The following is a 72,089-nucleotide window of genomic DNA, read 5'->3' as shown; positions in this document are numbered from 1 at the left end:
CATCACATGTGTGGAGGATTTCTTTCCTCATTGCTTTCCTGACTTTCACTGGAAAATATGTGTGGTGTAAATATAGAGTTAAATGCGAGCTGTTTACCTAGATCTTGCATTAAATTTGAGTTGCTTCTGTATATGAAATGTTGAGTCTCCAGTATTCAGTATTCAGTTCAGAGATGGATGTATTTTGAGAGCAAGTAGTGAACAGTCTTTAAAGAGGCCAAGGGGAGAAGGTTTGGATTTGTGAAATTGGTGTTTGAGGCCATGAACACCTGTCAAATCGACCTGTTGGAGAGAGGACAACAAGATCATCAGAGGGATGGAGCACCTCTCCTATGAGGAAAGGCTGAGAGAACTGGGATTGTTCAGCCTGGGAAAGAGAAGGCTCTGGGGTGGCCTAATCGTGGCCTTCCAGTACCTGAAGGGAGCCCACAGGAAAGATGGAGAGAGACTATTGACAAGGGCCTGGAGTGACAGGACAAGGGGGAATGGCTTCAAACTGACAGAGAGTAGGTTTAGATCAGATATTAGGAAAAATTCTTTCCTGTGAGGGTGATGAGGCACTGGCACAGGTTGCCCAGAGAAGCTGTGGCTGCCTCATCCCTGGAAGTTTTCAAGGCCGGGTTGGGTGGAGCTCTGAGCAACCTGGTCTGGTGAAAGGTGTCCCTGCCCATGGCAGGGGCATTGGAACAAGATGATCTTTAAGGTCCCTTCCAATGCAGGCCATTATGTGACTATGATTATAAGATTCAAATACAATCCAATCTGAGAGTCTAACAGTTAAAGTTTACCAGTTTTCGTTTGCATTACAAGCTACTGCTTCTTAAAATGTTAGCAAGAACTGGCCAGAAACTGGCCAGATATTAATTAACAGAATATTAACAGAAGGATATTAATTAATAGTCTCTGAAAACAGGTAGAATTGCTACAGTTTTGGGGGTTGTTTGTTTTGGGTTTCTTTGCAGTTGCTAGTGGTAAAGGGTAGAAACTTAATTCCTTTAACAGAGGAATATATTACAAATCAAATATTCACTGAAACTGAATTTCGAAACCTTTTGTGACTTTATTTGTATTGCAGTGCCTGGAGACCCCAGCAGTGAAAACACAGCTGCATCTGGGGCTGGGTTAGGTAATAATTAAATTCACAAGGAGGCATCTTGATGGGAATAAGATCCATGTGATAGAGCACACCACAGTTAGATCCATTTAAGATCTTAATCTATTATTTTCATGCAGAATCTTCGTTTTTAGGAGCAACTTGGTAACTGCACTAGAAAAATGTTGCTCTTCCTGTTTCCCAGTTTGGGAATTCATCTTGGGCAGGTGTATTCTACTAGCAGCATGGATAATGCCTGTGCTGGTTTCCATGCCAGGAGGCCATGTCCAGAAAGTGGGAACTTGGGGCTTATTGCTGTTTTTTAATTAATCAAACCCTCAGAACAAAATTGATTTTTTTGTTTGGTTGGTCAGGATTATTTTTTTTTATTACAAATATTTCTGCTATATAAGAGAGTAGGTTTAGATGAGATATTAGGAAAAAATTCTTTACTGTGAGTGTGGTGAGGCCTCGGTACAGGTTGCCCAGAGAAGCTGTGGCTGCCGCATCCCTGGAAATGTTCAAGGCCAGGCTGGATGGGGCTTTGAGCAACCTGGGATAGTGGAAGGTGTCCCTACCCATGGCAGGGGGTTTGAACAAGATGAGTTCTGAGGTCCCTTCCCAACCCAAAGCTTTCTAGGATTCTGTGATAACACTGTCTAGGTAATGCAACTGTTTCTGTCAAAATGGGAAGCGCTAATTCCATGTGGCAGACGTAGTAGATTGCAGGGGCATTTACATTTGTTTTGCAGCTACAAGGTCTAGATATACATATTTAAATATTGGAGTTAATTTTGAGGGAAAAGTAATAAAGCAATCTGCTACTTTCTTTTTTTCAGATTAGCAGATTTCTTATTTTATTTTTTCCCCAGGATTTTGAGTTCTAAGAAATAATAAAATGTTGTTTCTGGTTTTTACTGGATATAAAATTGATGACATAACTGCAACTACACTAAGGAAGCTGTATCTGTAGAAATAGCATTGAGGCTATTAAAGTTGGTTGGGTTTTATGTTAAGGGAACTTCCACACAATAGCTGTGGTTCCAAAACATCTTGAAATCATGATGCTTCTGGCTAAAGAAAGTCAGGGTTTAAATTCATAAAGTCTGCAAGGAAGTCTGTTTTATAAAAAGTCCTTTTTTATTGTGTTGTGTGAAACAGCCCTCTGTTCATTTTTTTTTTTTTTTTTTCAATATTAAATGTGTTAGCATTGCCTGGCTTCAAGTTCTAAAAAATTATTTCATAAGGATGGTATGTTAAGACAGTGTGTTGGAATAAAGGGAAGTAGGAATGCCAGTGGCCATAGCTCTCAAAGTAGATTAAATTCTGCAGTAGAGTGGAAAAAACAAAGATGCTACTAAACTACTATTGTTTGGTAGTGTAATAATATCACAGGTCAGTGGCGGATCCTGTGGTGAAATGAAAGATGGAACTTTACTGGGTTTTTCACCTTCATTTAATTTGTATCCCATAGGGTTCCCATTGCCATGAAGTCCTTAAACCTGCAGGAGTGTCTTGCAATCACTTCTTTATCTACCATCTGCTTAAATGTTTATTTAAAGGACTGTTTTTCTCAATTACTGAGAACAAATTAATTTGCTGGTTGTAGTTATGCAGTTAATTCTTTTCCATAGGCCTTTCCAAAGGTAGCCACATCAGACACCTCCCAGTCCTTGCCTGCAGGAGCATCCTGCTCTGTTTGCTGTCATCTGCAGTCCTGAGTCACCATGAAAAGCCTAACAAATGCCATTGCTCTTCCGTTGGCATGAACGACAACAGTGAGCTCATGGTTCACTTCTCAGTACTGGTAACACCTGAACATTTACTCTCTTCCCCTGCAACACCCTTGGTAACCCCCAAGTTCCTTCCTCACTCAGCTCCTCACCTTCCACGGTTCTGGGCACAGCTGCTTAACCCCAGCTCAGGTGTCAGAAAAGGCACTGCCACGTGAGACTGCGCTGTGACAAAGAGAGGCAAAATTGCAGGCTGAAGTCGGGTTATTGACAGAGCAATTTATTGGTGGCTCAAGGATTCAGGAGTAGAGCATAAATATGAAAAGGTAGAAAATCAGGAAGAAATTGGGTGTCAAGCCCAGAGCTGGCTGAAAAAGTGGCTACCTGCATACTAAGAAAATGTTCAAAATATGTTTTTTTGAGGAAGATGTTACTTAGCGCTGATGAAAAATATGCATGATTATTTATAATCACCTAATGGCTAACAAGGGAAGGCTTATGCTGTTCTGTCCTGTTCTCTCCATCTACCTCAGTAACTCAGGAATCAAACAGGGCCTTTTTCAGTTCTTTAAAGTGTAGTCTTGGCATTAGGCTAGCATTAAAAAAAACACATTGTAGCATTTAGTTTTACTCACAACAACAAAGAAATGAATGCAAGTACCTTATTTACTGAGGTGCTGGATTGACTCCACATCAAGATGCCTCTGAGCAAAACCCTCTGCAGTAACAAAAGGCCTACAGAGACTGATCCTGGAGCAGCTCATATGTGAACCTCTACTGCAACAACTTCAGGATCTTCATCATCATCTTCATCCTCATTTCAAAAGTGTGCAGTGCTGAGATGAAGCAGAAATAGACTATGGGATAGAGGTGGCCTTTGCAGTCTAAGTCACATGGGGCATCTGTGTGGCCATACTCACAAAATTGATGGGGTACATTCACATCTATCTATAATGAGAACTTGGGTAAGAATTTTTCCTGCCTCTTATTTGAAAATTTATTGTGTTTTTTTGTGTGTTCTGAATACTTTCGAGCCAGTGTGTTGGTTCTGTGGTCCAAGCACTTAGCAGCCTTCACTGACTTCTGTTAAAGAGAAAAAATATCTCTGTGTATAACATAAATACAAGAGTGTATGTTACAAAGCATGGATTACTGTACCACATGAGTGAAGAAACATGGCTGAAGATTATTAGCCAAGGGTGGCCTAACTTCTTTTCTTATTTATTAACACCAGTCTGGTCCAGGGTCCTGAGCAGAATACTTCCAGTAGTTCCTCTTTAAAGTATTTTTTCTTCCTGATAAAGCAGAAAAAATAAGTACTCTGTGAAGCCAAATACCAGCTTTAAATGATAGGACTTCTTTAATCCACCTAAAGCAAGATGAAATTATCAAAAAATAGTTTCAGAGTTTTCACCATTTCAATGATTTTTGCTAATCTGCTAAAAAAAAAAAAAAAATACTGTGGGTAGCCAGTTTAAGGGGATTGGGGCAGGAGAAGCAGTGGTTTTGTGGCTTCCAGTAAATAAAGTAATTAGAATTCAAAATCCAAGGCAGCCAGCCTTCAAAGTAAAAAAATCATAGATGGCAAATTATTCTGTCTAGAGCTGTGAATTGAAATAAACAATTATGGACTTCTCTCCCCAGATGGCTTTAATAGGAAATCCTGAATAGATGTTTATGAAAGGTGCACTTTTGAGAATCACTTGTGCTCCTTTCTGCCTAGAGGTTTGTTTGAAGTGCCATCACTTTAAGCTCTTTGTGTAGTTAATCTTTAACAAGGCCTTTTTACAGGTGGCTATAGTTGGTCCTTCAGTGTGGAGGTAAGTGAAGGGATAATACAGTGTCAATCTGTAAATAACTTTGGAACATGCAGTATTTCCCCTCCCTCACCAGAGTACAGGCTTCAAGCAACAGCACCCTCCAAAACTGCATCCAAAGCCCCGTGGGCAGCAGGGCAGGGAGGGGATTCTGCCCCTCTGCCCCGCTCTGCTGAGACCCCACCTGCAGTGCTGCATCCAGCTCTGGGGTCCCAGCACAGGAAGGACAGGGACCTGTTGCAGCCAGCCCAGAGGAGGCCACCAAGGTGATCAGGGCAGTTCTGCTCTGAAGGAAGGCTGTGAGAATTGGGATTGCTCTGCCTGGAATAGGGAAGGCTCTGGGGTGACCTAATTGTGGCCTTCCAGTACCTGAAGGGTAAGGAAAGGAAGGCAAGACAAGGCAAGGCAAGGCCTTTAAAAAGTGCTCAATGCAGTCATGGGACAAATGCACTCACCTGCACCACTAATGAGCAGGCAGGTCAAGCTCGTCTTCATTAGCCTGAAATCCTCTTGTAAATGTTTTTCCCAGCAGCAAATGAGCACTTGTTTTTTTATTACTGTATGTACTCAGAGCAGTTTCATCCAAACTGGCCAGTTCTAAAAAATTGTATTTTTTCTTCATAATCAACTCTTGAGAAGGGAAAGAGGTTAATTTTTGAAGGCAAGGTGCTGGTGCATTATACTGAGAGGCAAAGGAACAGGAAGGAGAAGGCATGGCCTTCTTTCTCTTTTTTTAGCTTTTTAAAAAAAGATAATGAGATTTCTCACAGCAGTAACTAACAGGATCCTACCCTTGGAGGAGGCAGTCAGCATCCACCCAAGGATTTCAGTGAGTCTCAGCATCAGCTACCTCTGCAGCTGACTCCACGGAGAATTCACCCTGAGATCTGGGGGACGAGGATGAGTGGGAGGAAACCGCTTCTTTCCAGCCCTCCCCAAATGAAGCTGTAATTCTGTGGTTTGAGATAGCCCCACGCTGACCCCAAGAGCTGGGTTTCTGCCAGCAGGCATAGGACTGTTTCCCTCCAGCCTCTGCTCCCACAGGAGCAGGGCTGAGCTGGCCTTGTCCTTGTGCTGTCTCCCAGCACCCACCACCCATTCTTGGGCTTGCAGGGAGGGGGCTGGGGGTGAAGCACAGCCTGTCCCGAGGCTGTGTTTTTCTGCTGGGTGACCGTGGCCCACAGCAGAGCTGCCAGAAGGCCTTGGCTCAGTCACAGAGACAAGCCCGGCCTGTTGCTCGTGAACAATTGCCATTGTTTTCTTTCAGTGTGACAAATGGCCAAGGTCGTTGGCTTGTGCTTGTTTTTGTACATGTTAAAATAACACAGCACTTAGACAAGCTTTCCAGTTTTGGTGTGTGGGTCAAAGAAAGACATTGATCCAACAGGAAAAGCAGACCAGTTTTTCTCCCAGTAATTGCAATGGTGTCTTTCAGTGCCAGAAAAATAAAACTAGTGGCCAGATGCTTTCATCCATTCCCGTATTTCTGTGCCATCCTATTCACAACAAATCTGCTAATTAACTGCATTGATCAAAATTAAGTGCCTAATGTTTAAATTCAACATTTTAGTGCTCGGTGCCACATCATGGTCAGTGTAATCTCTTTGCTAGCTCTGGTTTTGTGCTGCATGTTGTTTAGCAGCTGAGGTTTTCCACAGAGGAAAAATCAGATGACAAAAATATTCTTCTGAAAGCAGATGACTTACACACAGTAATAGTTAGCATTTATTTGTAAATACAACACTCCTGTGTCTGCAAATCTCAATCAGAAGTATATTCATTGTTCTATCTGGCCAAAGGGCTTTAAAACAGACCCAGCAGTGACAGTGAGACACCTGGTTCAGTGTAATGGAATCACAGAATGGTTTGGGTTGGAAGGGACATTAAAGCTCATCTTGTTCCACCACCCCTGCCAAGGGCAGTGACACCTTCACTAGACCGGGTTGCTCAGCACCCCATCCAACCTGGTCTTGAATGTTTCCAGGGATGGGGCACCTACTTTCTTCTTGGGCAATCTATTCCAGTGTCTCATCACCCTCATTGTAAAAGAGTTCTTTCTGATAGCTAATCTGACTAGGGCCTGGTTTAGTTTAAAACCATTACTCCTTGTCCTATCAAAACAAGCACAGCTAAAAGATTTGTCCCCATAGTTTGTCATCTTCAACAAGACCTGAGCAGGCCCTGCCAAAGGAAGTCATCATGGGGAAGTTACTTCATGGTGAAGGTCAGCTCAAGGCTTTGCCAATTTAGCTTTGATATTCTTCATGTTGTTATCAGAGAGGCAGATCCTAGACACTGTGTAGCTAACTGTGAAATGCAGCTTTTCACCCTGCTGAAAGCACACGGCTTAGTCATCATTTATATTATTTATATTAACCTTCTACTTCAATGCATCAATTCTTCAGCACAGTGCCATTTCCTATAGGGCTTTGTGAACATTTCAGTTTCATTTGCTGATCATAGGCTTTTTTAAAGGTGTGATTGAGGCAAGACTAATCTTTTCTGAAAACTTGTTTTTAGCTGCGTATTATCTCTTGAGAAAAAATTACACATTTTACACAGCTGATATAAGCAGGGAAAGAAAGCATTGCCCAGCAATGCAGATTTCAGACTCCACTGATCACAACACGATCCCTCAGTTGCTAGTTTGGCATTGCTGGTGTACACTCCTCAAGACGAGGTGTCTGCTTCCTTTCACACTGCTGGTAGCTGCAGCTCTAATGAGCTCCTGTGCCTATGTACATTGGCATAAGGTCTTGGAACTCTCCCTGGAAGGATGCCCTCTCCTGCCCCTGTGAGTCTGTGTCCAAAGCTGACTGAACTACAGACCTCTGAGACATCCCTTGTGCTGTGATAGTCACTTAAGAGATTGTGCTTCCAAGCCTGGCTGGCAGGGCTGTCCATGCCAGGCTAAGTCCTCAATCCAAGCCAGCTGTCCTGTGGGATGTAACTGGCCATGAACTCCACCTTCTGCTGGCTCAGTGCTGGGTCTGGTGAGGCAAAGGCACCTCTTGGTCATCAAGGGGGCAGATGAGGGAAGTCTGTTCCCATCCCTTTCATAGCTGTTCCACAACAGAAACATAATTCATGGTGTTAAATGAAGTCAGAACTAACCTGGCTCATGCTGAAAGAGAGCGAGTCAGAGACCAGCTCTTGCCCTACAAAGCCGAGGAGGGTGCAAGGGCCTGACGGTGCTGGAGATGGGCTGGGACCAACAGCTGCTTCTTGCTGCTCTGGTAAAGCCCCCAGCCCTGCTGTCAGGTCATTGTGCTTCCATCCCTGAAGCACTCTCAGGCCACCAGCTGACCCTGCTTGGTGCGAGTGGGAGCCCTTGGCACCAGCTCCCTGAGAACCCTGCCAATGGATCCAGCTTCCCTGAGAGGCTCATGCTGGCAAAACCCTTCCCCTGAGCAGCCAAGTGTGGTGAGCCCTGGAGTCAGGCTGAGGGGGAACCACAGATGGGGAATTACCCCCAAACAAGGCTGGAAGCTGCTCAGGATGAACAGAGCTTGTTGGGCACCCGTGTGTCCATGTTGTTTCTCAGTGCACGAGCAGACAGACTGGTCGAACACTGAGCAAGGTTAAAAGACAGTATCTCAGGCTGCTCATTCAGTGAGTTCCATCTATTGTGGGAATGAGGGGGAGGAGGAGGAAAGCATAGAGAAAAACCATATGTGATGGTCTGAGCAAAGACTTTCTCATCATGACTAACCACAAAGGGACAAACCACACTGTGCTGCTAACTTTAACTGCGGCGTGGCAAACCAGAACGCTTCATTTTGCAGACTTAGCTCCACATGCTGCTAAGAGCCTTTTCACTGGATTTAAGACACCTTTCACAATTTTGAACTAAAACTGGAAAAACTAAAGATATTTCCTTCTTGCGTCATATTCAGACACAAGATCAGATCTGTCCAGAAACACATATCATGTTAATACCTTTGCTTACACTTGAGGGAAAGGTGAATTCATGGTGCTCTGGCAGAGCTCTCATTCCCAAGGCAGGCTTGAGGTTTGCCCAGCAAGCAGGGACTAAATGACAATCTGGTGATAAGCAGCATGCACTGGCTGCAGGCCACTGAGCAGCTCTTGCACTCGCTGTTGCTCTCTTGCAGGCAGACACACACCGTCACTCACTATCAGGGATCAGCTGAGGCAGGAATGTGCCTTGGGAGATCACCTGGTCCAAACCCTGCCCAAAGCAGGACCAGCCAGAGCAGGTTGCTCAGGGCCGTGTCCAGACAGGTTTTCAATATCTCAAAGACTGGATAATCCACATCTTCTCTGAGTATCCTCCTCCAGAATTTAAACACCATTACAGGTGAAAATTACAGAAAAAAAGTACAGCTGCCTGCATTGCAGTGCCACTAGTGCCACTAGTCTCTGCTTCTTCTCTTTTTGGGAGGATTAATCCTTCCAAAAGTTCTCTGAAATTGACTGCAGGGTCCTTTGGACTTACTGAAAAAATGTAGGGCCCAAAATACAAACAGAAAGTGTTTTGTGCACTACAGTCCTTGCTCTGGTAAATTTGAAATTGCCTGAGATCCACTGGGAACTACTTCCTTTCCCATGGTTTAAAGCAGTCTTGCCTGGCAAGTCACTGGTAAGCAAGCATGGTGCCAGGTCACCTGTAATAGGGTGGCTTTCTCACTGCCTTACAGAGCCTGCTTGTGTTGCCCCTGTAGACAGTGATAACCACCGTCTCCCTCTGCAACTGCTGCATGAAAATAGTTGCAAATATTCCTTATTCCTTTATTTTCCCTTTGATATGAATCAGCTGTTCTATATCACAAGGCTGTATGCCACTTCCATTTAGAACTGTTGTGCTTTGGAGCCAGTTTTTACCTCGTGGTATTGTCCTGTGCTAAGAAATATACTGAAATTGGAAGCTTTGGCCCAAGCATTGGTAGAAGAGGAAGACAGGTAATATTTGCAGCCCCTTGTTTCAAAAATCCAGTATAAACTCTCAGCCTAGCACTGGAATTTATGAAAGCAGCACAGAGCAACTCATCTGTTTTGTCACTTTCTCTTTATAAACTTTGCAAAGGTACACTTGGAAAGGAAAAAGGAGGCATTTGCAGGGAAAAGTGTTGAGATCTGTCAAGACAGATCAGGCACAATGGGGGTGACAGTGCAATGGAAAAGACATCCTGAGACTGGAGTCCCTGTTGTTCTCATGGCTTTTCTTCAAATGGAAGATGCTTGACCCCACCCAGAGTACTGCATCCAGCTCTGGGGTCCTCAGCACAAGAAAGACATGGAACCTGTTGGAGTAAGTCCAAGAGAGATGGAACACCTCTCCTATGAGGAAAGGCTGAGAGAATTGGGATTGTTCAGCCTGGAGAAGAGAAGGCTTTGGGGTGTCCTAATTGTGGCCTTCCAGCACCTGAAAGGAGCCCACAGGAAAGTCAGAGAAGGACTTTTTACAGGGGCCTGGAGTGACAGGACAAGTGGTATGGATTCAAACTGACAGAAAGAAGGTTTAGATTATATATTAGGGTATTAGGAAAGAATGCTTCCCTGTGAGAGTGATGAGTCCCTGGCACAGGCTTCCTAGAGAAGCTGTGGATGCCCCATCCTTGGAAGTGTTCAGGGCCAGGCTGGATGGAGCTCTGATCAATCTGGTCTAATGGAAGGTGTCCCCATCCATGTCAGGGGGCTGGAATGAGATGATCTTTAAGGTCCTTCCGATCCGGGCCATTCTACTGTTGTTGCTCAAGTCTAGAAGCCTTCAGTCAGCAGTGATGGAACTCCACCAATACCTGCTCTCTGGGCAAACCAGGAGTCTCCAGGTGCAGCAGCTTTTGAAGGGGGCTGCCTTGTGCTGGTGCAGTGCTTTCCCTGCCAGCTGAGCCAAGCAAAGGCATCCCCACTGCCCCATCTCCCCTCCTTCAGTACCAGAGTGCTCTGTCTCTCCACTGCAACCACTGAGCCAGCCCTGGCGTTTTCCAGACCCTTCTGGAAGTTGGTCCTTAAAGAGGCACAAAACCAGCTGCAGCCTTTGCTGAGTCCCACTGGCTCACGAGGAGCACCCACAGCTGGGCAGGGAGGAAGGTCAGGCAGGACAGGGATGAGTGGGTGTGTTGGTGCAGCTGTTTGGCATGAGGTGGGCTGAGGAGGTTTGTGCTGCCAGCTCACACCCTTGCCCACTCTATGTGGAGAAGAGAAAGAGCCATAACCTCGTCCATACCGAGGCACAGTGTAACCAGAGGGTTGGAGTGTTCTCACTGGCTTTGTGCCTTCTTTTCTCCACATCCCTTTCCTTTTGCAGGTGGGCAGGCACAGAGTGTACATTGTGTTCTGGTGGCTTGTTTTCACCCAAAGCAGTTCCCTGAGCTGATTCACAGCGTGGTCTGAGAAATGGCTGAGTTGATGCTGCTTCACAGGCCATGGCAGGGCTGGTCCTGGGAACAGTGCTGGGCAGAGGGAGGGCCCTTGCTCTAGGCAGTGCCCTGCTCCAGTATCACACCTTACCCTTCATGTGGGGGAATAGGTTGTAGAGCAACAGCAAAAGAGCCAAACTGCATCCACAGACACAGCCAAGCACTCAGTTTAAAGTTTTAAAATCAGAATCACAGAATCATTTCAGATTGAAAAGACCTTTAAGATGATCAAGTCCAACCATTAACCCAGCACTGCCAAGTACACCATTAAACCACATCCCTCAGTGCCACATCTACACATCTTTTACATACCTCCAGGGATGGTGATTTCAGCAATTCCCTGGGCAGCCTATTCTGATGCCTTTAGGGGAAGAAATTTTCCCTAATGTAAAATCTAGACTTGCCCTGGTGCAGCCTAGGGACGTTTCGTTGTGTCCTGTCACTTGTTACCTGGGAGAAGAGCCCAATCCCACCTGGCTCCACCCTCCTGTCAGGCAGTTGTAGAGAATGAAAAGGTTCCCCCTGAGTCTCCTTTTCTCCAGATCAAACTCCCCCAGCTCCCTCAGCTGTTCACCAGATTTGTGCTCCAGACCCTTCCCCAGCTCTGTTCTCTTCTCTGGACACTCTCCAGCCCTTCAATGTCCTTCTTGTAGTGAGGGGCCCAGAACTGGACACAGGATTTGAGGTGTGACCTCAGCAGTGCCCAGCACAGGGGGACGGTCGCTGCCCTGGTCCTGCTGCCACACTATTGCTGATACAGGCCAGGTGCCATTGGCCCTCCTGGCCACCAGGGCACTGCTGGCTCATGTTCAGTCCTTTTCCCCAGGGCAGCTTTCCAGCCACTCTGCCCCACCCCGTAGCACTGTTGTGACCCAAGGCCAGGACCTGGCACTTGGCTTTGTTGAACCTCAGACCACTGCCCTCAGCCCATCAGTCCAGCCTGTCCAAAGATTAATTCTACTATTATTAACTCTGAAGGATGAAGGTGGCTAAGAGGAGAGTTTCACATATTACCAAAGGCACACAATGCCTTTCAGGGTCAAATCCTGTATTGTTTATGACAAGTTTTCACCTTTTCTTTAAAGTACAGTCTCAAACTGTAGCAACTCTAAAACCTCACTTGGAGATGATGAATTTTTAATATGATCAGCTCTGACTGCATACCTGGTCAGTCAAGTAGTGCAGCATTGTGTCTGTCCTCACTGATGTAGAGGCCTGGAATACCACAGGATTCTCAGCAAGCATCCAGTGCAACGATCACAAATAAAGAGCTCACAGTGGGGTGAAAATTAGGGTGGAATAAATTTAAGAACTCCATTTTTGTTAAAATAAATTTTTGAAAACTACATTGGAATACATCTACTGCCACAATGATTTTTTTGAGCACAGAAATAAACTAGAGCCTGCTTCTGTACTAGGATACTTGAGCATAGTCAGCCATTCCTAGCAGGAACCACTGAAGTTTGAAGTCTTGTCTATATGAATCCCAAACCGACATGAATAGCTTAGCTTTTTTAGGACTTCACAAAAGCTTAGGCTGTCAGTGTTGTTATTTATTTAGTGACACACACACACACTAAACAAAAGCCGTGAACATGGCATTAAAGACAGCCTATAATTAAGCTGGCTTGATATAACATGCCAGAATAATCCATGTGACCTGTGGTATGGTCTTTTTCTCCAGGGCTTCTTGATGTTCATGTCTACATACAATTAGATTGTGTGGAGTTTGGTCATGTGTCTGGCTCACTTGGAGGGTATGTGTTGCTTTGGTGGCTATTTAATATGCTCTTTGATCTCTTCCCGCAAAAAAAAAAAAAAAAAAAGAAAAAATTTGAGTGCACTGGGACATATTAATGAGGAGCATTTAAGACACTAAGAAATTACTAGGTCAGGCATTCCTAGGACTAGATGGTTTCTGGAAGAGAACAGAGCCGGCTGCAATTATTCTACCTGCAGTGAGAACTGCTTCTTTACAGGCCTGAACATGCCTGTTCCCCAGCAGTCCCTGAAGGTTTAGTGTGGGAAGGACTGGCGTGGTGTGGTTAAGGGAAAGAACCGAACGATAACAATTGTCTTCCTGTGAGAATGAAGGACATGGTTGCCTCAGGGAAGGTTTCCATCTGCTTTCACACAGGTCTCAGGAGGCTCGCACGATGATGGTATTGTTCACCTTCAAAACTGCAAACACACTTCTGCAATAAAATTGGAGAAGGGATATTGGAGGTGGGAGGGCAGGGAGGGGGATGCTTCCTCTCAAACCACAAGGCTGGTGGAGATGCTGGATCACAGTTATCGTCCATTTTGCCTGGTATCCCCTTTGGAACACTGAAAGCCCAGGAAAGAAGCTGGGAAACCTGGAAACATGTCCTGACACTTCCCAGAAACAGCTTCAGAGCTTTGACCTACCTCATTCTGTTCCTGAGCCAAGGCTGGTATTTTGCCACAAACAATACCAGATAAAATACATTCCAGACTCTACCACACAGACAAATGAAGAGTGAAACAAAAGTTTCATACAAGTGAAGTTGCATGCATTTCATGGAAGCTGTTTTTCTCCACTTAAGAAATCCAGAGTGATAAAAAAGTATTTCAAATCTCTATGAAGGCGTGATTGCACACATTTGACAAATATTTTGCAATTGTGTAACGTGTCAGTTGTGGAAACCAAAAGTTATGCCTGAGCTTGATTGGTCAAATGTTGGATTTGATGCTCTCGGAGATCTTTTCCAACCTACGTGATTCTCTGGTGCTATGAATCTATGATTCCATGGCAAAGGACAGATGTGCAGCACAGGCCCCCACTCAATTCCAAGGGAAGTCCCATCACTCCCAGAGTGCCCCACACTTTCTAGATTACACCAGCCAAAATCAGAGGAACCAGCACCAGGCCAGGGCCTTTGTAGGTAGGAGACATTCAGCTTACAGCAGCTTTTCCCTGGCTGACATCAGTTGAACCAGCTGTCCTGATCACTTCAAAGGATCAAGGGTGCAGTTAAAATTACTTGACTCGTGCACACACACAGAGCATTTCTATTTCCTATCAGTGCTGTGAATTTCGATTCTTACTCTCCACCTGATAATTCAACACTTACAAAAACTTCCATTGCGAGCTGAGAGCTGCAGTACAGCCGTGTGCAGTGTCCCTAATAAAGCCAGCAAGACGAAAGCTCTCTCTGGTGGTACATTTCAGTCGTTGCATTTTCCTTTCCCTCCCATTCCAAGCACGCCGAGCAGCCCGGTGCTGTCCCTCCCTTTCCTGATGAACCCACCCCGAGCTAGACCAGGATTAGTGACAGCACTGGAGCTGACAGTGAGCAGGACATCATTCTGTTCGAACAGAGCTGAACACACTTGGCATAAGACAAGACTATGGACGGTGAGCTGAAAACTGTATCTAAAGCTTTGAGGTCAGAAAATTCCCATGTCTTGGCATTTATGAGTGCTTCAAACATATCATGAAGCCCAAACACATCCACGAGCTCAGGAAACAGAATCTACCTCAGGTTTTACTGATTTACTTATTCTTACAGGTACAATTTCTTACCACAGCAAAATGTAACCTGTCCGCCTTTTCAGCCCCAGGAGACAGCTTGGAGCAGCAGATGTGCTTACGTTCAAGTCCACTTTCTGTGCGTAGCACTGACTGCTGAGCAGCTATCAGTCAAAATTCACTTGCTGCTTCCAGGGTGGAAACATAACAAGTAAGTTAATGCCCTGGGAATGAAAGGAGGCAGAATAGCCATAGCTTGTATAATTTGCTGCTGATTTCTCCGAGTACAGTTCACATCAGTGGAAGACTTATATTTAATATGGATAGGGTTAGTGCATCTAGCAATAAATTATAAGACAATGTGCCTTCCCATCCTTTCACATAATGCCATTATTCACCTTTTTTGGGGGAATGTGTTCCAAATAAAAAAAACTTCTACAAGATAAAAAATTCATGATACCAAGGAATCCTTCAGTCTCCAAGTCAAAAGCTAAGGCACAGAGTGTGTTGCTTCTTCACATGCATATAATATTCACTTGTCTGTCAACTACAGCCCAGTTACATTTGAACACTAGAATAAAATCAGATATCACACAGTCATATTATGGCTGTCTCCTTATTAGGCATTTATGTGTATTCAGCACAGGTTTGCCACTCACCATATCATGTGAACGATGGATTTCAGTGAATTGCCTTCTCTTTCCAATGACCTATTTGTACCTTTTGGCACACACTTCTAAGGAAGGCAGGAGAGTCTGGAGTCCAGATCCTCTGGGTAATGCTCAAAACCTCATCTGATTGCTATTAGGCTGTTGTATACAGCATTGTATTTTGTACAGATAGATTCGTATGTATGTGTACACATGTATATATACATATGTGTATGTAGATTGAATTTCTGCTTTCTGTATAATGGACTAACACATGATTGGGGACATCAAATGCAGAATTTCAGACCTGTGACTTCAGTAGAACTGTTCATAGGTACAAATGAAACTTTTGTTTAGGTACTTGGTTAGGGTTAAGGTCAGGGTTGGGTTTATACTGGTACCTAGGCATTTTGAAATGATGTGCAGGGGGAGGAAGATTTCCTAAGCAAATTTTTAATTTCCTAAGAAATAATTACACATGCTAAGATTAAAGTGCCTTTAGCGCTTTGTCTTGTTTTGGAAGAATTTTAAGACAAAGAAACATATTTGATAAAAATCTGATGTTGATTCTGTTTCCATCATGGACACATAGACAGGTTTCCAGTCTGCCACATGAAGAAAACTCATTAAGTTTTATTTGTTATCCCTCTAAAGTTTGGCATTCCTGTTAAGTAACAATGCATTCTAAGCACAAGTGGACTTAGAACACCCCTAAAGCAACCAAGAAACTTGTGTCCTGTATCATAGTCCTAACAATTCTTGTGAGCCTGCATTTCCATGTGTTTGAAGAAATATTTCTTGATTAAAAAGATAGGTTCTGATGTTTGCTTTATGGCAGAGGAGCAGCATGCTGTAGATGACTGAGAGCACGCAGAGCTGTATTACAAATATACATTAAAAATAGTGTGTATTTATACTGCTTCTTGCAGAAACATACCTGAACATCTTTGTCACAGCCCAGGTGGACAAAGAGGCTTTCAGTGGTGGTTTTGCACAGGCAGGGTAGAACATGTATCTGGCATGGCTGGCAAGGGCTGTCTTTTAAAGGAGGATTCCTCCAGCTGATGTAAGGCACTGTGCCGAACTTGACCTCATTCCATCCCAGCAGTTTAGAGGTGTAAGTCTCCCTGTCACTTTTCATAGTACTTAGTTCACTGCTGAAACTGGTGTCTCACCTAGGACAGTGGGCACCAGGGAAAAAACCTTTTCATCCATTTCAAAAGAAGATTCAAGAGTAATTGTGTATTTTCTTCTTCTGGCTTACTTCTAGCCTGCTGCAGAGCCCAGAGGAGAGAGCAAGCTGATGACACAGAGGAGGAAGCCTCTGACAGAACAACCAGTTTGGGACTGAATCAGAAGCAATGTGCTGACCTTTGTCTGGAGCAGGCACCATGCTTGCCAGCACTTGTTCAGGCTTGCTGTGAACACAAAAACAATGGTGCAAAATCACTGTTCACCAGTGACTCTTGAAATTTTAGCTTGCTCACACCTCTCCCCAGTGTGTCAAGGGGTGGGGGTGATGCCATCTTGGTTTTTGCCTTTTTTTCTTTTATATGTTCTCTGTATTCTTCGCACATATATTTGGAGTTCTGTAGCCTATTGTTGTATTTTAGCTAGTTTTCCCAGTACTTTTCCATGCCCTTTCCCTAGGCAGGAAGACAAAACAAATTTCAGAGCTCCAAGCCCCTGAGGGTACAAGGTTCCTATTTTATCTTGGTTCTCCCTGGCTACCAAAGTTGAGAACAACTCTTCGAGATACATTTCATGGACAATGTACAGCTAGTGCCAAGCAGTGGGGCTCCAGAGAAGGGGCTTGACCTGGGGGGGAATTGCATCACCACTTGTCCTCCTAATTGGTGCTTTTTATCAATTATGGTAATTTCCTAAAACCTATGAACATTGTATTCACCCCGTGTGGGTGGGCTTTTGTGGATATTCACCATAAACTGCCCCTAGAGGCCTCCAAATAAAGATCCACTTTTATATTACCTCCTACACTAAAAATTATCTCGAGTTTCATTTTTAGGTTGATAAAGGCCACAGGGGCAAATCTGGGACTATGAGCTGGAGCTATTACTGTCTAAACAGAGGAGAAAATAATGCTGCTGGTTCTGGACTTGCCTTAATGTAAAGCTGCCTGGATCTCAAGCTTTAACATGTTTTTTACCGCCATCACAGTAAGAGTTGGCTACTTCTGCTCTTCTTCCACAGGGATTTTATACTGCCCAGGAAATTTGAGCTTTCTATCAGACTACTTTCCATGCATACTGAAACAGATGCCATTTCACACACAGAATATGCACAATTTTCCTCTTTAATACAGGATGTCCAAGTGAGTTCTTGTCCTTCACTTCTTTTCCAATCCCTTTACAGCCACTCCAGAGACTGGTTCTGGATAGGTGGTGCTTCTTAAGCCAATAAGCCAACTTTGTGACATGGGAAATGCAGCCAAGAATGGTTTTATCTTTATTAATAAATGACCAGAACCCAGGTAAACAGAGAGGTGGCAAAACAATTTATTGTGTACAATACTGACCTCACAGCTACACCATGATGGAGTAAAACATTAACCTGAAGAAATGGGATATTGTGTTCATAAATAGATAGGTGGTGTTTATGATCACCTTGTTGCTTACACCAGTCCCATGAAACAGAAAAGCAGATTAATTTAGCAATGTATACTCTCAGTAAAATGGTATTAAAGCTTTTCTTCAAGAGCAGCCCTGGGAGAAGGACTTGGTGGTGCTGGTGGATGAGAAGCTGGACATGCCCCGGCCGTGTGCTCTGGGAGCCCAGAACCCCCCCGTGTGCTGGGCTGCATCCAAAGCCCCGTGGGCAGCAGGGCAGGGAGGGGATTCTGCCCCTCTGCCCCGCTCTGCTGAGACCCCACCTGCAGTGCTGCATCCAGCTCTGGGGTCCCAGCACAGCAAGGACAGGGACCTGCTGGAGCCAGCCCAGAGGAGGCACCAAGGTGATCAGAGGGCTGGAGCAGCTCTGCCATGAGGAAAGGCTGAGAGAACTGGGATTGTTCAGCCTGGAAAAGAGAAGGCTCTGGGGTGACCTAATTGTGGCCTTTCAGCACCTGAAGGGAGCCCACAGGAAAGATGGAGGGAGACAATTTACAAGGGCCTGGAGTGACAGGATAAGGGGAAATGGCTTCAAACTGAACGATGGTGGGTTTAGACGAGATTAGGAAAAATTCTTTCCTGTGAGGGTGATGAGGCCCTGGCACAGGTTGCCCAGAGAAGTTGCTGCTGCTCCATCCCTAGAGGTGTTCAAGGCCAGGTTGGATGGGGTTCTGAGCAACCTGGTCCAGTGGAAGGTGTCTCTATCCCTGGCTAGGGGTTGGAATGAGGTGATCTTTAAGGTCCCTTCCAACCCAGGCCATTCTATGATTCTATGACTCAAGCAGCACTAAAACATGACATCCTTAAACTAGAGAAGCAGTAGGACGAACCATGACCAGACAGAATTGTCTCCTCCCTGTCTCAAAAATCAAGCTCTAAGCTGAAATGGACATTCTAGACAGAACCTCCAAACCAGTGTTTAAACCTGCACCTGCTGTCAACCAAAATGCAGCTTGGGCTGCTTCCTACCAAGCCTCCTCCCTCTCCTGAAAGTCTGGCCATTAAGTTTTAGTCGCTTAGTCTTATGTCACATAATCAGTCTTCTAGGCACAAACGCTGTCAAAATACTGTTAATTAGTGTATGAGAATCCATTTGGTAATGTTCCTTTAAAAAAAAAGAAAGGAAAAAACAAGCAATGAATTGGCTCATGTTGGAGCTGTCTGCTGCATTGTACAAAGTGCCTGCTTCACTGGACAACTAATCCAAAGTAATCCTCTTTTGAGATCACCGATTCACCATCTGATTTGTACTCTGATTTGCACTGGGAATGCCTGCTGTGGCAAATTATTCCAAAGTGGCAGATTAGATTATTTTTCACTGCCTAACTTTGATCTCCAGAAACTAAGACAGCACAGTCTTTCCAACAGCTGATGAAATAAAATGGAAAAAAATACGATCCACACATTTTTATAAAGTCTCCTACTGGGAATAAACCTAAAATAAACATTATATTTTGGCAGTCATACCTCAACTATCTGTGAAGAGAAGGTTCATAGATTAAAAGCTTTGCTTTTAGCTTTTCCGTAATCCTATCCTGCAGCTTCCCATTTCCTCTTTTTACCTAATGACTCACAATTCTGTCAACTTTTCCAACTACTGCTTAGGTATACTTTCTCTTCTTTTGCTCCCACAGCTCTCATTGCTGGAAGAATTCTGACGTGGTGAATGCTGTGGACTTTGATACAGGAAACCTGGTTTGGGGTTATCTTTCTGTTGCAGGGCCCCTGTTCGATCTGTGGTATCTCACTGAACTAATTGCTGACTTGGTTCCCCCTCTGTGAAATAAAGACAACCATCTGCCCACTCCTTTACCTCTCAGCATTTGGTTGTATTTATTATTTAGATTACAGGATCTATGTTGTAGGACAGGTTTGCCTGCTGTTTGCCTGTAGTGTCTAACACAGCAAGGCCAGTCTGGGTCAGAACATTGGACTCAAGCCTACCACAAAAATAGCAATATGCTATTATTTGCTAGTGATAAGAGTGTGTTTAATATTTTAACCAAACTAACACCTGAAAGAACATTATTAGGTTTCTGTCTTACTACATTCCTATTTCCTACCTACACCATAAAAGATAACAACAATGCACATGTTAATATGTGTGTGTGGTGGGTTTTTGTATATAAAATACTATGGGAGGTTTTGGGTTTTATGGGATTGTTTACTTTTGTGTGATTGTTCCATATTCTTAATCAATTATTTCCCCCCCAAAATTGCCCTTTCATTAAATAATTCCCGCAGTTCAAGACTAAAGTGAAACAAAATCAAGTGTCATGAGATACAGTAAGAGTGCAGAATCTAGTACTTTCTTCATAGTTGTATGTGCCACTTCATTATCATGAATGTATAATATCAAGTCATTAATGCAGGAATTTTTGCCATGTGATTTTTTCTCTTCAGTTACATAGATTAACATTAACTAAAACCATAAGATAAATCAGGATTACAGGAATAGAAGAGTACAGAGGAGACGGAAGGACAGAAATACATTCAGATTTCAGAAAGTTTTGGATTCATGGCTATGACACTTTGCCATATCTCATGAATACACAGGGTGATGGTCCCTGGATGAGGTACAGCAATCATATCAACACTCATTTAAAAAACATTGACATTACTAATTAGCTTGAGGCTGACTTTATGAAGCCTGTCATATTTCTTAGGTAGCTGTATGATATATCCAGCAGAACTGATAATTGGCAAGAAGCAATTAACCACATTTCTCTCTTTGGTGCCTGCCAAAAATATTTTAACTTCCAAATAGCAACAGTTCCAATGAATATAAACAAATGCAAACTTCTCATGGCAGGTTGAGCTGCTTATGTAGTGAATTTGACAGAAATTGATGTTTTCATAATGCACCCAGGTTTGATTGACAGAAATTTCCACAGCACATCCTTTGCACCGCTTTTAATGAAGCTGCAGTTTTCATTCTCAGCTACATCTTGTTGCCTGAGCAACAATGGTTTGGACTTGGCTTTCTTTGTTTCACAATTCTAGTCAAATTAAACAGGGGGAAAAAAAAAACCAAGCAGCATGGAACTCAGCAAAAAAAGTTCTGTGCTTTTCTAGCCACATCTCCCACAGATTCACTGCCTACCCAAATTGTGCCCCAACAGAAACAAAAAAGAAACAAAAAGGTTCTTGCTGCACAAGTTTAAAGGCACAGAGCTTCAGCAGCATCTCTAAGTTATGGCATATGTTGGCTCTAACAGTGAAGTTGCTTGACAGGGAAAATTGAAAAAAAAAGAGAAAGGCAGGAAGGTAAAGAGGGGAAAGTGGCCAGCAGGAAAGCAGCAGCAGGGTCCAGGAGGCTTGGGAGGCTCCCTCTCATGCAGCAGTTGGCTGTGATGAGGATGATGAGGCCTTTTTGCCATGCTCTTCCAATAGCACAACACTCCAGTTCTTATCAGCCCAGCAGCCCTGGCCACCAATCACGTCTGCAGTGCATGGTGGGGTTACCTGGCTGGGGGGACTGAAATGAGTGGCATGAACAAGTTTCACACAGGGTTTCCAAGCAGTTCTCCAGTGGCCAGAGCCTTTCCTCTGCTCAGACAGAAGTCAAACTAACAAGCTAAAGACAACCCCAGCATGAGTTGTGGTTTTGCTTTATAAATCTTATTTTTCAGGGCTTGTATACCAGGACCATGTTGTCATGCCTCAGTTGTTCACAATGAAGACAAGAACCGGAATCTAAGCAAAAGAGCTGTTTCATTTTTGGGGTTTTTTTCCCCCCTTTTCTGGAGGGGAGAGTTCAAATGCAGATTTTCTGAAAGTGCTGTTTAACATAACATGCTGTTTGGAAATTAGGCACTTATACCCCAATGAAAGCCTTTCAGAGAAAGCTCTTTACTGAGAAATATGTTAAGCTTGATATTATCTTTCCCATCAGAATAAATTAATAGCACAGAGAGAAAATCAGCCACACTCAAATGCACAGCTTGTTATATCCTATGAATTTCCATTGTGCCTTAAAAACAAGTAACAAAAACAAAGTGCATTTCCTGCAGTGCTCATTGCTGGATAGAATTCATGCCAATTACAGGGTTATGTTAACACCTCTGGGAAAGTATGAATAATATAAAAGTTGGGAAACACTTTTTTTGCTAAATATTAGCTTACGTCCTTCACATTTTAGATAAAGGAAATAACAGTTTGACATCTAGTTGCTGTTACATTAAGTATACAGCCCTATTCTAGTATTACATAAATGTTAACATGGTATTAAAGCAAAATCATGTAGTAAAATTGGAAAAAAAACCACCTCAGAGAGTGCATAATTTTAAAATATTTACACATAAAATATGTAATATAAATATGCATGGCTATGGATATAACATCTAAAATCCAAGAATAAATAGTATAACAAAAGACATTTTAAAAATAGAATGAAGAACAGCAACTTTACCAGAAATGGTCAGACAAGCAATCCTAACTGCTTAAAATTTCACCTGTAAATTCCTTTTATTAAATACATTTTTCCCTGCTCAGCTGTTGTTTTATTGCTGATTCTTATAACAAGCCTCTCTCCAGTCATGCACTCTTGAAATCTCGCTGCTTCTGAACACGCACATTCCCCACACATGAATCATCTCACAGCAGGACAAACCTAATCCTTATTCTTCCGCATGGAAGCACAGTGCCAAGCCAGGCCATTCGGGGGACACGACAGAAGAGAACCCGACACCACTCTCAGTGCACGATACATCCTTCATCTTCTTCCATACATTTTCTTGCTCCAGGCAACTCGCTGACATGCCAAAACACGGCTTTTTAGTGTAATTCAATAGGACAACAATTTACTTGTGTACAATGCATTTTATGAATAGTAATAGCATTGTTTTAGGTCAAGTAACAGTCAGGCTTACTTTCCAACTAAAAGGATCAGTGGAGTTGATCCTGAGTGGATCCTGATCCCTAGGAGTCAGGGAAAGTGGTTCTGAATCCCATTTTCCCCTTGGTTCCCCAGAGCTCCATTGGCTGTGTCAGCCATTATTCTGCTACTAAATCAAAAAAAGCAAAACATGAGTTTTCCATCCTCCACAGCGGTAGTCAGGGAGTCTGGGAAAGGTGAAAACCCTCACTTTTGCAGAAAACTCCGACACCACAAGGCATTCAAACCCTCCGGGATCCCTTCCTGGTCCATGACACCACTGTCTCCTGGCTGTGGGTGGCAGGGGAGCCCAGTGCACTCACCTGGCATCTTCCCGTCACTTCTGGCACCCTCAAAAAGCTCATGATCAATAAGTCAGAAGGAAGATGAGATTGCCAGATCTCAAGATTATACACAAAATGCTGACAGGACAAAGGTCCAGTCCCGGGACGGCAGCTTGTCCACCTTGATTCCTTTTTACAGCAGAGTTGTCAGGTTTAGTGCTGTGATCGCAGCCCTGGGGAGCCTGTTCAATGCCAAACCACCCTTTGGGTGAAGAACCTCTTCCTGATATCCAACCTAAACCTCCCCTCACAGCTCCAGCTGTTCCCTTGGGTCCTGTCACTGTCTCCACAGAGCAGAGATCAGTGCCTGCCCCTCCTCTTCTCCTCATGAGGAAGTTGTAACTGCAGTCTCCTCCAGGCTGAACAGACTGAGTGACCTCAGCCACTCCTCACACGGCTTCCCCTCCAGACCCTTCACCATCCTTGTGTCCCTCCTTTGGACACTCTCCAACAGCTTAATGTCTTTTTTTATATTGTGGTGCCCAAAACTGCACACAGGACTCAAGGTAGTTTCTTTCTTACATGTCTCAACATTTTTTAAAGAAAGACTAAACTATTACCATTTTCTCTTATCAGCAGTGTAGAAAATTATATTTAACTCTTCATACTACAAATACAGACTTTTTTGTTAGCATTTCCATTTCCTATTACCATACAAACTAGGCCAAGAGCAGCTCCTGCAGAGGTCTGCACAACAGTCATTCGAATGCGTCTTGTGACATCGGACAGACCCGTTGCTTACCACACCTCTGTTCTACCCAGGTGCTTCTCGACAGCATCTCCTCCTTTTCTGTATCCAGATGGAGCAGCTAAAGGCATTACCTACCCACCTTTCTGCTGACAGATCACTCTGCTAGCACAGTAGAAACTGTACACACACACATCAAATTAACCCCAGCAAAAGCCTACCCAAGCTCATTTAATCCATCCCCATTAGCTTATTGCACTGTAGCCAAAGCAGAGGCCTTAGAATGATAAACAGCCATCAGACACTATCACTGGTCATTGAAATACAGCATTGAGAGATGATAAAGGATTCCTCTTTAAGAAAAAACAAAATTCAACACCAAAAAAATTTGAGCAAAATGTAGGACATCTCCTATGTCCTAGAAACGTAACCACCCCACCTCCCCAGCCTCCTGCAGCACATGGTCCAGGGTGAGAGACCAAGAGCTCAGAACTGTGTGGCAATTCAAACCTCACAAAAGGCCAAGATTTTGATCTGGGGAGAGGCAGAGAACAGAAGCTGCCCCTCAGCTCTGGTTCACCTCTGGGCTAGAACCAGCCAGGATGGCAGCCAGCACTACAGGGCATGGTGTCCATGGTTTGGGACTGCATGCTCAAAGCTAATCCAGGGCACAACTGCTACGGACTGTACTACACGCTTTGCATGTGGAAGGATTATGACAGGCAGTGCTCACTGTTAAAAACAGTTAATCTTCTAAAATTTTGCTCTAAGGTTTGAAACCAGCCTAGCTACTTCTAAACACACCCATCACAGAAATGCCTAGTTCCTGATTTAAATGATAAAAACATGTATAGAAATTGTGGAATTATGGATTTTAATGTGTGAAACTTTTTTGTCTGTCATAGGACAGGATTTGGTGTGCCAGTGCTCCCTTTCCCAGTTTCAGCAATTCACTCCTTTGAGGAGTCCTGCAAGGCTTCCATGCACCTCATCTCCATGTTAGTGCATGACATGAGATTAATTAGAATTACTACCTTCTTTTCTGTTAACCTCAGAAACAGGATAATTGGAGTTGATGGAAAAGTCTGATTTCTGTTAAGAGGAAAAAGGTCAGAAGAACATATGTGAAGGGAACACAATTTTTCTGTAAGGACAGCAAATTCTTATTGCATTAATGTCATGAGGACAGAGAAAAGACATTGTCAAGTTAGATACTCAGAAATGGTAAAATGCAGAAGTGACCCAGTGTTAATGAAAATGGCATTAATCCCATTATCATATTTTTGCCAGCCCAAACTTTCATGGCTTATGTTGTGATAATTGAAATTAATATAGTTTACTTTGTAAAGGTAAATTATTCATAAAGAACATGGTACATACAGCGCATTGTAAATATTTTTGCATTTTCAGTGTCAGCTCATGTCTAGCTGCCTCCTGAGCATTAATTCAACCTGCAATGTATTGCAAAATAAATTACTTGAGATTCTTAATGTATCCCATTTTCCTGTAAACAATGAAAGTCATGTGAGGAATAGAAATGAGCTGGAATGAACGACACTGAAGTTGCAGCTACGTTATATTAACAGTGTTGTTAAAATCCAGTCGGCTGGGTCTCCAGCATGCAGATTTCAGCAAGGAGTCTTTGAATGTGGCATTGAATTACAGTGAAAGATGCTGGGGTTCCCTTTTAAGTAACGATTTCCCTGTTTACCTTCCACATGCTACTGGAGTTGAGATTGAAATAAGTTATTTCCCTTTGTTTGTGTTTGACCCACCTATATTTTGTCAGTAACTCAGGAGACCTGGAGCCTGATGAGGGAACTGCAGTGCCAGTCACCCACCTGCACGGCTGCTGAAGCCAAAGGTGGTTTGCCCACGTGGATGTTCCACAAGATGCCTTAGGGAGAGACTTGGAATTACTTCAGAGTCACATGAAATAACTGCATACAGTTTTTGCAAGCTCATAGTTGATGACAACATCAGCATTATCACCTACCATCTCCTTTAAGTCTTAAAAGGAAAGTGGCAACTGCTGCCAGCATGCTCTCTCCCAGCACTGACTGGAGCAGGATGCCCTGGGAACATGCTGTGGATACCTATGAACACAAAGGAAGGCTCATACGTGTGGCAGGCAATGGGATGCACATGCAATACAATGCAAGCTGTGCATCCTACTCAGAATAAAAGGTTTCTGCACATGGTAGGAGGATAGAGGTGCCTGGAAACACCAGTGCCAAAAGCTGAGGATTCTGTAGCCTTCAAGCACCGCAGCTGAGGATCACCTCTTTTTGAATGCAGAGACAATTTGGCTATTTTTTACAGGATCACAGAGCACTGAAGCTGGAAAGCTCCTCTGGAATTTGCCTGGGCCAAGTCCCTGCGCAGATCATGGCAGTTGAGTGCCTTGGGCCCTTCTAGCCCTGCTGCTGAAAGTTGTTTGTTGTCTGCCTTTTTCTTGTACTTTGATCCTTCTTTTCACTTTCACACTGCCTCCTTCCCCTGTTGTCAGCACAAATACCAGTGCAGCTGCCTGCTGAACTGAATGATGAATGTACCCGAGTTCAAACTACACTTCACCATATGTAAGCAATTTTAAACCATATCATGTCTCTGATGTGGCTCACAGCAGCTGCACCAGTGCTTAGGCTGACAAGATAGGAGGGAGCCCAAGGCCAGGAAAGAAGAGTCAAAGCAGGCTGGGCCAAATCTTTCTGCAGCATGCCAAATGCTGCCATTCAAAACTCACACGCCGGAGTCACGGTTTGAGGTTTCTTAATTTTATGCAAACACTTACAACGATACCACTTCAGACATGGATACAGCTGTAGCAACGTGAAACTGCTTTGCACTGGCACAGCTTCTGAGCCTGCTGCACCCATACTGCCTGCAGGGCACTGTTTGAATCCAAATCCCCCCCTTGACCATGGGACAGTTCACCTGGTAAGCCGCCTGGCTTGCCCTGTACCGTACGGAGTGTGCAAGACCCCACCAAGGCAGTCTGAGCCCACAGAACCAACCTTGGCAACAACACAGTTTTCCCAAGGTTCCACATGACTGCAAGGCCTGGCCACCACAGAGAAGATCCTGGGAAGGGTGAGAACAGCTGAGCATGACGCTGCTCCTCAGACACCCAGCATTATAATGGCTTTTGGAGAAACAGAACTGAAGTGGTATGACCTAAATGGAGAGAAGGAGCAGCTCGATCTCACTGCTCCCATTTGGTACAACAATGTCGTATGCAGGGATGGAGGGAAGGCACTGCAAGTTAATCTGCTTTGCAGCAAAGATACAGCTGCTATAGATGACAATCGGGCTTTGTGACCCTCCAGGTCCAGGCCAGCTGACTTGTATGCAAAACACCACACAAGATTCTTTTGGGTATGGACAGGAGCACAGCTACCAAACAAACACATGCTTAAACTCTCCTGTAACAAGCAAGCCCTAGCAAGAAGTGAAGTATGTGAAATGCACTACTTCTCCTTATTTAATAGTGTTGGCACAAGTGTCAGGGAATTTTCCACCTGCTAACCTTGTGTGACCAAGCTGTTCTATGTAATAGAAAGGATAAATGGTTGAAAAAATAACCCATACTGAGTAAAAACTTCCCCTGATATCTCCAATCAGTCCTAAACAGCCATCTGGTCACAATAATCTACAACCCCCAGGCTTCTTCATCATATCTTTCAAGCCTGAAGAAGGTGGCAGAGAACAGACTGAGAGTGAGAATAAATCTTCAGACTTCCTGTATGGCATCCGACAAGCTTTCAAACCTGTGTCCTGCTTACACCACAGCAACATAAAGTTAACAGCCTTGGTGACCTCAGGCAGGGTTGACCTCTGGACTAACTACTCAACACACAGCACCTTCAGAAAAACCCAGTATCTGGACATCCGGTACGAACATGGGTATTAGCCAAGCAACTCCTTAGAGAGATGACAGGGAAGTTTTACAGTTACTAATTTCTTGGAAAAAAAAATAATGCAAATTTCTTTGCAAAATTGACACACGTTTACCTTCAATAACAGCAATTGTACTTTTTTTTTTACTTACAATATATACCTATTAATTTAGACAGGAATTTAAGTACAAAAGAAGTTTATTTCACTTATTCCTTTAAGAACGTACTTTGGTGCAGCAAGCTTTGCAAATTTTTCTGCAGAAAAGGAGTTCTATGAAATTCACTTTCTAAACAAAACTATAAGCTTGCACAGTTACTCCCACCTTTCTCCTACCTTCTTAAACACCAGCAATGAAGCACTTAGATGATGGTGATCACTGAGGGCAGAAAAAGACACTCATCTTATATGGAGCACACTGTAGTAAAAAAGGTAAATTCTGTCTACAAATCATTACACTACAGAACATACACTAAACAGAACAGGCAGTTGCTGCTTCTTGACAAGGCAACTTTCATACTGATCCCAGTGGAATTTTACCCTTATTAATTACTTGCCAGTTTCACTCAGAGACAAGTTTAGGCAGCATGGAGTCAAAGGAGAGAATGCAGAATGAAATATTTTGGCATAAAAACAAGTGCTTCTTAAAGGCAAAGTATCTTTTCTGTAATTACAACATTGAACTTAGATTTGGAACAATTTTTTTTTTAATTGGCTACTTGAACCTGTGATAGTTAGAAACCCTCCATGCTTCCATTTTTCTGAGGAAGTTATTCCTATTTCCTTAGATGGTTTTACTCAACTATTCGTGTGCAGTGACAAAACTTCTTAAATGGAACTTTTGCTTGATAGTATCTGAGTTTTTTTCTCGAATTAGCTGTGCTCCTCTCAAAAACAGAAGCAGAAATAATTTAATAACTTTTCAACATTATAACCACCAGTTTCACAATGGATTATGTGGTTGCCTTCAGACCACAGCATAACACATGCCCCTAGATTAAGGTTTAAATTAATATCTACGTATTTACAATAGTTAGAAACCAGCACCAGTATTTCTCAAGAGCACAGATGGATGTAGTTAAAGACAGGTTTGAGTCTGCATATGCTCACTGCTACTGCTTAAATTCCGTGTGTCCTTCAGTGTGCTCTGATTTACGTGGACTGTGACAGGTAACGACTTACCAAAAATGCCCAAGTATCAGCAGGGTACCAGGCTCCAAAAATTAATTTAGTAAATTCCAGTCCATTAGATCAGATTACAGTAGTCTCATTCTTACATGGTTAAGTAGATTAATATTTTCATTAGGAAATCAATATCCAAAGTCTCCACACTACAGGAGGCAATGGGGACCCCGTAACCAGCCTGGTTTAAAGATGACACTCTTCTTCCCTCTGGACTCCTGCATGGTAAATTGTGGAGCAGGAGGAATAAGGAAGTGCCCAGACATGGATTACCACACCACCTGCATTAACAGATTTTGCTGAAGCATGTGTTAACTGTAACATTCAAGTATATTTTATTTAGTGCTATAAAATATATACAATCTCAAAACACAATGCATTTTGCACACAGTTTGTAAACCCTCATGGGTATCAGTACAGCATTCAATAGATGACACACTTCCTATGAAATCAGCAGACCAGAAAGCTAGGAAAACCCAAAACTACTCTATTTCAGATTACAATCTCTTTAACACCCTGCTGCTTAAGGCTATATTTCTGCTACCTGAGTTGATTTTGTTAACTTCACAATTTTTTGCATCTCCAGGAAGTGGGTGTGGGAAGCAGAGAGGAGTGATGGTGCACGCTTTTCAAAACACAAAAGTAGTAAGAAAAACATCAGGAGTGGCTTTGTAAACTTTGCATTAAAAATATGAAAAAGAAAAAATTTGGTACTTACAAAACTGAATACAGCCTACTTAAAAATCTTGAATCTAAAGTGAGATCAAGTAAAAAAAAACAACCAGCACTTCATTTCATAATGTACTTCAGTTTCACCATACTGGAAAGTCATGCAAAAACTGATGCCTGTTTCTTCATGTTTATACCACTGTTATGTCACCAATCTTGTGTGCGATGTCATACTACAAAAAGAAAGAATATCATTAATCTATATGAAGAGGAGGCTAGATACTGTAATATACAGTAATTAAATGCACTATTCAGATCATCACCCAACTTGTGGTCATTCGGATTAGGGTTTATACCAGTGTCTGACAGCAAAGAGATGCAGTGGTACAGCAAATTGAAACTTCATTTATCAGTTGTCTATAAATAACTGTAAGTTTAACTTGACAGGAATCTTTCGGTATCTCATGAGTTTCCCAGTGCATACCTACTGCATTGCACTTTTAAAGTACCTGTCAAAATCCACTCTTTCCTAAGTTTCATACCAGTAACTTGGATTGTCAAAGAACCACACAGTTTTGCTGCTTACTGCTATGAACACTCAGTTTTCTCAAAGTGCCTCATCCCAACCTGCACACTTGCTCATTTCACCATTTCCTTAGAAGTCAGTTCCAGTTCCTTGACTATTGTTACTGACTTATCTGGGGATGTTTTGTAAAAAGATAATAAAAAATGATTATTTGTTCCAGTTACAGTTCCTATCAGCTCTGTATTCTTTGACTTCATATTCTAGACTGGTATTGTTAGAAAAATGATAACTCAGCATTTTTGCCACAACTCCATGTTACAAAACGCACTTTTGACATGCTGCCTGTACCTAAACACTGCTGACAGTGTTTATTAATTCTGCAAAAATACACCAGAAAACAACTCTTCCTAGCTAATAATCCACAAATGTATATGGATGTATTGTGTTTACTGGAAACATCTCATTTTATTTCCTAATTTCAGCTTGTTACAGGCCTTTGTATAATTACACCCATCCTCACAGATTTTTAAGACGTGCCTCAATGCCACAGTAGTTGCTCCGTAAGACCAGTAATTAAAACAACTGACTCAGGCTATTTCTGCAACATCTCACTTTCTCCTTGCACACTGTCACACTGCAATTAGAATTACACATCAAATGGAATCCTCCAGTTGCACGTAACAGCAAAAGGAACCGAGTGCCTTCCCTAAACTTTGCTTGGAAGTGTAACTCAAATCAGCATTAAGTTCTGCTTGGCATGAAATCATGACCTTTGGCTTCTTTCTATTTCAAGCTGTTACCTGGCATGAGAACTTGCAGTACAACTTCATTCTGGCTATTGTTCACATAATTATTCTTGTGGGCAATATTAAGAGGTGCATTAACTGGGACTGAGCACTGAGGCCAGAAGCGTCCTTTCTGTATTCCTGTCTTTTCACCATGGATTGAACAGCACTCCTATTTCCCACCTCTTGCATTAATAGTTCTCAAGTTAATAATTAGCAACCATACACCTTCTAAAGTTTAGGCTGCCCCCCACACAGTTCATCCTATCCCATTCTACTGGAAGAGCCTGAAGAAACAGTGCTCTTGCACTCCAAAACATTTATAAATCCAGCTTTTCTCAGGGATACGGCAGGAGTGCAAGCGGGGGTCCATGTAATGACATCTCTCCATCAAGCACACCCTCTTTGCTCCATTTCACGAGTGAGCCAAGACACAATTAGCATAGCCTGCTTATGGAGAAAATTCTGCTATGTGGCACACAGAGATGAGCTGGGATGGGGGGAGAGCTCTTGATACCCCAATTGTTTGGAAAAGCAAATGTTTTTTAAAATCTGATACTTAAATGAGCTAGAAAGGCAAAACAGAACAAATATAACACAATCTGTTCTCCCTTGCCTGCACTGCCCTGATACTTTCCATCTTGATTTTCTTTTTCTTTCCTTCTCATCCAAGTACATCTCTAGCAATAAAAAAAAAAGTATTAAAATAATGAAAAATGCAGTCTGGCAAGTGAACCTTAGCATGCAGCTAGAAGCTGTTCATGCAGCTATAATAAAGAAAAAATAAATAATAAAAAATAAAAAATAAAACATCCACCTCTCAGTGCTGTAACTTATAAACAAGATGTGGTAAGTCCTTTGGATCGTGCAAGGAAAACTATCAGTTAATAAGAAACTACTGTCTGCCCAGGTGCTTGCAATCATAACCCTATTAAGTTTAAGCTGGAAAACTAGGGGCCAGTCTGAAATACACTGTATGAAATGTAGTTTAAAGTGCCTAATGCCTAAAGCAGAGGTGAGTAAAACTGATTAGGAACAAAGAAAGATGATAGAAAGTGACAGTAAAAAGAATGACCCTCCACAAAAGCGTGATCAAAAGCAACATACCACAAGCAGAAAAAAGGAGAAACCTGCCTAAAACTCTGTCCTGCTCCAGTAATGAAATCCATACCCCTGTCAGGAATAAAAAGGCAGCATGTGATAGAAAGAGGAAGGTCAGGCACCAACGTAAGTGGGAAGCTGTAGGCAGAGGGAAAGTGTACAAAACACCAGACGCAGATAATCTGTTACTGACAGGGCCAGTGATGCCAAGAAGGAGCTTTCCACCTTTCTGGTTATAGCTCAGACTGTCACACACAGGGTTAGACACCTCCAAGGTCAGTAATGGTGAAGGAAACACTCAACACATCTGGAGTCTGTATTTCCATTATCTCACTCTGAGAATACCTTTAAAGACACCTGCAGTGAGCAGCAGGGAAAGGGTGGTGAGGGAGTATCAAGTGACCCAGTGGAGCGATGAGGACACTTCCCCTCGCATTGGCAATGGGCTTTGGGGGATCTTTCACCCTCAAGAAGCTCCCTAATGGGATCTGCTCTACTATTATTTTTCCTGCAACCTGAAATACTCAAGGATCACCAGAAGTACTGGAAGAGTGACTGCTGTCAGGACAGAATTAAAAAACAGGATGTAGCAGATGGTCTCATCAAGATAACTATCTTTAAATAAACGCATTTCAAAATTTCCTAAGATTATGAAAGAAATGGAAAAAAGTACTAGAGGGGCACTGGTGAAGACTGAAAAGATTTGCCAAGGATAGCTTTAAAAACAAATGACAGTGCAATTGGAAACTCTAGCTCCAAAAGTCATGAAGAGTCAACAGAACACTCCATTCTAACAGCTATAAGAGATGATGAATGAGAAGGAAATGTCAATGTCAATAGAAAATAAAAAATAAAAAAAACCCACCACGCAACTAAGTCATGACAGAGCCAGGACATCAACCCTAATTCTCCATGTCTTTAATCAGAGTCCTCTGCCTTGGGATTCTTTTGTTATTGTTTTTATTGCTGGTGAGTGAGCTTCTGCCAGCCTTATCATGCATTAAGGATGTCCTCACCCTCCTTGCACGTTCAGCAATTCTCCCCCCACGTACAAACCACAAAGCCAGCAGCTAATGAACCAGCTCATATGGTTGGCATAGACATGAGATGTTGTCAGAATTAAATTCACATGTATAACGTAACGACACAATTTTCACTGTCAGCTGAAATCCCAGCTTGCTCAGGTAACACCAGGGGCAGGGAAATTATGCTAATTTCTAATAGGCAACAAAAGGGACTGTTGAGCATAAAGGCTCTAACCCTCCTTCCAGTCCTTTCATCTAGGAATAATGGATTTTAGTGAGTTGGTTGAGATTCCTGCCTGCCCACCCACTTGAGATGTGCATAGATCATACTTAAAGTTATACATGTAAAATACTTCAAAGTAGCAACATAACCTTGATTTCAAAACCACAGAATTGGTGTTTAGAACTTTGATGCCTTTCAAGTATGCAAGTCTAGCAAGATCAGAGCTGTAGGTTATCTGCACAAGAATCACAATTTTCATTGTCTTGCTACTAAATGAAAACCAACAGACACACTGATGATCGAGCTGAGGATTTTTTTTCCCTAAATGAGCTGCACATGAAGAACCATCATTGGTGACCTTAACTTCAGTCTGAAGAATATTAACATTTTAATGAGTAGCTCTAAGCTCTGGTCCATACTAGGCAATTGGGCAATAGTGACACCTATTTTTTTGGTAAATAAAAGGGATGTAGAAGTACGACTTCAATCCTAGCACCAGTGTGTGCACAGATGATATAAATATAGTGTTTCTCATCACAACTGCTAAAACCTATCAAAAACTACATTCATAACTCAACTGTACATTTCTAGAGCTTTTTATTAGAACTTATTAAATAAAAAAAGGTTTAACTGATTATTAACTCAATTATTAACTCAATTATTTTCCTGAGTAAAGAATAAGGAAATAACCACCCGGCACCTTAGAAGGTTCCTCAGCTTTCTGCTGGAAAACACTCTTAGCAAGTCACTGCAGGGCACTGTACGGTCGGTCACATTTGGGCACGGAGAGATAGGGACAGAGGCTACGAAAGCATCAGCTGTGGGGGACACTCATAATTCCCAAACAACATTTATTACTCGGTTTCCATACAAAGCACTCATATTTAATCATCATTTTTTTCCAAGTGGGCTGGAGACAGCATGGGAATCCACAGCATTGTTTTGTTTTTTGAAGTTCCATATTTTAAACACAGTGAGTTTTCCCATCTTAAATAGGGATACAAGGTCATTAAATTAAATATACTACCTAAAGAGGTCATCCAAACCACAACTCAAGTCCAAAGCAAAAGATATTGCATTGCCTAAGCAACTTCATTTTGAGTTACAGACTACAAGGATGAAACCAGGGCAAGATCAAACAGTTCATTTCAAGCTGTGTCCTTTCAGTAACTCTGAATTTTTCTCATGTACCAACAAGAGGGAAGTATATGTGAAAATAAACTAATTGCAAGCTTTATTTTGTATTTTACAGCTGAGATGAACTGTTTCTGGTCTTGACAGTTACAGGATTGGAAGTGACATGGAAGGACATTTTATTTATCTGGAGAAGAAGTGCAGTGCTAGCAGCCACAACATAAGCTTTTTGACATGTTTCACAAACCACCAGCTGTGCCCCAGAATTGGCATCTTCTTTAGCAGTCAAAACAATTCAGTAGTCTTATGTATTCCCACCAGTTGCCTTTATTCCTGGTCTAAGGTATCGGCTTCCCTCCCACCTGAGCTATTGTACTGGGAAACAGAAATCTTAAATTAATTTTATCTTGATCTCCTACAGCTAAGTAAGGCATAGCACAAGTGTTTTGACTTCAGCAAATAGTTTCTTTGAAACACGACCCACTCAGCTGCCTGAGGAGTCATCTGTGAGTGGCTGGGGCTGCAATCAGAGCCCTTAAATATCTGGAACAAATGCTCCGCTGCACACTTTAACTTCCTTGAAATCTGACTAATCCCCACTGATGTTTCACAGGTAAAATATTACCAAGTGGCACGAAATAGTGAGATTCAGATCCCTGGATGGGATAATAGTTTCAATTACAAATCGCTGAGCAGGACAAGTAACAAGCTATAAAGAGGTGTTACTTCACTTGTACTGGCCACAAGAAACAAAAGCTCAAGCTGCTTTCCTACTCACACAGAACCTGGCATAATTGGAAACTATTTACTAATGGTACTAAATTACTTTTATAGCTCTTTACCATCTGATTCAGTATTTCTTCATAGCAAATTCTAACCCAAGTGACCGCCACACCCCTGGAGATGTTTGCGCCCAGACCACCAAAAAGCTGAGCTGTCACCATTTGCCCTGTCTGGGGTGTTCAGGAGAATCTACACTTTCTTCTGCTTCTTTATACAGTACTGTTAGTAATATAACCAAAGCCAGCACATGCAGAAATTATGGATGGTAGGCACAGTACAAGGCTCTGCAACTTAAGCAGCGAGGTATGCTGGCTACAAAAGCAACTCTAAATGCAAAAAAGTTCTGCAGACTCTGAAAACCCCTAAGCCAGATGTTGCTGGAGACCAGAGCTGGAAAAGGCTTCAAGAAGTTGCAAAGTTCATGCATGCTTCCAGAGTCCACATTCCTGAAACAAAACTCCCCAGAAACAGATCAGACTCACTGCTTTCCTCTCCCTGCTTTGCAATTAGGAAAAATTCTCTAGGAAAGAGAGTACAATACCCTTCAGGTACAGCACTCAACTTCTGCCCTGCCTGCAGCTCCCAGAGCCACAGCAGCCAGCCCTGGAAGTGGGACAACTGTCAAGGCATCACACAGCTCCCTGCACTTCCCAGTGGACACACTGCCTCCAGAGGTTTTTCCCTCAAGAAAAAATTAGATTACCAAAGATAAAATGATGTGCGTTCAGATGTTAATGTCTCTTCTAATATTGCCACTTTTTAAAACTGTTATATAATCAAGTTGTGTAAGCAACAAGCTCGACTTCCTTACAAAGATGCTCCCCTCCCTCCATCCATCAACCCTGGCATCATGCAGGGTTCCTGTATGAATTGCACTGCTTTGTTCCCCAAATAATATGATACAATTGTCCTTCATCTATTTCTCTAGACAGCATGGACCAAAAGAAATTTCACTAAAAATGAGGACCCAAATAGCGGCTGCTGCCACTAAATGCTACTGACTTTGCATATCCAAAGCAACCTGACCAGTGCTTCAACAGCTGAAAGCTGAAGTCTTCAAAATACCAGCTTACAAGAGTGACACTAACTTTGATTTCCAACTATAGGAAAATCAAAGGATACTTAAAGGCTCCCTATTTCCAGAAACTTGACTTTGAATGGAAGTCAGAAGCAGGGACAACACAATCCTCCAGGCCAGTTTTCTGCCAGAGTGGTTATTTTATAAAATTAAAGGTTCATTCTCTTCTCCTGGTAGCTGTGCCTGCACCATTCTGCAAAAAGCCTAAAGCAAATTAAGAAAAGCAACAGAATCATCATAACTCAAGTATACACATTATTTTTATATTTAGATGCAAGTCTTCATGTATTGAGCAATCACCTACAGTCATACACAAGCGAAAGGTACTTTTAGAATAAGCTGAGATTTGGAAAGGTAGGCAACATTCATAGCTTTGTTTCGTCCTACTCTTACTTCTGCTACTTAATCAGCTATTTTCTTTACAAACTATTCTGCTTTATGAATTTAACAGAAGCAAGGAAACAAGGCTAAGTTGCTGTCCTTACCTGCTTTTTAAAAGAGCCTAGCAATTAATTGCCTATCAGTATTACCACAGAGCTTTGAAAGAACTCAAGCTGCTCCATCAGGGAAACAAATTTTAAGCTCAAAGACACAGCCAAGATGTTCAGAGAAACAAACAAACAGCCAGCCAGACCTTTTATGAAATTTTATCCAAGGCATTGCCTAATACACATATAAAGGACCACAGAGGTTCTGTAGACCTACCAGGTGCTGAGTGCCCTCTGTTCTGTCAGGACACTCAGGAAAGTTCTAGATGCTTTGCTGGAATTCCACAGACAAGCTGGAGGTACTCAACTTCTGGTTCACTGTCACCTATCCTCCAACTAAAAGACCTGAGGAGCAGCTGAAGCATGCAAGAGCCATCTGTGACAAAACTGCCACCCTAAATTCAATACTTCCACCCTTTCCCAAGTCTCGACATGAATGTTAAAAAGAGTGTAAGAAAGGTTTCTTAGAACTCTATAAATAGAGACAAATATGAACTTCCACTTTTATTAGGTTTCCTTTTGTATTTAAGCATGAACCTTAATTTGAAATAAAAAAAAATCCTAGAGGTTTATTCACCAGTACTCCATTTAACTTCACATGCTTGTGCACACATGTATTGTGTGGTCTGGCCCAGAACACACTATTATATGAACATAGGCATGCATTGTAACATATGAACATGCGTACATTATGAGCAAATGTAAGCTAATTATGCCTCCAACAATATGAAGTTAATACATGCCATTAATGCAAATGGAGCCCATGCCAGGCTTTGGATATACACCCGAGATGACACTGGAGAAATCACATTAATCTCAGGTAAAACAAGGACCATAATCAGTTTGTTTGCAAGGTCAAGTGGTGCAGAGTATTCTGAGTCAACTTCACTGAAATTTAAAAAGATGCGTATTAACACATTAAACACAAAAAACCTGAGCATTTTATCAACATGCTTTGAGTGCTGTCACCCTGCTTGTTTGAACTTTAAAGACAAAGATTACTCAGTTACAGGAATTTTTGGTTCTACCTAAAATAAAGAGGGATGAAATTCAATCTAAAGTTCCTTTCCATCCATATGTTTCAGAATAACTATTGATATCCACAACCAAAAATCCCATCTAAAAGTGCATATTTTAAAATATCTAAAGTTTTACTTGCCTTGGAAGGGGGGAAAAGAGCAACAAATAAAATTATTCATGCCACCATGGTATACACAGCCATATTTATTAGTTCACTTCCAATTACATAGAGAGAAAGCTGATGCCATACACAAGTGCTGCTTTAAAATAAAGACAGACTACTGTTTTCTCCAACAGTTTTATTTCAAAAAGTACACAAGTCTGTCCTGGAACTACAGCAGTTCAAAATTTTAGATTTTGTTTTTTTACAAATTCACTCACAATACCTGTATTTTAAAATACCATTCCCCCAAAAGTGTGAATATAAAACCTCATACTGAAATTCATATCAGTGTTCAAAGTCCATGCTTTGTGCATGAGAAGTGTAATGTAACATTGTAACATTTTGGATCCCAGAAAGTTATTGCTCTGCTTTCAGCTGAGCTATGCCTCAATGCTAGGGGACTATTAAACAAAGGACCCCAAAAAGCACCTATCAAGTGTATAAAACAAGGTTTAAGTGACACAAATAGCATAATATCTTTAGACTGGAACAAAGACCTAGAGTGACCCAGAATATATACATTGCTCAGAACAAAACTAAAAGCTTGTCATGGAAACCAGTAATATACAATATTCAGCATTACAGAAAAACTTGCAATTCAGAAGTCTTACTTGCACTATTAAACAGGAAGCATACATCTAATATGAATGAGACTATCAAGAGCTGAGAAAGATGTATGCGTTGTACATTTCTTTCAAAAGTCATGTTTTACCCCTCCAACAAGGCATTTTTGTGCACCGCACAGTTTTGGAAGAAGTATTCGTTTTTAGGGAAGGAAGTTTCACACAAGTATCTTTAAATATCCACTGCAGAAAGTTGATGAAAACTTCTTGTAATGTATGGACAAGTGTTACATAACCTCTACAGTATTACAAATCTAACACTTTATTCACACCATGCTAAAATTATGGGGTTTCTTTCTATATATAGTAGTCGTCAACAGGCAAGTTTACAGTCATGACATTAACTAGAGGTTTCTTGAGCTCACTTATAGTATTTACACAATGGTACTCCCTCCCCTTCCCTCCCCCTTTTTTTAATAAAATGAGACATTAAAAATGCCACCTCCTAAATGGTATATCAGCTGCCATTACTTCCTAAAAGTGTTCTGTCAGCAGAGCTCTCTGCCACATCGGACACCTCACATGTTTAACCAGTTCATCTCCCATACACCTAGAAATTATTGTTAAATACAGTAGTTGCTTTTGAGAATCATAATCCAGTGTAAGTGAACAATCTAGTGACAAAAGAAACAATTTATAATTCATAGTAGCAGTATTATGTTTTCATAGTAGTGTTGCATCCACCCAAAAAGGCATGATGATAGCAACTTGAGGCAGAGTTTACCCCAAGTCAGAGGTTCTATATTTCAGATAAGGACTGTGTCAGATTCCATTTCTTTCATTTTTCCATGCAATTACATAAATAGACAGACACTGTCAAGGCTGCTAAGCCTAACAGCCAGGCTCTGAGGGCACATCAGGCTGTCCTTCTGTCCATTTATTATTTTGCACAAGCTGACAGAGCATCAAGCATGTGTAAACTCCGCTCTGCGTGCTTTACTGAGACAGGTCTCTGGGTTTGTGTCCTAGGGCTTACCTGACTGTAAGTTACAGGGTTTCAGGCCAAACCAAAAACAAACCAAAACAAACAAACAAAAAATTAATTTAAAAAAACCCCAAACCACCAAAATACACATAGGTCCACAGATGGCTTAGAACTAAATTTAGTAGGTTTGCTGCCTTGTTCCTTAGGTTTATAGATCTCTCTCAGTCTGTGATTCAGTTTAGTCTTGCACTCAACTTGTATTTATAGTAACTATACCCTTTTCATCAAGGAAGGCCTTAGTTTAAAGGTAAACAATCAGTGTATGATTAACATCTTGGAAGTCTCTTCTATCACAATAATTGGATGCAAAAAGATGTCTCCTCATCTATAGTTCTTCAGAAGCTATGTTTGGCACATTTAATAAACCTATTCTTTACCACATAAATAAAAGTCAATCATCCCTCTCATTGGTACAACAACTGAAGAGTTTTCAGGAACACAAACACTCAAATCATAATTAGCAATTGAAGGAGTAAGTGACGTTTTGAAATACAGAACAATACAGAGAGAGAGACACTGAAGTTCACATCCAAAAATAGGCATGAAGAGGTATAAATAGTACATAAGAATCAAGAAATCAGATCACAGTGTCATGTTTTAAGAACTGTACCATCATCTAAGCACCTGTTCATACAGTATGTTTAGGCACCAGAAATTTCATAAAAACTGAAGTTACAATCAGGCAAAGTTTATTGACAAGGCACACATGAAAGATAAAAAAATCTGATCTCTAACAGTATCAGTTTACAATCTAAAAAAGTCCCAGATGTGTAAAACTAACTCTATATTACTTAATAGCCATTCAAGTTTCTAAATTCAGTATGAAGGGTATGTTAAAACCGTGAAATTGTTTGGGTTGTAAGGAGCTTAAAGATGACCTTGTGCCAACCACTGCCATGGGCAGGAGAATTTCTTTATATTAATAGTGCCAGCCAAAAATTGTGCACCTATTTACAGATAGGACAAACATTTAGTAGTAAGCAAAAGAATTCATCACATATCTATAAGCAGCTACAAAAAAGCAGATACTAAACCTAGAAGTCTGGGGGAATGTTGTTTTCTCACACTGTTGCTACACACAAATAATCCTAACATCTTTCAACAGGCTATTCAGATATTTCCTTCATCAACATCAGTGCACACACTATAATGTGCTTTTACAGTTTTCCAAAATACCTTGCAGTTCAACATCTCTAGCTAGAGCAAGCTGAAAAAACTCTCCCTCACCTGCTCCCCAGCACAAGACAAAGAAGGTAGAAAACAGGAGGAAAGAAAAAATTCACAGATGCAAACTGTACTGAGTTTTAAATGGAGCTTTTGCAGGTATATAACAACAGTCATCAGAAGCTATAAGAAGTCTTTAAATACATGTGAAAGTAAGACAAGGAATTGTTGTGTTTCTCCTGTATTGCTTTAAGTATGCAAAATTGGGAAGAAGTGTTTTTAATCTTGCAACATGAAATTTGTATCAACAATTCTGGATAATTATTGCCTCTCAGCTACATGGAACTCTTGCCTCTACAGTCTGAAGATTGGTTCAGAATATTCAGGGCTGTTGAAGAGGCAAGGAAAAGTGAGCTTTGAACTCCTTGCAAATTCATACAGCCAGACATTAGCATCTTGAACAAGGGCTGACTACTGCTTAGGTACATATGGAAAAAGTTGTTTCCACAGTGGTTAGAGCAAGAGGACAGACATCAAATACCAGTTACTTAACAGGTTTCATTAAATCCCTATGGAGCTTCTAGGAAATTGCTTTGGAAAAAAACCTAAGAGCACTGTCTTAGTATCTAACTAGGCATTGGAAAAGGCAAGGTACAATTAACTTAAAGACCTGTATAAAGATACATTAATTAATTCTTACTGTGATATTAACAGTTGATCTGTAGATTTTAGAGCTTAGATAGCACTACCAACAACCTGATAGGACCTCTTGCATCAGATAACATAAGTATTGTTACATGACAGGACCAGAGCTAGTTATTGTAGAAAAATTTGTGTTTCAAAGAACTTGCCAGGTCTCCTGTCACACTTCCACTCACTGCCATTTTAAATTCAGAACAGATTAATTAAATTAATTGAACCAATCAAGTAACTGTCTGCCCCTGAAATAAGAGCTCAAGTACGCCAAACAAACATTACCAGGTTAAAGAACCACATAAATATTCAATTTGAACAGAATCCAAAGTCATCCTTGGTATTTCAGCCCCTGCAACTATACCAGACAGTGGCCAAGTTAAAATATTTCTGTTATTCCACAACTGAGAATAAAGTCTCAGGACCTCCGAGAAACTTCATGGTCTACACATGAAATGCTTTTGTTACTTCCCACTTGTGTCTCTCTGTTACACATTCAGAACTGCACATTAGCTGACAGTGTCAGAGCCTCCTCAGCAACCTACCAGAGGTCCAAATACCTTCAGTGTCCGATATTTTTTTACGAACTTCAACGCTTTTAGCAAATAGTTCAACTGTCATATACTAATAAGTTTAAAATTAAATATGAGAATTGGTGGCTTTTCAAACTAACTTGTATATTCTCTTCAAGGAAACTTTCATGCCAGTGTTTAAATGAGGGATGGAACACAGTAGTTTTCTCTAATACTTACAATGAACACTTTAAAAAACAGCTTTTAAATTAATAATATTTTATACTATCGACCCATCTTTGCTTTGTGCTGGAATCATCACAGGAACAGCTCCCATTCTACTTAAATTAGGTGCAGCTACCTTTGAAGGTGCAAAGGCTGGGGTCTGAGGAGGAGCACGTTCAAAGTCTTCACTTGGGACTTGGCTATATGGAGTTTTGGTATATCCTTCCATGTTGGAGGGAGACATTGAGCCCAGGGAAGAACGATTGCTGCCAATGTAGCTGCGAGCTGTTGAACTGCGACTTTTTGGAGGTGGAACATCTTCTCTAAAATAAACAAAACAAAAAAAAAAACAGTTGCAGAACAAGAGTTCAGTCACCACTACTTTAAAACAAATACTCAGTTTGGTTTTTTTTATTCTCATGCAGTAGGCAAAAAAATCCTTACATCTTCCTTTAAAGTAACAAAAATCCCCCAAACCCTCAATATTCATTGCCTTTAAAATGTTTACTGAAATTAGACAAACCACAAAAAGTTCTCTGACAAGCCATCAGTGTGTTATAATAAGATTTCCAGATTAAGACAGAAATCTCAACTGTTAAGTAACTTATTTGCAGAAATACACATTTAAAAGTTAATCTTCCAATAATACTGCTCAGAAACTAGAGACATGTTACCTGATATCATGATGTACTTCTTTCTCATATTTCTTCTCTCTGTGCTTCTTACAGCAACAGAAGATGAGAGAACACAGTACAGCGAGACCCAGCAGGGTTCCTATAATAGCTCCAGTAATTATACCAGCTGTATTTACGGCTAGAATAGGCAAATAACAATACTGTTTGTTAAATGTCAAAGTTATAAGACCAACTTTCTTTTAACATTAAGCCCAGTATGCTTCATATGAGGCAGGTCAATAATACATCACTGAATCAGAGGGGAAGTGCTCAGTCACATGCATTTAAAACAGTAAGACTTGAAGTGGCACCCACAAGTTACATAACAGGGTTGGGGTTTTAAACCTTTTAGGAGTTTAGAGAAAAAGACTGTTCAGGTTTAACACACAGAACACTGTGTGACTATTACACAGCAAACACTTACGAGGGGTGACATTCAGCTCAACAGAACATTCATCCGTGCCAACTCTGTTTGAGGCCACACAGTTGTATGTACCAGAATACTCTCGAGAGGCATTTTTCAGAAGAAGTTCCCCTGTATTTTTATCTACAAACAACAGAAGGTAGAGGTTTATCATTTGCCTAAATATAATTCCATAGTCAACTTCATAGAATTATTAATCCAGCACATACATGAAATCTTAACTTTAAAATGTCATATTAAAGATATCCAGATTAAAACAAAGCTCTATCATGCTGTAAAATGCTATTGCTTGTAAAAGTCTTACCCTGTTAGAAATGTATTCCACAGCATTTGACTTGCTCTACTTGCTGAACAAGTTAGGTAGTGTCTAGATTCTTGACAACACTCTCAGTGTCCCCAAACCTACATTTACAAGCCCAAAACTAACATGGTTTTAGTAAGTTACAAGTCACTCTTGCACAATTTCCCACTCATTCTTGTCCAGCACCGATATTGTCAACTGCTCTTTTTGTTACCATGAGTCAAATTTGGGATGTGAAGAAAGAAGGGGCATAACAACAGTAGCCTAAAGTCTTCAGTGGTACAGAGAAGGACTTTAATGATCAACCATTCACTGTCAAAACAAGAACTAAGAGACATCAACTAGCACTACCAGGAGTTAAGTTCAAAACAAAGGACAGTATTAGGTTCTTCCTTCGTAGCTAATTTTTAGGTTTTAAGATATTACATACTCTAATAAAGTGCAGAAGCTTACAAAAAAAATGGATATGTTTGCTTCTTTTAAATCAAACTGAAGCCACTTTTGAATTCCCTACTGTCCACTTGAGCACAAAAGCAAAAACATCAGCAAGCAGGAGTAACTCCTAACACTTGGGTACGGGTGAGCATGATACTGCAGCCTAATGGTAAGAATCTCAACTTGAAGCTTGAAACATTTCCCATCATGAATTAAAAACCAAAATCAACTCCAGCTCATTTCAAAGTCAGTTTTTTCAGAGGGCAGAAGTGACATTTGATCTTGACTACTCTATAGTAACACTAACTCTGGGATGCTCACAAGTCAATATAAGCTAAAAATACTATTGCAATCTTTTTAAGTATTTCAGAGTAATAAATGAAGTTTGACAGTACTCAGCACAGAAGTGGCAGGAAGTTCGTGTGTGCCAGATACTCTCCTCCAGTCATAAGACAGAAGTGGGGATCCTTCTTGTGACACACATTTCAAGGTAACGTCTTTTCCGATCTCCTGTGATCCTTCAATGGAACATTTGGTCCTTGCTGGCTTTACTAATAAACAAAACATCACTGAATTAATAACAGCCACAATCAAAATGCTTACTAGTTGTGTTCTAGCAGTCAGTCTATTCTGCAAAAGATAAAGTTTGTGCCACAAACCATCTCCATGCACTGAAAGATTTTCTATGAAATACAAGCCAGGCACAGAACTTCTAAAAATACTCTTTATTTGAAATATTATTCTCTTCACCTCCTAGAACAGGATTATACCCATCCCTCCCAAGGCCTCGATAATGACCATAATCGGCACAGATTCAGTACAACAGTACCCAACTGGAAATTTTCATTTCAGACATTGAAAATAGGATGGAATAAGCACATAAAAAACATCACTGAAAATTTAAGAAAATAAATTATCTTACCAAGTACAGTCAACTGTATTTTTTTGCTTTGAACTCCAGGAGCCTTCTTCACTTTGCACTGGTATGTGCCAGTGTCTGCTGCCTTTAAATTCAGGATATCCAATGAACCATCACCAGATTTGGGATCAAGATTTGTAAACTGCATTCGCCCAGTCATAGAAGCATAATAATGATTATAAACCCTGTCTACAGCATACATAATTATCTATAAAAAAAAAAGAAATATGATTCAGAAATCCACTTAGTGGGCAAACATTTTAAATAATTTGGTCTATTTGAATACTCAAGTTTCTTTCTATAGTTTTAACCCCAGACATAGGACATAGCCAAATATCTCCATCTTCAAAACATCACCACACACAGCATTATAATGAATACTCTAACCAAACACCTGACCAAGTACCAATATGTCACAATTGACTTCTGACTGAAAGAAAACTGTTTAGAATTGCTCTAACTTAATTCTGCAAAACCTGCCTACTAATACTGATTACACTTCCAAAGGCAGGAAAGCATTAATAACTAAAAGAGTCAATATAGTTAAAATTAAGTCCTCCTGAATTTGTTTTCAATAAGGAATATAACTCAGGTACAAAATCAAAGTTTCCTTTTTGGAACTGAAATGTATTTAATTTGGGAGTTCTTCATTAGAAGGCAAGTTTATAGTGAAAAATATCTTGACATTTCATCCTTAATCTGGTATTTCAAAACTTCCACTAGATTTCATATGACTGGTGCTTCAAAGCAATTTAAGATCACAAGTATCCCAGCCTGAAAAGGTGGAAGTTTAAAAAGGCAGTAACGAAACTCATACATTGACCTACTCAAACAACTGAATTAACACTGCCCAAAAAGAAGTCTCTACTTACTATTTGCTCCCTCTTTTGATTATCTGCTGGTATCAATACCCACTCGATATCTAGTGGGCCTTCATCTTCTTCCGAGAGTTCAAAAGTACACGGCAACGTAACTTTCTCTCCTTGTGCTTTTTCAAACATTGACTGGTCAACTGAAGTTATAGTTAGGCTTCTTGTTAGACCTATAAAAACATATTTTTATGTTTTGAAAACAAGTCACACACAGTTTTTCACTGTAAGTGTTCTATGACATACTTTTCCTGTCTAGAAATCATGCCATCAGTCAGACTGGTCACCGCTGAAGAGCCTGTGCAGATCCTGTTACCCAACACAGCACGAAGTCCCGTGCTGCTCATTCGGAATTACATCCAACAGGCAGCTACATCTTTCAAGCCATACTTTTTTCTTTTTTGCACAATTCAAGTCCCACACAAACCTAAACTAAACATTTCCAACAGCAGATTTTTCAAGTCACTATATAATCACCTTACTATTACTCCCTCACTGTAAAATGAAAGTATGGAACAGTAATGAAGTCTGCCAGATTAGAAAGAATTCTTGAGAAGTCCTGGGTTGGAAGTAAGTTACTTTGCCTTGAGCTATAAGGGGCTCCTCTATCTACAGGGACACAGAGGACAAATTAATCTTTTTCAAACATCTCAACGAGTATTTTTGCATTTGTTTGTCTTTTCTGTTTGTCTTACTCCTCTAAAAAGGCTGTGCAATCCTTATCCGCATGCCTCTAGGCAAACATGCTTCCAAACAAGAAATTTTCCTCAATTCAACCCTGAAAAAGAATCCATATAGTGACGCAAAAAGAGCTACTCAAAAGGCCTGAAGCAAGATTCCCCCTATTTCACAACAAACACAGGCGTCCCTTATATCAAGTGAGCAGGCTTGCACATCACAGCCAGGATGTGGAAAGCACACCCTTTGCTCATGATGGAAATGGGTTTTGCACTGGTACAGCTACTGTTTTGTCCACCTTCTTGGAAACCAAGCTCAGGTTTTCAGTCATTTTATGTGTGCAGGTTGCTAGACAGACACACAGATGTGACCACAGCCATGAGAACTGCAAGGCCACCAGGAGAATGGACAGTGTGAGGAAGATAGATGGCTTTGGCACCTTTTACAGATCTAAAGTAACAGCCTCAGGTGAAAGTTTAAAATCATTTTACACAGTGCTTTTGTGTTCTAACTTGCACTTCTCCACATAGTAGAGGAGCTTCCTGCAGTAGATCATAGAATATGGTGAGTTGGAAGGGACCCAACAGATATCCTTCTGCTTTACTAAAATTTTGCTCTGTATCAAGTCTTTGCATTCTCTTCCTGATGACAAAACAATGCGATCTTTAACAGCTATTTAAAAAAATCCTTGAGAAAGAAAAATCCCTTGATATACTAAATTCCAGACAACAGCCTGCAAGAAAAGGCCTTCAGAATAGTTAATTACTAACAAACTAGGTAGGATTATTTTGTTTCCTATCATTCATAGTATTACTTTTTATGACATTGCCTTCAGTCTGGGGGAAGGGGAAAAAAAAGAAACACCAACCAAAAAAACTTAAATCAACTTGAGGTAGGAAAGAGTTATGTGCAATGTCTCTTACCGACAATGGACACCTTTTCAAAGGCAACTCTAATGGGTTTGTACCACCTCTTTTTTGACCACAGTAAACAGATCTGAACAGTTAATTCTCTGCTTCTAGGTTGAATTACAACAGTTCCCTAAATAATAGTGATCTCCATGAATACCTGTTGATTTGTCATAAATCCTATTCCCTCCTAAAGGATCTTTTCAGATTTCCAAGTGTAAAACTAGCCATTCTAAACCTCTTTAAAATGTTGTTTGACTAGTGAATAGATTAAATTTGGTCAGCTCTATATAAACAAAGACAACACTACTACTACCCATCACCTCTATTTATGGGTAGATTTAGAGTACATTCATGCTTCCATAATAGACAGTAGCATTTACATTATTAATGTAAATTCCTGAACTGTTTTTTCAGCAGCTTCCATACTCTTGTTTCCCTTTTCCCCACGGCCTCATTAGGGAACTGTAACACAATATTCTCAAGTTCATCTCCAAATTGCATTTCTGCATCTGCAATGTTACTATATTAAAGAAAAGGGATGTGAACTCAAGTAGAGTTTAAGTGACTGATAATCAAATACATTATTATGTTACTTACTTCCTTAAAAGCCTCAAATCTGTAACCTGGGAAATTAAAAGCTTTCATTCGGAAGTAAATCACTGGAGCAGAGCTGCTGCTCTGTGGCAGCATCTCCAGTCACACTCACACTGCCATCTGAAGTTCCACCACAAAGGACCACAGCACACACATTTGCTTCCCCCTCCCCACAAGAGGACCTGCTGAGAATTTCACAAACTGGACAATAATTCATATAAGAGCAACACTCTGCCTTTTCACAGCAGATAGTGGATAATAGAATTCATACTCTGGGGATGCTATGACACGTCCCTACTACTAAAAAGTATAAACTCCTCTGATTTTCAGTTGATACCTGCTGAAACACAACATGGCCAAACCAAACTGGACAGATGAGTATCCACATGTTGATTTTTTTGACTACTTTTCTAAACAAATGGGACTTGTAGGATCAATGTTTTATATCTCTCCCCCTTCAGCTGCTGCTTGCTCATCTCTTTGACAATTTCAAACAAATATAAAAGCAGAAATAACAGGCCAGTACAACCAGAAGTCCCCCAAGTACTCATATGTACTGACAGAGCTAAGAAGCATTAGATTCTTCAACTATCTCTTGCCTCTTCATTGCCAGACAACTCATGTGAGTATAATTTCAAAGTGGACATCACACAGTTTCATGGCAGAACACTGAGAAAAAGACACTGGCAACTGGGAAGAAAAATTATGTTAAAAGCTGGAAGTACTACATTTCAGAGACGCACTCCTAGGAAGCTAGACTCCAGTAGTCCTGCCTATCACTGCCTGTCAGCTTAGTCCAAGTGCTTCAAAAGCCAGAAATAGTTTCTACTACAGCGCTCATTTCTCTGATCCAAACATACAAATTGACATAGTAACCATGTGCCAAATAAAAGCAGAATCCAAAAGCCTGAAGAGCCTTGCTCAAAATAGAAGATTGTCACAAAAATATTTTTCAAGTTTCAATTTCTGACACTTTTGAAGTCCAAGTAGTACTTTCATGAACATTGACTGCATGCAAACATGTCAGTGAAAGCTAAAGCACACAATCCTCAGAATAACACTCAACAATCATTCCTGCACATGAAGCTTCCAGCACACACTAGCTGCTAAGAGAGGTACTCAAACATTAGTCTGAACCTTCTAATTATCAGAGCTTTTGCATAAATCTCAATTCCTTTCTTACTGCACATCTCCCAACACCTCTCTTTCATTATACCAGTGTGCCACAGTCTTTCTTAGACTAAGGCTGCAAACACAAAGATCTTTTCCACTTTCTCTTTCTTTTGGGTCAACATCAGCATGCAGAAGCAGCAAGCACCTCAATTAAGATACATGTCAGAGCTAGCTGGGCTTGGACTGAGCATTAGCAACACAAGGGAGGGGCAGGTAATTGGAGATTCCCTTCTGCAGAGAAGACACATCTGCTGCCAGATATGCTGCAGAAGGAGGCTTGGCCAGATTCAACATGTCAGAGATTGTCAAGGGTCCTCTGACCCTTATTATCATCACCACTATTGCCTTTTTCTTTTTTGTTCTATTCCCACTTAATTATTACCTGATGTTAGCAAAGGAGACCTGGAGCAAATCAAATGTGACTAGAAAACTCCAGGGGCAAAGAAGGACACAGAATCCCAGGTGACATTTACTCTCCTTGCTCTTTTCATGTAAGCGGGAAAAGGCTTGTAGAGACATGTCCTTCAAGTTAAGAACTCACTACAGGATTGGCACTGCAAGGAGCACTTTAATTTTTATGACCACGAGTACCCCTGAGAAACAAGGGCTGCCAAGTTAGAGATGGGATCCACTCGAGGAAGCGGGTTATGAACAACCTCATCAGAGCTGGTGACGAGCGCTGTAAATGAGAGATCTACCAGGAAATCGTATCTGAACTTTGCAGTCAGGGGAGGGAATAGAGACTGAGCCATTGGAAGTACCTGGTCTAGGTTCTTGTGAGGAAGAGAGATCCTGGTGAGGATAAAGCATGTTAGCTTTAGGGTAAAGCATGTAGCACCCGCACACAGAACTGACACCAGAGCGAGAGGTGTGCAATAGCTCACGTGACTGGCACTTTGTCATGGATGGACACAAGAAAGCCAGGAAGGGAAGAACAGCAGGTGACCTGACCTCTACCTGAAGGAGCAGCTGCAACACAAAAAGCTGTTCTACAGGACAGACAACAGGCTTGCTAAGAGCTTGTGGGTCAGGATTAAAGGAAAGGACGTTATGGACAACATCACAGTCAAAGTTTGTTACAAATCACCTGATTGGGGTAAGAAAGCCGATGAAGACTATTTCAGCAGTTCCAGAAAGTTTCTAAAAATGACAGAGACTAGTTATTGTGGGACATTTTCACCTCTGTGACATCGACTAGAAGGGCAACACAGCATGACACAAAATCTAAGAGGTTTCTGAAAGATTTCAGGGAAAAACAGCACTAAATGAATAAATCCCCATTTGATACTTTCTTGCAATGGCTTTCAAGGAAAAAAGAACCCTAAGAACCTGCTGGGGATGGAATCAACAACAGCCCTGACTGCAGTGACCATCATACAGTGAAGTATAAAATCCTGCGAGGAGGAAGACAAATCCAGCACAGACCCTGCACTTCATATGGGCAGACTGACTTACCCAGTAGCTGGAATTCTGTGGGATCCAGTCCTAAAAAGGAAAAGAGCTCAAGAAAACTGGGGGGCATTTAAGGGCAATTGCTAACCACACAAGGAGTACATCCCAACATCTAGCAAAATAAACACATCAATCAGCAGCTTGGCCGAAGGAGGAAGAAGCAAGAACAGCCTACCAAGGGAAGAGCACACAAATATTGCCCAGGCATGCAGCACCCCTGCCAGGGAAGTCAAAACACAACCAAAGCTGAAAGCAGCATGGGACTTCAGTGCCACATGAAAACCTTCTACTATTACACGAGCAGTAAAGAATCAAAGAAAAATAGGACAGGTGATAGCTGATACAGAGAAGAGCAAAGTACTCAGTGTTGATGCTGTTTGGAGCAGAAGGCTGGATGTGACTGAGGTCACGTTCAACACAAACAATTCTGCATTAAAGATCTAATGAAGCCAACACACACAGTGACAAGATGACATTTTCTCAATTTTTTTCCCAAGCTTTACCCCTTCAGCTTCCACACAAATCAGGGATACTCTGTTTATTTCATTCCGCTAGTATGTGCCTCAAAACATGAGTGGATCCACTGTGGTATCTAACTGCTAGTACAAGACAGGCAGACATTTTACCAAGCCGAAGGAAGATTTGTGTTTGTTTTGGTTAGCATGATTTTACGGATAAAATTTCAGACCCTTTTCAGACACCTTTTCTGGTTTAGGCACAAGTGACTCAAGTCATTTATCCCACTTATTCAAATATACTTTGCATTAAAATATCTAATTTCTAATTGCAGCAAATAAATCACTGCAAAGCGTAGACTCAAAAGCACACAACAGACTCTCAAGAAAACCCCTGAAAGCCAAGTTTCAAGTGCACTTGATCCAAATGGCTGTATATTGTTTTCAAAGTATTTTGCAAGGAGAACATGCACCATATTTGGCTGTGGCAAACATAAGAATGAACATTTGTGACCGGTTGAGAAGAGACAAGCACCTTTCCCTTGATGAAGGGCAATAAGCATTATTCCTTTAAAAAGTTTGTATTAGAAGAAGTAAGAGGTCAATACATAGTTTGGATTCTGAACATTCAGATTTAAGTTTCTTAATGTGGAATAAAATACTCTTTTTCTGGGAAACTGACCCTAAAGAGCATTGCAGACTATATCTGTATGATTGAACAAGTTTTTCATATGATTTCTAAAGGGGTGGAAACCAGTAGACGATCTTTAGAAAAACTCTTTCCTTCTCAATATCTGAACTAACCTTTAAGTGTCACTCAAGTAGAACACAGTTTAGTAAACTATGTTATTATTAAGACTAATCTAGGGAAAATGAAATATTTTATGGAATCTGATGGAAGCTGTTTTCTAGTATAAAAGAATCTTCAAAACAGAAAGCAGACAAAAAATTAAAATGGAGCAAAGCTTTCTTCATTCCAACACAGACATAAGCAGAGCTGTGATATATACTAATAAATAACAGAAAGTAATTTATTAGATTAATTAGTTATGCATTTAGTATTTTCTTATTTAATCAGGACACATTGAAATTGTGCATTACTGGCTTACACAAATGTAGGTGTGCATCTAAATTTGGCATGAATGTTTCTGGCATCAGATAGGGCTGTGCCACAGAAGGGTTATGTAACCCAGCAGACACAGTCCTTCCCTAGATGGGGACCAGGACAGTTTCTATGCAGAGCTGAGTTCAGAGATGTTGCTGTACTTAGTGTGATTCACCTGCAACTGCATTTTCAGAGTACTTTACTACCAGGCTCTCCAAAACCAGTCTTGTTTGCCAACACCTGACTGCAACCAAGGAGAGTCTCTAAATATATAAATGTTTTTTCCACAGAATGAGACCTTAAGTAGTAAGTAATGATCATGACCAAAAATGCACATTAGTGCTTTGAGAGCCACAAGCTATAAAATTCACTTAAGAGACACTTCAGCTTACACTTTTCTTTCAAATGAGATGTACCTGTGATCAAATCTTTTCACCAGGCAAATTTCAGTCTCAAAAACTGAAACCATCCCCATTTTACTTCTGAATACGCCTCTTCTCCACAGTTCATCTCCTACTTTTTTCAGCTAGCTGTAATGATTTTATAGAGCAAAGTTGCCCAACTCTCCCCCTTCCCACCTTCACTTGGACAGAAGTTCTACAACATCTTATTTCAAACCTGCACTTCTGACCTAAGGCCCTGTAGAACCGAGTGACTCAAGTTAACACCCTTAGCAAGCACGGAGTACACAGGGAGGAAGGTACACACCAAGGAGTGGCTGGCTGAGGAGACTCCCTGGTGTTCACTGGCATAATCTAACACAAACACAAGTCTCCATGGCTGAAATCCCCACAAGCAGCCAGCATCCCACAATCATCTCCTGCTTCCTTAAAATACCAAACATCAGCATCCTCAGCAGCCAAAGGGAGCATCTGCAAGACAGGGTCCTGCTGATCAAGTAACTGGATTAAAAGCTACCTTCACAAAAGAATAAAGAGAAACAAATATTTGGCATTACTTATTTTAGTGGTTTTTGCAGCACCCAGTAGCTGAGTCATATCAGCACAGCTAAGATGGTCACAAAGCTGCAGTTAAGCTGTTTTGCCACAGTTTATCACAAGCGAAAAACCAAATCACATCCTAAATTTATCAACGAGACTCCTCTCCAAAAGGTTAAAAAAAAAAAAAAAAAAAGCCTTAAAAAAAAAGGGCCCAGCTTCAGATTTGGATTCTCAGTTTCTACATCTTACCTCCAAGAGCAAAAGGACCCAGTACAGTTACAGCTTTCAGAAGCTTGGGCCCAAAACACTATGAAGTTTTGCTGAATCTAACTCTTCTTATGTCAAACTCTGCAACTCAAAGAACAGTCCCTAAACAGTCTCCTTTAACCTAATAAACATTAAAGGAACAATGTCAATAAAAAGGAAGTTTAACAGAAGGATAAAAAAAATTGTCTTCCCTTTAGAAAGCAAATTCAATAGACTTGGGGATTTTTGATGTGAGAATGAAACTCAAAAATGCTTCACAACAGATTCCAAAACACATATTAGCTCAATACACATCGTATTAATTTAGTCAGGTACCCAGGTACCAAAGAATACTCAGGCTTCACAGTAACCTCAACAGAGGTAAAACAAGCAAAAGATGAAGGACAGGAACAAGCAAGCAATTGGTAAGGAACTAACAAATGCTAGGTAACAACGGAGCAGTTAATAAAACAAAAGAAAAAGTCACACAGCATTACTGCATCTGAATCCACGTATCTACAGAGGTTTGATTTTAATACAGTCTAATTTTAGAATTCCGCAAAGAATTCAGATTTTTAGGATAATCCTATGCTGATAAAGGCAAATCACAAAGCTTTTTCTAACAAAGAAAGTACTGTCCTGCTAATATCAAGAGTTAAACAGCTACTGTTTGACGTGCTCCACAGACCACATTTTTCCCATGCTTAACGCCCTGTTATCATACAATGCAGTGATAAAAATTTCAGAGATAAGCACAGTTCACTGTAACTGGTAAAAACACCCCAACAAAACATTTTACCAAAAGCAACAAGCCTACTTAAACCTAACATTTCCAGGGCTAGTTACATTAACATACAAAGTATTCTTCTACTTAAGCCTCAAAGAGGCCCAATGCAAAAAGATTAGAGAGAAGATAAAAACTTGCCCCTCTACACTAGCCTGAGTCCACTAGGCAGAACACTAGTTAATCCTCAAAGACAGAGTAAAATTAAGACAAAAGATGTTCGTTCACATCTGCATTTCAGATCTCCCAGGTCAGTGCTCTCTAAACTGGAGTCACAGATCTTAGTGAAACTCTCCTACTGTGCAGAAAAGAGAGTTTATGAAGCCAGAGAAAGTAAAGACAACCCAGGAATAAAAGCACCCACCTAGGAGAGACTTGGCTGCACACAGTGTCTCCTCCTACCTAGTTCATTTAGTCCCAGACTAAATATAAAAACAGTTCAGGAAACTAAATCCACACAGCAGTTTTTGTAGAAAAGAGTTAAGAGTTTTATACAACTTATGATAGCAGCAACAAGATTTTAAAACTCTCTCTTGCACATTTCACCTCAGCTAGCTCACCAGTAGCTCAAAGAGGCTGAGTGACTGAGCTCCCAGAACTCTGGTCAAGTTTCCAGAACACTTTTTCCACAGACGGTGCAGATAAAAGACTTATGTGCATGAAATAAGGTTTTGCCAGAAGCTACAATGAGAAGGCTGATGAAACAGCAGGGCACTTATTAAAAAAAGACAAACAACAACAACAACCCCAACAAAAAAACAACCAACCAAAACAAAAAGAACCCAAAAATAAACACACCCCCCAAAAAAAACCCTACATATAAGAATAAGCCTGGGATATTTCGACCACCGGATAGTCAACTCTGTTCCTGGGCCTCAAAACGGTGGGCTTGTATTTCCAAACTTTACTACTTCTGAGCAGGGTGGGGGAGAAGCACCACTTTTCTGAGGCACATTTATTTGAATCCTCAAATCCTCTGTCAAACCACACGAGTTAAAAAAAAAAAAAAAAAAAAAAAAACAACTAGACAGGAAACTGAGTATGCACACTTCTTCAAAGACATTTAAAAAAAAAAAATCTGTTTCAGTCTGGATGTCTTCAGACAGCATTAAATTAATAAATAGCTCCAATTCATGTAGTGTTGCATACCCCTGCCCCAGTTTAAAAGGTACTGCACAATTAAGGTACAAGTTACACACCCTCCCAATCTAACAAAAAATTCTTAATTTTAAGGCTCATGTAAATAAAACTACCAATAACTCCAACTCTGCAAATACATAGCATGAGCTTGATTTCACTCCCAACCACATTTCACTGGGATCAGCTGAAATCATTATGCAACTACAAAAATCTAAAACAACATTATGCAACTACAAAAACCTAAAAATCACAGGCTAAAGCTTAAATGATCTTTTATTTTTTTATTCACCCACAACTTCGTTTTTTCTTCAACACACCCTTTGCCTTCAGATTCTCTCCAACATCCCTTTCCTTCTACAACTGTCCTTGTGCTCCTTACTTGTTCAGCACATTCTTGAAGCTTTTGGGTTGCTAAACTCAAAGCCACCAGCCCGTATCCTAGCAACTGCTGGCTGATGACCTTCCTGAGAGGGACGTGCTTATCAAGGGGAGAGAGGGGGCATTCAGATCTCCTTACTGAAGGGAAGGATAAGCTTTCGAGAGGCAACTGAAAGGGGGAGGGGATAGTGCAACATAAACTGGGATTAAGATTAGTTTTAAGCAGAGGAGTAGTGTCAGAAAATCACTATGAGTTCCAAGTTTTCTGTGGTATCAGCTGGATGGACTTTGCCAACAGCTGCACAAGGCTGCTCTGACACAAGGAAGGGGAGAAGGAATCCCATGTCACCACTGGAAGGGGCAACAACCACGGCAGACAGGATGTTACACATCGGATGTAACCGCACCACATCTGTAATGGGGGCAGGTGTAATGCGAAACTGTACCTCCAGACTGCACTTCAGAGCCTTTAAGGAACCATCTAGAAACAGTACTGAGAAGTGCAAAATTAAATGAAGGTCAACCATTACAAAGACTTTTTTCAGTGAGCACAAAAAAGAAAAAGATCAGAGCTGAAATCCTGACACGACACACTCACACAAAATCCCGCCTCTCCGCTACCAAGTCTACCCAAACTGCACAGGTTGTTTTAGCTCTGCAAGTCACTTTCCCATTACGGACAGATATTGGAGGCTTACACAGTCACTAAGCAATCAAGCCACATGATTCGATCTTTTTCCTGCCAATTTGATGGCATTTAAAAGGGAGCTGAATGAAGCAGCTCACTGGCAGTGTGAATGCACTGGGCACATCTGTCAGTCAATGCATCAGGGAGTTCACTACAATCCAACACTTAACTGAGCAGCCATATTATTTTCACTTGAGTAAAGAGGCTTTGGCTCTTCCAAGCTACTGAACAAGCAATGCTTTTTTCCCAGTTCATGCAAGTTTTGCATTAAGATTGACAACTATTTGATTCAGTAGCACAGAGTTGATTTTGGGCTCTTTTCTTGTTGCTGTTTTGTTGGGTTTTTTTAAATATAAAGGTGAAGCATCACAATGACAAAGAAAAATGTCTTGTCCGCCCAGTCTTGTTTCTTTCCCTGCCCCACTCCCACCACATAAAAAACAGACAGAAAGGAATAAGCTCAATGAATTAGAATATCCACCCTAATTAGCCAAGAAGTTAACTTATCATTTAAAAATTTAGGGAGACACTAGAATATATTTATATCTATACACACACAAACAGGTTATTTTTACATGCCTTAAAACAACTGAGATGAAATATTCCTTGTAGCTTATATTGTAAATACATCTAAAACAAAGAGCTGAAGACGCAGGATAAGTGAACACAGGAAATTTCAATTCCTTATGCACACTAATTCTGCACAAATTCAAACAGTTGAGAATGTATCAAATTCTCATCCTTCCATCCAACACACCAAATAGTTCTTGTTGATTAATCATTTTTCAGCATACTAAGCATAGAGGCTTTAGCTGTAGGGCATGAAAAACATATCTGTTTAAAAAAATGTAGCAGCAAGTGCAACTGCAAAACTTGCAACCATCAAGTACCTCAGATGCTTCTTGACAGCAGCTAAAGGACATCGGAGCACCAGTGAATGGCTCCAGTGTAAATAAAACTCCAAATCTTGCCTCTTTATCACATTTTGAACGTCATCCAGCAAGTAGGTGACATTTAAATAAATTAATAAACAATAGCAATAATATACTCCACCATGCACATTTGAGGTTCCAGCTGACACTCCCTTGTTATAATTCAGGCTTGATCTCATCGAGTTGGATCAAAAAAAGGAAGAGGTAGAAAACTGACCTCACAAAAATTTACTCTTTTTATAACTTTTAAACTCCCTGAACTGGAGCTCACCATGGAGCCAGATGAATGTCAGGTACAACTTCAAAGAGGATGCAAAAATAATCTTTGCAGTAACATCTAGACATTTGACTGGTTGCCTGATCTAGCCATGCAGTCTTACTCCTCAACTAAGCTCTCTCCCGGCCAAGGTTTTACAGATATTTCCGTGCTTTGGGAAAATACTGATCAAACAGAACCAGTTTTCCTCCTAATGCTCTTCTGCCATCCTTCCTGTCACTCATTCCTGCCCTGTACCAGGACAAATTGGTAGCAAAACACTTTCTTGTTTCAAATCTAGACCTGTTTACATCTGCAATAAAGGACCAGCAAGGATGCAGGGGGCTGCTTATACTGCAGATGTTACTGAAACAGGTTTACACAGAACTATGACTTCCCTGCCACTTACTCCCATGGCAACTGGCTGAAGTGGCTTTTCTCTGAGCCATCCCTGGAAAGGTGCAAAGGAGTAAAAAGAGGAATTCCCTAAAAAAAAAAAAAAAAAAGGGGAGGGGGGAAGCAAGTGTAACTAAATTGATGTAATAGAAGGGTGGTGACGCACACATTCTTCCATGCTGGTGAGACACACAGTTGCTAAAAGTTCTCCAAATTTATAATGTTTCACACAGTATCTAAAAGTTTCATTAAGTCAACCAGAAGTCACAACAAGAGCAAAAAGAATCCCTGGCACTACAAGCTTATGAAAGCATGCAAGCAACAGCCGATTAAATGAGTGTGGAAGTATGTTGAAACAACACTAGCCCCAAAACCAAGTTTCCTAGTCTGCACAAATCTCTGTAGGAGCTGTGGCAAAGGAGTTTTAATATGCTCCAATACTGAGGCAGATTTAAAGATATTCAGGATTACTATCTTGAAGTGTGAATGGTATGAGTAGCAAAGCATACACGTGCTCATGTAAAAATATGGGCAGGTGTGTATTTTGTAAAGCAGCAATTGAAGCTAAACCAGACATTCAGGAGGGGGAGTTTCATCTGTCTGTTAAGTGGGCTTGGCTGTGGAAGAGGCAAGAACTGGAAGTAAAGACAGAGAGGCAGCTGAAGTTTGATGCAACACAGCGGGGCAGTCAGAGGAGACCAAAGTGACGAGCTATAATAATCTCTGCAGCAGCATTCTCAACACATAAAATACCTTCTGGGAAACATAGATTAGCCAAGGCAAAAATCACTAATTCAAATGTCATGGTCCATGTCACAGCAGCTGACTAACAGTTGATTAAGTAATCTCTGGTTAAAGATTTTCATACTTGTTAAAACTCTAAGATCCAGGAAACAAGTCCCAAACTTCAGGTAACTTTCACATCAATGGATAGTTTAGAAGAACTTGAACCCTGAATCTTGTTACAATTACTGACCAAGAGATGAAGTGTACCAGGTTTAGCAATTAAAAGACTGGGATAGGAGTCATCATTAAACTCCTGTGGTAGTCACACTTCTAATTTAAGCTTCTGCAAGATCCTATTGCATGCATAAAAACATGAACGGGCTTAAGTTCCTTATTATACTTATTTGACAAAGTGTATTAGCCACCAAATGCTGGCTTACTATGCCTGCATTAGGTTCCACTCCTGCATGCACGATACTGGAATTACTTTTGCAAGTTTAACAACAGGGAAATAACCGTAGATTTTCCTAAAGTTTACCAGAAATTTGATTTTATTTAAAAGGTTACAATTCTGTTAATAAAGCATCACACATTGCAGAATTTCAACAGAGTACAAAATTGCCTACTATTACCATTGCAAACAAAAAACCAAAATGCACATAAAAACCACTGCAAGAGCAGCAATAAAAGATACCACTACAGACTAAAGAAAATTCCTGCCCAGTTATTTACCTTAACACTCTCCTCAAACTCATCCTCAGTTGGGGTATTTACACACACAGCATTCCTGTTTCGTAAAACCTTCTTCCGAGGGTTAAATGGGTCACTATGCATGTAGGATCTTTTTTTAGCATCTATCTTTTTATAGGTATAATCTGGCTATGTTAACACTTCAATTATTGATGATTCAAGTTCTGATGTTACACATTTTCAGAAGTTTAAAAGATGTAAATTATTATCGTATTTGTTAAACTGGGATCACAAGTTCAGCACCTGTATTTATTCTTAGTCATCTAAAACCCTACACAAATTTGAATTTGCACCAAATGGAAGGAGATTATTTCCCTAACACTGTATACAGGGAGATGGTGCCACACCACATGATGTCATGATCACCGTACACAGCTGGGTGAAAAAGGAAGTGGGGACGTTCAGAACGACAGCACTTGTCTTCCCAAGTGAGCCTTCCATGTGACAGAGCCCAGCTTTCCTGGGGATGGCTGAGCTTCTCCCTGCCCACGGGAAGTGGTGAATGAAGTCCTTGTTTTGCTTTGCTTGCATGCATGGATCTTGCTTTCCCCATTAAACTGTCTTCGTCTCCACCCACAAGTTTTCTCACTTTTACCCTTCCAATTCTCTCCCTCATCTCAACACAAGGGGAACAAGTGACCATGTGGGTGGTCCTTAGTTTCTTGCTAGGGTTAAACCACAACCACCAAACTCAAGTAACTTCAGCACCTAGGCAATGCTTCACTGACAACAGCTTTCACTCAACTGCACAAAAAATAGCTTCCTCTAGGTTGGGTCCATATGGAGACCAGCAAGTTACCGACATCTGTTCCCCCAGTGAAGGAAGTAATGTCTATCTGCAGCACAGACCCAGAAACATTAACTCAATCTGATGGGAAAAAACACAAGCGAGCTCAGAGGACATATCAGCTCCTATGAAATACAGATTATTCAATTATTTCCTTCAGAGGAGTGTGAAATATATGTGTTTTAGGGTACTGTCATTCAAATAACTGTACGAAAGAGTATGTGTGTTTTCATGAGGAATATTTCTTTATTTACAAAGTCATCCAATTTCACCCTGAGGTCTGAAGACACCTGTATCCTTCAGGAGAACTAAAGTGTAAAATTCTGTTCTGAGTTTGCATTTCCTCATATATTAATTGTTCCTAATTTTTTAGAATCATAGTCTTTGATGGCCTAGCAGTGATCTAGTTCAAATGCAATACATAGAATTCTACTCACAAGTTATTTTCACAGTTTTCGTTACACAAAGTGTTTCAATACAAATCTTCATGACTAACCTTGTCAACTAAATACTAGTAACTCATCGTTCTTACACAGCATCTACCTTGTTTCCAACTCTGCTTCGGGAAACGCAGTTAATGCAGAACTACCTATTCCCTTTCATTCAGGGGATCAGAGTTCACCATTCCGTTACAGACACAGAATTTTGAACCCATGAGTAATTTCCCAAAACAGCAGTGACATCAACACAGGCATTAACATTTCAATAGGAAATAAAACCTGACCTCCTGACACCACTGATACACATTTTACTGTGAACCTGAACCTCCCTAGGTGTTTTGTCACCTTTTGTAGTTTCACATAATTTTTGGTCAACTTTAGTGAAAACTTACTTTTATATTAGAGATATGTTTAAGAAACACTGATATGGCAGCCAACTTCATTACAGGAACCTAAGAACATCTAGCATGTGAGATGAAAAACATCTGCCTACTTTTTAGTAGCCCAGGCACGTTTGATTTGTTATGTGAGGGTTTTGGGTATAGTCGATTGCTTTTTTTGTTTGAGAATATCTACTGCTTTGTTTTCTTTCATCACGAAAAACAAACGCGTTTAGGTCCATCCAGTTCAACTCCTTTCCTCCCACCCTCAAATCCTCTCACGTTTACTCCTCAGGGCTCAATCCTGGCCATCGGGTCTGGACAACCGGGTTCCGAGGGCTCTCCGGGAGCACCCGGCCCCTTCCACACCCTCAAAAGCGGAGCCAGCCTGGATGCTGGAGGTGCTACACATGCAGGGCTGGGGTTTTAATTTTTTTTTTTTTTTTTTTTTTTTTTTTTTTTTTTCTCTTTTGCTCTTTCTAAGTCGGTTTTCCCGTGTGGCGAGGACTCCGCCGCCCGCCTGCCCCGGGAGCCGCTCCGGCCGGGAGACACCGGGCGGGCACAGCGGCCCCGGCCGCACCGGGGGCTGCCCGGGAGAGCGGCGGGGGAAGGGGAGGGGGAGGCGACAGATAAAGCTCGGCAGCCGCGCTGAGGGCGAACAAAGCCCAGGTCGGCTCCGCAGCGCGGCCCCACCGCCAGCGCGGGCACCGCGCCCCGGGCTGAGGGCGGGCAGGGCAGAGGGGCTGCCGGGGACGGGGAAATGCGCGAGGGGCAGAGACCCGCACGCGGCCGAGGCGCGCACACGCACTCTCACACACAGGGCGGAGACCACCCCCCACCCCCCCACGCCCACACACACGGCGGGGACCCCACACACGCACGGGCGGAGGCGCGGAGCCCCCCAGCCCCCGGGGCGGACACCGGGCGGGCAGCAGCCCCCCCACCCCCGCCGCGCTTTCTCCCAGCCCCACAGAGGAGCCGCCACCGCCTCCCTCCCTCCCTCCCTCCTTCCCTTTCCCTCCCCGTCGGTCCCGTCCCTTCCACCTGCGCCCACCTGCGGAGTAGAGCAGGACGAGGGACACCGCGAGCAGCAGCGCGGGCGGCGGCGGCAGCTCCATGGCGCGGCGGGCACCCGGCGGCGGCGGCAGCTCCGTGCCCGGGCTGCGCCCCGCGCACCGCCCAGCAGGTGAATCAGCCCGGCCCGGCCCCGTCACTTCCGGCCGCTCCCCGCCCCGCCGCGCCCCCGGCCGAGGCTCCGCAGAGCCCGTCCCGCCCGCGGCACCTGCGGCCGCCGCTGCCGGCCCGGGGCCGCCCGCAACACGTGCCCGCTGCGCCGCCGGGGCCGGCCGGGCTTTCCCGCGCACCGCCCGGCGCTGCCGCCGCTCCCCCGACTGCCCGCCCGGCCGGCCGGCAGCGCGGACGGGGCGGCCCGGGAGCCGCGGTGCTCGAAACACGCCGTGCGAGCGGCTGGAGGCTGCCCGCCGTAGCCGGAGGGATGCCCGCGGTGCGGCGGGCAGCGCTCCGCTGCCGTCGGGAGCGCTTGTCCCTTGCGATTACTGCGAGCGCCGAGCAGACGTGTCTTGGTCCCCATAGCAACGCGGCTGTAGTGCCTTGTGCGCTCCTTGTGCAGCGCACACGTCTTGCCAGTGAAAGATCTGGAATTGCAGAAGACAAAAGGAAGACGAGAGCGTATGCGAAAGGGCACAAATCAGGCTTTGGTTCTGTAGCATGGTGTCCAAAATAGCAGCCCCCACCAGTTCCAGAAAAACCGGGTTCATATTCCTCTTAAAGCAAAACAATCAGTTGCATTTATCAAAGTGCATTTGACGAGGTTCATTCTCCATAACTGAAAGCATTCCATGAATTTATTTCCATGCATTTATTTCCATGCATTTATTACAACATACCGCAATAGCAAAGCTGTTTGATATAAATGTGCTTCTGACACTTGTAAAGGGTTAAGTAGTATTGGTACCATGTGCTTTGTTATGTCCACAGCTCTGTCTCTATTGGGAAAATGCCCCCATAACCAAATATTTACATAAAAGCTGTGCAATCCAGATTTGCATTCCAAACAAATTTTGAAAGTATTACTGTTCATTATTTTTCTGTGATGTCCATAACAAATAAAGTTCAAACACATTTCTATATTATTATGTTTTGTATGTATTAGGGGGGACTTTAAAAATCAAATTTTTCTGCCCGTGTCAAAAGCACTGGAGTATCATACAGGGTTTGTTTTGGACACACTTAGCTAAAAAGGAGGTGCTACACCTTTCATTCAATAAAGGGTTCCTAGAACTGAAACCAGCAGTGTCTCCATTTCTGCTGGAATTATGAATATGTGAACATGCACTGGTGTCTTTAGAAATGGTTGGTTACTCTGAGTAAGGCAGCAGCTTTTACCTGCCAGCTCAGAATTAGTTTTTTGATAAGTAGGGCAAATGCATTGTCATTTTCTATGAAGGTTCAGATAAGTAGTGCTTACATCTTGTAAGGACATGACAACTCACAGTGTCTGTTAGATCTTCTTTTAAAAACAAATCTACCCAATAAGATGCTGGATACTATACCTAAAGCATAGAATTTCAATTTGGGAGATTTCAAGCATTTTATTTAATGACAGAAGAGAACTGTCTTTTCTGTCTGTGAGGAAAAGAAAATATTCATGTAATCTGAAGCTAAAGGAACCAGAACCTCAATGTAGGGGTATTAAGATTTTGCTCTCTTCTGGTTTTTTATATGTGCTACAGACCTGTGCTTTAAAGGGTAATCTGAGTCAAATATCCCAGGCTGACTGGATGAGTGAGGTTTTTTACTGTACATCCACTTGTGTCAACACAGAAATTATATACCATGGGAAGTATAATGAGGCAATCACAGTCATTACATAAAGAGAAAATGGTTCGTCATTAGAATGGAGATGCTCACCCTCCTGCGAAATAAATCCTAGCTAGTAATTAAAATTAATACTGTACTGCATCCAGAAAACATGAGCTCCACATTTTGACTAGCCTAGACAGACCTATTCCTGATCTCATTTAAATCAAAAGCAACTCTGATGCAGTCGTGTTCACACTCCTGAAAATTGTTCACACTCCAGCAAATGAACAGTACAGGGTTTAATAATTATTTTTAAAAAGAAAAAAAGGAAAAAAAAATCCCTACTTCCCCACTGCAAACATTGGTCCAGCTGACAAGACATAAAACTAGCAGGTTTATTAGAGGATGTGACATTCTGTAGATTTTTTGTGACCTATGCTTCCTGGAACACTGAACACAATGGGAGAAAGAGATAACTGTGAAAATGACCATTCACAAAAAGAAAGGTCAGGTTCAAAACTTTTTGAACGGATTTCTACTAGTGCCAGCACTTTGGATCAAGCCCAAAAAAGGCTTCAGGATGAAGGCAGAATCCAGTCAAAAAGGAAAATATATCCACCAGAGCAGAGGTCTGCAGTCCAGATGTACACACAATTTGCAAATGGAAAATTATTTCTCATCTCTCTTATGGAGAATGCTGTTCCATGCTCAAGAATCTTATGTTTTATGTTAAATATAAAAAATCCATCTCATGTGTTTAATGTTTAAAAAATACTTCAGTACTACCCCTACATCAGTCTCAGACTGAACTTACAGATAGCTTGAAATAAAATGTAAAATCAATATAATCTTCTCTAAATTTTATATGATTCCTTATCTGCCTGACCTTCCATGAAGTGAAATAACTATGGGTTTAGTTTCTTGAGGGGATGGGTGAAAGACTACCAAATTAAGTTACTGACAGGCTTGATGTACAGAAACAGTGAAATGGAAATCATCCATGCTTGTGTTACACAGGTCACACAGGACATGTCCATGCCATATAAGGAAAACAGGCTTATTTTCTGTTTCAGTTTCTGTCCTGTACAGGAGGAGCTGCTGTCATCAGCCACTACAACACCTGAGACAAAATTCCCCAAAGGACTATATAGTTCCTAACATGGATAACAACATCTCTCAAGAAGGGCAAGAGGAAAAAAAAAAAATAGGGAAGGAAAATAAGGAGAAGGAGAAAACAGTACCCCTGGGATTTTGGGTCTGGATTTCGACTTCTAGGAAGGAGTCATTGCATTTATTACTGGGACACATTCTTCTGGAAAAGGGACGGATCAGCAAACTCCATCACTTTGCTCTGTAATCCAGGCCAGAGTCGGCATGAGGGAGTGTTTGTCCAGGACTGGGAATTGAGGTAGAAGGACAGGACCATTTCTGTTGCAGGCCGTTGGTGTTCAGTGTGAACCCACCTAGAGGTTGGTCATTTAAATTGGAGGTGCCACAGTCCTGCTCTCCCCCCTAGCCCCAAACTCCCATGTGTGTATTTGTGCTGGCGCTGGAGCTCAGGACACCAGTGGATAAGACAGCTTGGGAAGCCAGGCTGCCCAAAGATGAAGACCTGTTGTTTTCAGCCAGCTGAGCTCCCTGAAGTGTTTTCCTGCTTATTTGCTTGCGTGCCAGCTAGCATAAAAAAAAAGGGAGTGGCTGGGTGGCAGGCGGCGAAAGGGAAGGACTGAGAGTCAACTGGAAGCAATTTAAGCTGGCACCGTATCTAGAGCTGTGTGAACAGGAAGGTCTAATTTCTGCAAACATTTTTTCCAAAATAAATTTTGTCATTGCTTATACTGGCATCCCTGCCCGATGCGAGGAACTGGCACTAGTCCTACTAAGCTTTTTGACACTAACTGTCCTTATTAGCATTAGTTAAACCAGCCCGGGGCAAGTCAGGCTGATATACTGAAAATAGCTTCCAGAATCAAGAGATAGTCTACATTAAGTTCTCATCAATTTGGGATGGTTACAGCAAAGGATTTGGGAAGGCAAAGTTACAGAGCGCTCAGTATTTAATCATAAAGCTTGGAGTGCAGCTCTTCTGTTATGTCCCAGCCGGCAGAGCCCAGAGCAGTGTCCTGAGAACAGCTTTCCAACCTTCCCACCGGGACAGGTCCAGTGAGGGATCACCACCCGCGTCCTCACCTCAGCTTCCCCAGGGAGTGCATCCCGTGGCTGGGGTTTGCCTTTTCTTTAACAACCTTGGGCTGTTTCCAGTTAAGCTTTCATGCACTTACGGCCTTTTTGTAATGATAACTAAGCACAATCCATTACTGGGGAAAATAAGGAGTAAGGAAAGGAAAGGAAAAATTATCCAACGATAGCTGAGGCTTAATTGTCTTTAATTCGAGTTAATGTTTTTGAGAGGCAGTCTCGTTTCGAGTTAAAATGACAGCTTTCCCATTTAGCACCTCAGTCAAGTGACAGTTGTACTCAGGGTAAAATTCACACCTTGCCGTGCTCCTCTTTTTGGAGAGACAATTTTTAGCAAAGACGTTTTAAGAGGGCAGTAATTTACTTTGTCTCTATGTAATATTAAAGCTTAGAAAAATAATTTTCCTCGAATAATTTTCAATCAGCGGTGAATTGGATGTTTGCATCATTTTGAAACTGAGAAAGGAGAAAGAAGGAAGAGCAGTGCCCTTCCAATGGTGGTGTGTGAAAAGGAAGCAAAATCCATGTAACATAAAATAGATTTGCTTTGTTTGAAGTCCAGGAGTCCATCATGTGATTAATCTTTATAGAAATATGAGTGCTGTCTTTTCTTAGTTATATATTGGAGATTTATTTGTATTCGAATGTTCATGGTCCATGCAGATGGCAGAAAAAGTGCAATGTCTGTTGGCTAGAACATTAATGCAATAGACAATACAGGCATGTACTCTTGCAAACTATTTTTCTGAGCTTGTATTCACCACAGTGATGACTGAAGAACACTGTGATTTGCCAAAGTGATGAGGAATTGCATCGTTAGCAGCTGAGCTGAAGATTTTCAGCTTGAACCCATTACTCTTTGTCCTATCATTATATTTCCTGAGGAAAAGTCCCTCTCCATCTTCCTTGTAGGGCCCTTCAGATACTAGAAGGAACTCTCTGGAGAGTACAATTGACTGGGAAGTTAATCACAGGTATGCCAGAGGCAATGGACTTTCCTACTTAATCCCACTCAGGTCAATTTTAATAGTGCAGAACTAGTAGCTGATGGTGGCTTGGACAGCATTATGAACTTCCAGATTATTTCATTTGTGCAAGGCATTTATAAATGGTGCTTTAGCACTTACCAGTCTCTTTGGTGTCTGTATCTACCACATTTCCTGAGCTGCTACTCAGCTGCCACTGTCCTGATAGGCAGCCAAGTTTCTCCTGGTTGGCACTGCTGACACTGCCTGGTCACTAGCAAGCTGCTCAAAGCCCTATGAAATCTCAGAACCCCTGAAGCAAGATTCTCTGTAACCTGTGGAAACTACCCTTCCTTACAAACCTTGAAGCATGCGTGTGAAGAGAGTTCAAGAACAGGCAGGAAGGTGCCATTTCAGGTCCATCAGCTATTCTACAGAGTCAGTTGCTGAGATGTCTTCGCTCCTTGTCTCACACTTCACCTCTCACTCTTGACCAGTGTGAGACACTCTGTGCTCAGCTGGCTGCTTTCTGACATGTTTCTTGCATAGGTGTCTGGCACTCTCCTTTCCTGGGAAAGCCTACATGGATAGCTCAGGGCTGTAAAATCTGCTTGTCACAGGAGCTTAGGTGTTTTAGGGTAACTGCAACAGTTGTTACAGCCAAGCTCCTTAAAGGTAGCTTGTGGGAAACAGAGGAGTAAAAACTTCTGCAGTTAGTGGTGGGTTCAATTTACAACCCTGGAAGCAACTAGGTCTGGTATAACTGACAGAGATTTATAGACCTTAAGCAAGAGAATTACAAACCTATGTTTCTATAGTTATAAGTAAAAGTATGTATTGGGTATTATGGTGAAGGGTTTTAAGTATAATAATGTGATTTTATAGTTTAAGAATTTAGATGTTATAATAGAAGTATCTGTGTGTATGTGACCTGACAAGTCAAGACTCAGTTGCATTGCAGTGAAAAAGTATCACAGGTGATAGGTCATAAAGTCAAAACAAAGTTTCGTTTTAAGTGCCTATTGGATTAGAAAGTTATAAATTGCTGTGTAACCCTGAGTCTTGTGACTATACCCCATTATTATGATTTATTGCAAATCTCACGCCTTGAGACTGATGTCTTATTTGTTATTTTAAGCAATAAATCCTGTGTAGTTGCATAGTCCCATCTCTCTTAATTAAATAATCCGATGGGAGAAAAGGAGTGCCAGATAAGGCATTCCCAAGAAGAAATTTACGGTGCCAATAAATGGAGCCCCAATGAGTATGAGATCCAATAGTAGCTCAGTGTTAACTAGTGTTGTTTCCAACAAAATAAATAACATGGAGGATCTGTATGTTGGAGCCCACAGTTACAGAGATTCTGGCAGTACTTCCACTAAATACCTGTTGTCAGTATACATGAGGTCATTGCAGAATGATAATTTTCTCCAGTTTCATTGCAACTTTGTGCTGCTCAGTCTTCTAAAGTATCAGCTTCTACTGTTATGAAAAACAGATCTTTCATTAAAAATGAAAAAAATATCAGAACCTGTTTGCAGCTGATAGACTGGGAAGACGACCTGCAGAAATCACAAAAATGACCCAAATAAAAATACTCTTAACTTTAATTGTTTCAAGAAGATTTTGTTTTGTTTTGTTTTGTTTCATTTTGTTTCAATTCAGCCTAAGTATTTGGGGATGTGTGGAGAAGGATTTTACTCATAAGTTTTTGGTTGGCTGTACTACATAATTTTCCTAGCCCATTCTGAGGTGGATGCCACCTCCTCCTCCATTTCCTGTAACCTGGGTACTGGCCATGTGCCCTCAGAGCAGGTCCCCTTTACTGCTGCACAGACAAGTGTGACAGAAACCACCCTTTGGCCTTCATTGCTTCCCTCATTGCAGCCACACCCCGCTGGGTACGGCAGGGACCTTGGCACAGGGAATGTTTTTTTCTCAGGGTAATGTTTCTGGCTGTCTGAGTTGGATGTTCTGAAGGAGCCTTCCCCCATGGAGGTAAAAGTAAAGGTGGAACAACTTTCAGTGCAGAACTTCACTAGTTTCTGGAAGGGAGTGTATGATGTGGCTGCTTGAGATGGTGCTCGCAGACCCAAAGAGAAGCCCTCTCCTTTCATAGGTGCAGGTGTCCTCTGTGGAGGTTTTCTTTCCCATCCAGTGCGTTTAAAGAGTGTCCTGTGGTAAGGGTGAAACAGTTTCTGTTTCAGGTTGACTTGGATGCATTTTTAGTTGCTGGATCTTTCAGCATCACATCATCGTGAAAATTTCACTTGGTCTTGGAGGTTTTTTTGGTTGGTTGATTTTTGTGGTTTGTTTAATTTTTCTAAGTAGGGTTATATAATTTCCCTTCCTAGTGTATAAACAGGTTGGGTTGGTTTCAATAGTGCTTTGTAATTACATCAGGCCAGGAAAAAAATGCTGACAATGTATGGAATACGTATTTTTACTGCTAACCACCTTTGTGAAGTCTTGCATATCCGTTTACAATTAAACCTGTTTAGAATGGCTCCCCAGAGAGCCTGTGAAAAGTGTCTGCCCAGGGGAAGTAGCACCTAGCTGGAAGTCTAGCACTGTTAACCTAATAGCAAACCAGAGCAATGTCACAGCTTATTGCATGTGGCACTTATTGCAGAATTCTGGTGTATCTGGGGACATTCTGCAAGTAGTCCTCTACCAAAATATAAAACTACTTTTCAAATTGTGTACTTTAGGTTTTTTTCTGAAAGCATTTTTCCCCTTTTTTCCAGGCTTTCAGCTTATTGCCTCTTGTTAAGTCAGATTTCAGTGATGAATGTCATCCTGAATTATATTTTAATGTTTCATCAATTAGTGAAATGCTCCAGAAGGATGAGCAAAACGTATTCAGGAGTTCAAAGCTAAATGGCCTGACATGGAGAGGGGAGTGGAGAGGCAGGACATCCAGAGCCTTAGTTTTGCTGTTTGTTGAAATCTCTGAACAATTTTCTTTATCTCTCTGTTCTCCATTTGCTTCATCTGAATAATTGTATAATTAAATATTTGCTTGTCTGAAAGGGACAGTATGAAAAACTAAAATCAATAACTTACAGTTGCCATAACTGTTTTACCCCCCTCATACGGGAAACACTGAAGTGCAAGAAAATTATAGGAGCTATAAGGTCCATTTTGTAGGACAATATAATGCATTTTATGGCCTCTCCCTGGAAGTTCAGAGATCTGTTTACAGTACAGGGTAGCAAAGGCTGATGCTGTGTCTGCAGGGACATGAAAAGCAGTGGTCCTGGCCCTTCCCTTCCCCTGTACTCTCATTGCTCCTTGCTTCTCCTTTGTTCTTGGGCAGTGTTTAGTGCCTTGCAGCCACTGGCGAGATGGGATTGGGCAAATCCCACAATTTAGGAAGAGAAAAAGGATCATCAGCACAGGACAGATGAGGGTTGGGACCTTCCCCTTTCAGGCTCATGAGCAAATTTTATAACATCAGTTTCGATGATGGCTCTTGATATTTCACCTAAGCAATACTTCACCTAAGCCCAGGCTGCAGAGGAAGTCCTGGCACCACTGGAATGCAGGACCCAGCTCCCACAGGGCTCAGATGGGTCAGAGGTTCCCCCTGCAAGGTGTAGCTTCCTGTCATCCCCCAGGCAGCAGCTTGTGGTGGCTCAGGAAGCTGTCAGCCCCAAAAAAGGTCAGGCAGGCAGTGTGGTTGTGATTATTATATCAGCTAAAGTGAACGTCATCGTTCCCCTGCTCTGGGCACTGGTTAGGCCACACCTCAAAGCCTGTGTTCAGTTTTGGGCCCCTCAGCACAGGAAGGATGTTAAGGTGCTGGAGCATGTCCAGAGAAGGGCAACAGAGCTGGGGAAGGGTCTGGAGCACAAGTCTGATGAGGAGCAGCCGAGGGAGCTGGGGATGTTTAGCATAGAGAAAAGGAGGCCCAGGGAAGACTCTATCAGTCTCTACAACCCTCTCACAGGAGGGTGCACCAGGTGGGGATCAATCTCATCCCCCAGGAAAAACAAGAGACAGGACAAGAGGAAATGGCCTCAAGTTCTCCCAGGGGAGGTTTAGATTGGAAATTAGGAAAAAAATTTTCACAATAAAGGGTTATCGAGCACTGGAACAGGCTGCCCAGGGAAGTGGTGGAGTCACCACTCCTGCAAGTATTCAAAAAATGTGTTCATGGCCCCTGAGGACACTTGATGGTTTAGTGGTGAGCATGGTGGTGGTACTAGGTTGACAGCTGGACTTGAACTTAGAGGTCTTTTCCAACCTTAACAATTCTATGGTTTTAGCTAAACCTGCGATTAAAAGACTGTCAAAATTATGAATACTGTTGTCCATTTGTGCTACAGGGGAGTCTAAAAGGTTCCAGTTATGAGTCACAGCTGTTTCATCCAGTACATATGCATAACAAAATATTGATCTATGTCCTAAGTAGCATCTAGTCTGTTCTCTGAAGCAAGTGTTTCCTTTTAGCGCTGTAAAAGGTGTGCAATTAATCTGTCATCATGAACCCAACCAGATAAAAGTAAACTATTCAAGATAAATTTTCTTGGTGGAGATATGGCATTTTCATTTTACCGCAAAGTAACATTACTCCAATGATAACTGACCTGGCATTGCAACCTCACAGCAGGTCAAACACCATTTATTTTAAGTGTGACTTTATTTCATAGTAGGCCTTTAAGGGTGTAATGTCCTGGTATGTTTTTTCTCTGTCATTTAAGATGGTACTATTCTGAATGTCTTTCTTCTCTCTCTGTTGAAGGTTACTACTCCTATAGCAGAAATAGCAAAACAATAAATGTAGCCATAGCTCAGCTTCTCTAGTTTACACCTTGAAATCTGCAAAATCAAAGTGCTCTTATCTCATCAGCTTCAGAGTGAACAGAAATGACCAAAAAAGGGAAGGAAGGAGAATAACCCTTCTTTTTACTCCTGCTTTTTCTGTGTAACTTTCGGTGGCTGAAGGCGGGGGCAGGGGTATCTTAGCCAGGTGAGCAGGGTAGGATGCTCTATAAACTACTCCTTTTTTTTGGTAAGCAAATGTTTATAATTTGTGTTAGCTGGCCTGAAGCTAAGTATTTTATATATATTATCCTTTATGAGCATAGACAAATCAGAACTAAACCCAAGTATTTTTAAGTCTTGACCAGAAATATGGAGACCCTACTCCTCCCTACAAGTAGAGAATACCTTTATTGGATCCCATATCTTCTTCGGGTCTCCCGTCGGTTTATTCAATTAAGAGAGATGGGACTATGCAATTACTCAGGATTTATCGCTTAAAATAACAAACAAGGTATCAG

At 41.6% G+C, this 72,089-nt stretch overlaps 1 protein-coding gene across 2 annotated transcripts; it reads right to left on the bottom strand.

Annotated features, from left to right (window-relative positions):
- Nucleotides 1–29,094: 29,094 nt before the first annotated feature.
- On the bottom strand, nucleotides 29,095–61,994 carry CXADR (CXADR Ig-like cell adhesion molecule). Of its 2 annotated transcripts, XM_048293898.1 has the most exons (8): nucleotides 61,869–61,994; nucleotides 45,606–45,775; nucleotides 44,737–44,941; nucleotides 44,210–44,365; nucleotides 43,079–43,201; nucleotides 42,655–42,793; nucleotides 42,117–42,303; nucleotides 29,095–29,685 (listed from the first exon to the last, which is right to left on the bottom strand). In XM_048293898.1, the coding sequence occupies exons 1-8, from the start codon at nucleotides 61,930–61,932 to the stop codon at nucleotides 29,644–29,646; spliced, it is 1,086 nt and encodes a 361-aa protein (XP_048149855.1). In that variant the 5' UTR covers nucleotides 61,933–61,994; the 3' UTR covers nucleotides 29,095–29,643. The 2 variants fall into 2 exon arrangements, with proteins under 2 accessions (XP_048149855.1, XP_048149854.1); XM_048293897.1 differs by lacking the exon at nucleotides 29,095–29,685 and having other exon boundaries at nucleotides 37,800–42,303; nucleotides 61,869–61,993.
- Nucleotides 61,995–72,089: the final 10,095 nt, after the last annotated feature.

This window comes from Corvus hawaiiensis, chromosome 2 (genome assembly GCF_020740725.1).
Source record: "Corvus hawaiiensis isolate bCorHaw1 chromosome 2, bCorHaw1.pri.cur, whole genome shotgun sequence".
NCBI lineage: Eukaryota > Metazoa > Chordata > Aves > Passeriformes > Corvidae > Corvus > Corvus hawaiiensis.
Note: the sequence above shows the minus strand (reverse complement) of the source record. Positions and strands in the feature narration are given on the sequence as shown.

Excerpts from the sequence above, each read along its gene's own strand:
- CXADR (XM_048293897.1), bottom strand. The coding sequence starts at position 61,932 with ATGGAGCTGCCGCCGCCGCCCGCGCTGCTGCTCGCGGTGTCCCTCGTC. Across the intron at positions 45,776-61,868 it reads CGTCCTGCTCTACTCCGCAG|GTCTAACAAGAAGCCTAACT; the intron begins GTGGGCGCAGGT and ends ATGTTTTTATAG. Across the intron at positions 42,304-42,654 it reads GAAGTACATCATGATATCAG|AGAAGATGTTCCACCTCCAA; the intron begins GTAACATGTCTC and ends TGTTTATTTTAG.